This window comes from Rattus rattus, chromosome 8, assembly GCF_011064425.1.
Source record: "Rattus rattus isolate New Zealand chromosome 8, Rrattus_CSIRO_v1, whole genome shotgun sequence".
Classification (NCBI taxonomy): domain Eukaryota; kingdom Metazoa; phylum Chordata; class Mammalia; order Rodentia; family Muridae; genus Rattus; species Rattus rattus.
In genome coordinates, this window is record NC_046161.1 from 34,321,836 (window position 1) to 34,393,924 (window position 72,089).

The window sequence follows — 72,089 nt, forward strand, 5'->3', positions numbered from 1 at the left end:
CCAAACTAGATAAGATGGATGAAGCAAAGAAGTGCAGGCTGACAGGAACCGGATGTAGATCTCTCCAGAGAGACATAGCCAGAATATGGCAAATACATAGTCAAATGCCAGGAGCAAACCACTGAACAGAGAACGGGACCCCCATTGAAGGAATCGGAGAAAGGACTGAAAGATCTTTAAGGGGCTTGAGACCCCATATGAACAACAATGCCAACCAACCAGAGCTTCCAGGGACTAAGCCACTACCCAAAGTAGTGCATATGTAGCAATGAATAGCCTAGTAAGGGACCAGTGGAAGGGGAAGCCCTTGGTCCTGACAAGACTGAACCCCCAATGAATGTGATTGTTGGGGGAGGGAGTTAATTTGGGGAGGATGGGGAGGGGAACACCCATATAGAAGGGGAGGGAGAGGGGTTATGGGGATGTTGGCCCTGAAACCGGGAAAGGGAATGACAATTGAAATGTAAATAAGAAATACCCAAGTTAATAAAGATGGAGGAAAAAAATATAATGAACCCCATAAATGAACCTAAAGACAAAAAATCACATGCTCATCCCAACAGATACAAAAAATTTGGGGGACAAAACTCAAAATTCTTTCATGATAAATGCCCTAGACAATGTAGGGCTGAAGGAAATGTAACATAACACAAAGTAGATTAAGTATGAGAAACCCACAGACAATCTCATTTCAAATGGAAAACAGCATGAAGCAAAGACATTAAATCAGGAGCAAGACAGGGATGCCCACTATCCGCAGTCCTGTAAAATACTGTGATTGAAGTCTTAGCTGGAGCAATAAGGCAAGATAATAAAATTAAAGGGATTAGACTGAGAAAGAGTAAATTGTATCATCCATATTTGTGAATGATATAACACATTAACGATCCTAAAATTCTATGCACATTTTCTAGAAATTATACACTAATTCAGGAGTTGGGACAGATATATAACCAATACATACAAGTAAATTATATATATATATATATATATATATATATATATCACAGGGGAGAAATTGATAAATACACTCCCAATTACAATAGTCTTAAGAATTATCTGGTAGTATAGCTAACCAAAATGGGGAAGGAACTCTACTATGAAATATGTTAAACCTCTAAAGAAAGGAAACAAGGGAAAACAGTACAAAATATAAAGAAATTTCATGCTCATGGATTGATAAAATTAACATTTTGACAAATCACCATTTTTTCACAACCATTTTGTCACTGTAATCCCAATCAAAATTCCCATGTACTTTTTTGCAAAAACAGGAAAAAGTTATCCTAAAATTCACATAAAATCACAAAACATTTCAGATAGCCCAAACAACTGAGAGGAAAAAGATTGCTGATGTGATTACCATTCTGGATCTTAAAATAAATTATAGAGCTGTAGTAATAACATTTATAGTTCTGGCATGAGACATTTCACAAAGAGATAAGAAAACATACGCTAGAGAAAACAAAAACATACTCAACTAATGGAGCTGAGAAAACTAGATATCCAAACACAGAAGAAAGAAGATAGACCAATATCTATCACCTTACATAAAATCAAACTCCAAGTTGATTAGAAATCTAATCCTGGGGGTTGGGGATTTGGCTCAGTGGTAGAGCACTTGCCTAGCAAGCGCAAGGCCCTGGGTTCAGTCCCCAGCTCCGAAAAAAAGAAAAAAGAAAAAAAAAAGAAAAAAAAAGAAATCTAATCCTGAGACACTGAAACTACGAGAAAGAGCATGGGCAGAATTCCACATGGCATCAGTGTCCTTTCTGAATAAGCTACAACTTACCCAGTGATGAGAGCCAACAACTGATAAGTGCAACTGTGTGAATCTTAAGTCTCTGCACAGCTGAAGAACCAGTAAAGAAGGTGAAAAGCGGGCACACAGAATATCTAAGAATTTTTGCCACCTTTATATATGATAGAAGATTATATCCAGGATATGCAAAGAAGTCAGGGAATAATGAATGAGAGTAAAATGACCATCTCTAAAACTAGGCTGGGACCTGTACAGAGAGTTATAAAAATAAGAAAAAGGGCTAATGAACCTCCTTCCCTCCACCAAGATAATTTTTAGCTATTAAGAAAATTATTTTTTTAAGTTTTTGAATTTTATTTTTCTTGGATATATTATGTATTTACCTTTCTCCCCTCTCGCATACCCCCTCCACTCCCCCTGCTTCTATGAGGATGCTCCCACTCCCACCGACCCCCTCCCACCTCAACGCCCTGACATTTCCCTATAATGGGGAAACAAGCAGTCACAGGACCACGGGCTTTTCCTCCTATTGATGCTGAACAATGCCATCCTCTGCTACATATGCAGCTGGAGCCATGGGTCCCTCCATGTGTACTCACTGGTTGGTGGTTTAGTCCCTGGGAGCTCTGGTGGGGTCCAGTTGTTCTAATCAAAATAACTTTAATAATTCATTTTATTTCAATTGGAATCGAAAAGACGTCAAAAAAATGGACAAGAAATGTTTAGAGTAGGGTAATCCTATTCAAGCGATGGAGAGCCCAGGCAATGGAAGTTCGGGGGGAGGAAGGGCTACTTCATTCAGAAATTGTGGAAAAGTAGACCCAGAGGACAATGAAATTTACCTGAGTCTGACTTCAGCAATATTGATTCGTCCCTATTAAAGAGAAGCCATTATTTACACAATGATTCACACTGTATGCTCTGTGTAGTTCTCATGGTGGGCATTTGCATTGACTTTCATTATGGCTACAGGGACTCATGTAGTAGAATCATTGACTTAACTCAACCTTGTGCTTTTGTAAACAGAGTCATTCTGTCCTGACAGCATTACTCAGCATCTGTGGGGGATGAAAACCTAGATGCTTTTGTAAGGTATTACATTTCTTAAAGATACTATGTTTTCATATATGTTCTAGTATTAAGGGTTATCAGGGCAATATGTCTATTCAGAAATTTATTATGGGGGATGGGGATTTAGCTCAGTGGTAAAGCACTTGCCTAGGAAGCGCAAGGCACTGGGTTCGGTCCCCAGCTCTGAAAAAAAAAAAAAGAAATTTATTATGGCTAAACGAATATTACAGAAAATCAAAGTTCAGAGTCATACAAGAATTTGATTTCTTCATTGACATGAAGTTGATCATTTGAAAATCAATTCAGCAGAAACATCAGTTCCATTAGAAAGAGACACAAACTGTGAGAATGGGGCCTGGACATAATATTGGCATTCAAAGATATCGTTAAAAAAAAAAAAAACTGTGACTCATGGAGACCCTGGAAAGCAAAACTAAGATTGTTTCTCTCCTCTTCTTCTGTGCATGGTGTCTGCTATTGGGACTTGGTCAGGCCAGCCAAGGACTTTTACAGTTATTTTCTGTTTTTGCTGATGTACACATTTGTACCATCAAAAATGGTGTTCCCCTGAGTAGTTTCTTGGACCACATTTGTGGCTGAATTCAATATGACATTCATGTCTTGGGACTGGATCTCTGTAATCTTGGATGAACTCATACTGCCTCTGGCTGGAGAAAATCCTTTAAAAATATTTTTATCTATAATATTTGTGATTTTGAAAACAGGTCCTGAGACTCAAAACGTTTGGGAATAAAGTATTGGACAATTCCACAGGGGAGTGAAGAGTCTTGTCACAAAGAACTTGGGATGATTCAAGTGATAACTTGAGTCACAAATAAAATTCTAAACAATCTTGCAACACATAAGCTGTGCATACATTTGCTGGACCCTGCAGAGTTCACCTTGTCATGCTCAAGGAGGGGCAGACACTTTGTTAATATGCTGTTCTTTTGCATTTTCATATCCTGCTTTCTGCAGATTCCAATTCTTCTCTGTTCCTACAGAAGCAGCGAATGTTTAGTCAAGATAAATTACCGTTTAAAGGGAAAAGGAAATATGGTGATTATTGGATTTTTCCCGGCTTTTGCTGTCTACCCCCTCAACAAAACAACTGACTGGAGGATGATGAAGTTCAACAGAGATTTAATGGTTGAGTAAGTCTTTAGTCATTTATTCCATTTCAAGATTTGGCATTCACATGCCCTAAGGGAAGTCCAGATTCAAACATCATTATTCTGATTCTTTACCCTAATAAGACATATCCTCTCTTTCATTCTTAGATCTTTCTGCAGTTCTGCCTCATTAGTAACTCATCTGGCATTTACAAAGAATAAGGACTTTTGGGTTTATTTGCTTTTTTTTGACAATAGATACCTCAAATTTCCCCCATATTGTCTTCCATGCCTGTAACTCATCAGAGTTTGGATGTTTTCAATGTTAGCTCTGCAGGAGAAAGAATATAAAATAATAAGTTAATAGAGTATTCAAAAGTGGTCCAGAAATTTAGCTGTGCTCCTGTGAGAAGGGACAATGCCACTGTTGTTAGTGACCAACTATTTCCTTGTGTGAGGCTGCAGTGACAATGTCTAGGTGTGCTGCTGACAATTTGGGAGCAGGAATGTCAGGATTAGAAATGGAGATCTAATATCTGCTTTAGAAATAAATTCATCTGTCTCAGATTATTTGATCTAACTTTTAATATTTGTATTCTGTGATAACTTACCATGCTTACCTTTTTCTGCATATATATATATATTATTTGTTGTGAATTTATTTCTGTGCATATATTCATTGGACTGGGGCTCTGAAAAATGTTTCTAGGTATTTTCAAAGATGAAATATTCAGGTACAGTATCAGACAAGTTGGCTTGAGTTTCTTAGGTCCTGCTAAAGAGAAAAAAAATCATGCCTGTTAGTGTTTGAAGGAAGACAGGTGTATCTTATCACAGGTAGACATGGCCAGTGGTATAGCTAAGAACACAGTGAGTATCTGAAAATGAGAAGTACAGCTTGTAATAGAGTCTGAACTCAACAGGTTAAGACGGAAATACACATTCAGGAATTACATTGAAGACAATGAGTGGAAATTCACTTAAAATAAACACAGGACACAGGATGGATTATTGTTAATGTGGCATTACTGTGTCTGCTGAAATGTGACTTTGGAGCTAAGCTATTAATTTAGCAGTTGAAGAGGCATATGTTCAGTGTTAACTGTCACTTGAAATTAAGAATATTGTAATATGTTTAGCCTTACCATAGACAGCATGGAAAGTTTAGAAATTGATGCCTCCACATAATATTCTATGGAACAGTCTATTGGTCCCAGGAATCCTTGCTTACTTCAAAGAAGATTACAATGTGGTATGGTCTTCTAGACATTTGCACACTAAGACAGAAACTATTCTGGTTTACAGCAGATGCTATCCTTTTTCCTCCTCTCCTTGACTTTCCAATCTCAACAAGTCAGCACCACTGTGCGTAAGCCAAAAAGTCTCTTCAACTTGAACTACAACAGTCCCATGCCTGCAAACATCACACTTGTAATTACATTAGCCTTCTGTGTCTGACTTATTTAATATATACAAGAAGAAAGTACTGATTTAACACTCTATTATGTTAGAAATAAAACTAAAATGAACTTACAATTATAAAGGCAACAAAAAATAACATGTCTGGTTTAGACAGCACATTTTAAAATTTTTTCTTTTGAGATTGGGACACATTCAGACATATATTCTTCAAGCTTCACAAGTGCTTTTATACTTCAATAACAGATTTACATAGGTATAAGAGACTCCATGTATAATTTGAAAGAGAAACTGTTTTTTCTTAAGTTCAATTTCCTCATGTTATAACTGACGCTACATTAAGTATAGTTATCTTAATTACCAAAAATAATAAAGACCAAAAGTTGTGGAGCTAGCATTTTTTTCCTTGACACAATTTTGTGTGGTATAATTTTATAATTGCATTTTACTTTCTTGTCAAAATTAACAAGATGGAAAATGAATATTTGATAGATTCTAATTTTACAAAATATGACCACAATCAGATTAAAGCAGATTCACTTACAGCAGTATATACATGCACATTATAGAATCTTTTACGCATGATGGTTAATTTCCCTGCAAAGCAAAATGATAGTTTCTTTCAGTGTGTATGGAAGTATATTTCCTTCACACTAACATAAATATATGTCCAAGTAACATTTTACCAGTTATATCCACATATAGATATCAATAACTTGAAATGATTTATGTAATAAAAGAATATTAAAAGTCAGATTTAAAGGCTTTTTTTAAAGGATTTGCAATCTATAGGAAGAACAATATCACCAACCAGATCCTCCCCGCCTCCCAAGCTCCCAGGGGCTAATCACCATCCAAAGAGTACAAAGGGATGGACCTATGACTCTAGTCACATATGCAGCAGAGGATGGCCTTGGGAGACATCAATGGGAGGAGAAGCTCTTGGTCCTGGGAAGGCTCAATGCTCCACTGTAGGTTAATGCCAGCGTGGGGAGGCAAGAGTGGGTAGGTAGGTGGGGGAGCACCCTCAAAAAAGCAGTTGGAGGGAGGATGGGATTGGGGGTTTCCAAAGAGAAAACCAGGAAAGGGGAGAAATTTTAAATGTAAGTAGATAAAATACCAAATTAAAAAATAAGAAGAAAAAGGGGTTTTTTTTACTACTTTTCTCTGGATACTTTTCATTTTTAGTATTTTTCAAATTAAACGTCATAAATATCTCAAAATTGGTTATTTGAAAGTATTTTACAATGTATTGTTTACTTTAAATAAATCTGATATTTCATGTGGAAGGTGGAAAGTAACTTGAAATTTTAGTTGTTTATGGTAAGTTTATCAGTTTTCAAAACAATATTTTTCAGATATGGAACATGTTTCCAGTTATATTTTAAAACTGTTTGCACTAATTTCCTTAAGTTCTCATTTCTATAGATATCAGTAATATTTCTGCACATTCAGTCATCACATTGACAACAGGATCATCTATGTGAAACATACAGTAATTAAATTATGAAATGTAATAGATCTTTTGTATTTTAGTCAGACTAATTATATAACTTGTTGTAAAGCATTTGCTCTCAAAATCTAGTATCTTGCTGTGTCTCTTGGTGATGCATGTCTTAAATCTGAGTATTTGTGAGTCACAGGTGGTATGAGCTATGTTTTCAAGACAACCATGATCTGCACAGAAATTCTGGGACACTCAAATAAATATACTGAGTACTGTTTTAGAAATTTTTTTTTTAGATTTTCTTAAGTACCAGAGATACATTTTAAATAGAACTGGTAAATTAGCACTGTGTGTATATAGCTTTTTGTCAAACCTGTGTGCTTACAGTGAGACAAAGAACACCCATATAGTTTTACACTGCTCTGTATATAGATACATATATACATACTCCCTTATACATAAAGGAGATAGGTAGATAGAGAGAGAGAGAGAAATAGATAGGGATAAGTGAGTCTTTACTTCATATGGTCTCTGTAAATATAAATAAAGCTTTTAAACTATTATCTTTTATGTTAAAATCACCCCAAATTTTTGTGCAATCAAATCCCCTGCTTAGTAGAGAACAGAAAAATTCTTGGAATGAATACTTATATTTGTAAGAAATTTTGAAAATATTTTCTATGTGGATGGGTGATTGAGGACTGCTGAGTGCAATGATGAGGACAAACAATCCTTTTTGTAAACATGTCATTTATCTAGAGGTTTACAAGGGCACAGCATATGCTAAATGTAGTGATAGACTGACTGGTGATATCACTTAGCATCAGAATTTTCAATTTATTATTTTTTCCTATATTACCTGTCTATTGCTGAAAGTGGGTTATTGAAATCATTTACCACTTCTGTGCTGTGACTCATCTGTTCTTTTAAATCTAATACAGTTTTATTAGTAAAGTTGAGTATTCCTTTGTTTTATGTGTACATGATTAGGATTGTAATAGCATGTTCTTGGCATTTTTTTTCTTTAATGAGTATAAATTATATTTGATTAGACCATCTGAATAGGTTTTGTTTGATGTCCATCTTGTTACATCTCAGGATAGCTATGCCTGCTTAAGTTTCTTTTCCTTATTGTTTTCATTTTCAATAGAGTCCTATCACAGCTTCCCTCCCTCCACTAATCGCAGCCCCACCCCAAATCTTTCTTCCCTGATCCATGCCACGATAACTCTTCAGAAAACACCAAGCTTTTCCCTAATATCAGTCAAACAGAGACAACATAAGGAATACGATAAGACAGGGTAAAACACCCATCAAGGGTGGGTGAGGCAACCCAGTAGGAGGTAAAGTGTCTGAAGGGCAAACAAAAGAATCAGAGACACCTTGACTTCTTCTGTTTGTAGTGCCACAAAATCACCAAGCTAACATCCATGATGTATATGGAGAGATCCTAGCCCTACTTATTTTATTCTGTGAACTGTGTTCTCCAAGTGTCCACAACATCACTGGCTTCTCCAATATTTCCTTCTCTTCCACAGTGTTCCTAGAGATTCAAGAGGAAATACGTAGTATAGATCTCCAATGTGGGCTCTCTCCCCAGTTGATGTTTGACTGTGGGTCTTTGTGTCTAGTTGGCCTCACCCACCAGTTCTGCATCTCCATTACCTCAGTCTATCTTACAGGTGGGATAAATTATAGGCAGAATGTTTTTATGGCATTAATGTCCCAGTCCCAGAACAGGAATGCTTGCCTGGTAAAAGAAAAGATTGTTCAGGCTCCATGTTTTCCTTTACTAGTTGTCCTCCTTGGAAAACTACTAGTCGCTCTCTTAGAATTCTGGGAGCTTTTACTGCACGAAGATTGCACATTGGTCGCCAAATGTCCCCCAGTTCTATTTGGCTTGTCCTGCCTTCTTTCCCATCATATCTTTCCCCACCCCTACCGGAACACTGTGGTTCCCATTCCCACCTGCCTACAGTCTACCCACAAAGTCTATTTTATTTCCCCTTTGTGGGAGGTCATTGCCTCCTACTTAGAGCCCTTCTTGTTACTCAGCCTCTTTGGGTCTGTGGAGTGTATCATGATTCTCTTTTACTTGTAAACTAATAACCACTTAAATCTGAATGCACATCATGTTTATCTTTCTAGGTCTGGGTTGCCTCATTCAGGGTGCATTTCTTTCTAGTTCCATCAAATCACGTGAAATTTTCATAATGTTATTTTTAACAGCTGAATAATACTTTATTGTATAAGTATACCACATTATATTTATCTATTTTTTCACCTGAAGGACATCTAAATTGCTTCAAGTTTGTGACTATTAGTAATAAGGACCTACGGACAAGTGGTTGAGTGAGTGTCCTTGTGGTAGACTAAAGCACCGTTTGGGTATCTGCCCGAGAGTGATATAGCTGAGTCTTGACATAGGTCAATTCCCAGTTTTCAAAGAAACTGCCATATTACTTTCCATAGTGGCTGTACAAGTTTGTACTCTCACCAGCAATGGAAGAGTGTTTATCTCGTTCCAAATCCTCACCATCAAGTGCTACCTCTTAGGTTTTTGAACTTAGCCATACTGACAGGTGTAAGATGTTATCTCAAACTCATTTTAATTTGCATTATCCTGATGGTTAAACAAGTTGAACTTTTCTTTAACTCTTTCCCAACAATTTGAATTTCCTCTTTTGAGAAATCTTTTTCTGACTTTATACTCTGCCTTTTATCTGGATAAAGTGGCTTCTTGCTATCTAGTTTTTGAGTTCTTTATATATTTTGTATATTAATACCCTTATCAGATGCAGAGTTTGTGAAGATCTTTCCCAATCAGTAGTCTGTGTTTTGTCATTTGACAGTGTCCTTTGCTTCAAAGAAGCGTTTCAGTTTCATCAGTTCCCCATTAAATAATTGTATTAGTGTCAGTGCTAGCTATCTGTGTTCTATTCAAAAGCTATCCCCTGTGACAATGTATTCAAGGCTACTCCCACTTTCTCTTCTGTTGGGTTCAGTGTATCTAGTTTTATCGTGAAGTGTCATTACCATGATTTTTTTTTATTACCATACCTCTCTAGTAAAACTTGACATTAGGGTTAATGGTACCTCCAGAATACCCTCTCAATTTTCAGTATTGTTTAAGCTATCCAGCGATTTTTCTTTTTCTACAAGAAATTCTTATTGTCCTTTCAAGGTCCTTAAAGAATTGGAACTGTGTTGGAATTTTGATAGGGATTGCATTTAATCTATTGACCACTTTGGGAGTGTGACCATGATTACTCTCTTTATTCTACTGATCTGTGATTATAGGATATTGTTCCATCTTCTGATATGTCTTCAATTTTTTCTCCTAATATCTGAAATTTTGTTCATCCAAGTCTTTTCTTTGCTTGGTTAGAATTACTCCAAGTTATTTTGTGTAATTTGTGGGTATTGTGAAGTAGTTTGCTCCCCTGGATTTTTTTCAATATATTTGTTCTTTGTATATTGGATGGATACTGATTTTTTTTAAATATTGTATCCAACCAGGACGTTTTTAGATTTAAGATTATTTTTTAAATCTTGTAACTGTTGTAGGATTTCCTTGCTAGGATTTTGGGGGTCTGATATCTATAGTAGTGTGTAATCTGCAAATAGTGATTATTTGAATTTTTCTTCATTTCAAGTTGTATCCCCTTGGTCTTCTTTGGTTGTCTTACTGGTCTAGCTAGAATATCAAATACTATATTGAATAGATGGGGAAAATATACAGCATTATCTTTTTTCTTAATTTAGTGAAATTGCTTTAATTTTATCTTTATCAATTTAATTTGATGTTGGCTATATGCTGTAAATTGCCTCTATTATGTTGAGGTATGTTTCTTGAGTCTCTACAGCGAACTTAGCTTTTAGTTACATTTGCTTTGAGGGCTTTTTCCATCTTTAACCCTAATTTGGGATCTATTATTGGATATGAATTATGAGGAGATAGCAGAAGCATGAATGTTGTTTTCTTATTAAATTTATTTATCTTGTCTCCTCATTATTACTATGAAAATATAAAATTAAGATGTATCAGAGAATGGTATATATTAACTCTGTCATTTTTTCATTGCTGTTTGTTTGTTTTAGTTGTTCTATTATAGGTTCGCTATTCCAATTGATCGCTCTGCCATCTTGGACATATTTATAGTCTTCTTCGAACTGAACTATTCCTTCATGTGTCCTTTGCAGAAGGGGTTCAGTAATCATAATTTTGTTCAATCTCATTTTATGATGAAAAATACCTCTTAGTTTCATTATGATTGATAGTTTTACTCTGCATAATAGTTTAGGTGGGGCACTGGTCCTGTTTTATAACTCATAGAATATCAACCCAATCCCTTATTGGTTTCTAGTCTCTACTGAATCTTGTGCTATTCTAAAGGGCCTGTCTTTAAATGATACATGTTCTTTCTCATTTGCAGCTTTCTATGTCCTTTTTTGGTTCTGTATATTAATCATCACTATTATTTCTTAACAAGGGATATTTGAACTTCTGAAAAATCAATTAGACTGAACATACATCTATAGAATCTCCAGCCAAAAGCTAAAAGAATACACACTCTTTTCTGCAGCTTTTGTGACTTTCTCCAAACACATATTAGGATAAAACCAAGATTCAAAAATATAGGAAAACTGAAACCACATCCTGTACTTTGTCAGACCATTGGGGACTAAATCAGGACATAAACAACAGAAAGAAAGAACCAACCAAATAAAATTAACAAACAAAAATCCATGGAAGCTAAGAAACACAAAACTAAACCAAAGTTGATTGAAGAAACAAATCAAGAAAAAAGAAAACCTGAAATTCCTAGAATGGAATGAAACTAAAATTGCAACACACCAAGCTCTCAAAATCTGTGGCACACAATGAAAGCTGTAGTAACAGGAGTGTTTTTGGCACTTGGATCCATATCAAAAAATTTGGAGATCACACATTAATGAATTTATGAGATACCTGAAAGCCTTAAAGCCATAAAGGTAAATGGGGAGAGTGCATCAAAATCAGGACAGAAATCCATGAACTGGAAATGAAAGACCAATACAAAGAATGAATAAAAACAATAATAATGATGACAAAACTTTAGTCAATGTAGCAAAGGAGGAAAGAATCCAAATTAATGAAATTGAAGATGGACATGAGACATTACAAGAGACACTGAGAAAATTCAAGAAATCACAATCTTATGTTTAAATACACATATATTCCTCAAATTAGAAATTTTAAAAGATATGTATGAATTTCAAGATATAGATATGGCTTTCTAATGTTAAATAAAAAAGAAGTTAATTCTTCAAGTAGATGTAAATATTCCAAAGGATCCAAATATTAACATAAAATTCCATCCAAAAACTCAATTCAACACACACACACACACACATATATATATATGTATATGTATGTATATATATGTATATATACATATATATATTCATATATTTTAGAAAAGAAAGAACAATTACTTTGGGAAGATGGATTACCATGATATCAGAAACATACAAAGACAAAGAAAAATTGTAGAATGACCAGTTTTGAATGTAGACACAAATAAAGGTTTGAAACTGAATTTCGTAACATGCCAAATTGACTAGACACTCTGATCATGTTGTCCTCATCAAAGAGATACAGCACCTTAAATCAATGAATGTAACATACCATTTAAACAGAGGTAATAAGAGAAAAAAAAACTGATCATCTGAAATGAATGGAGGAAAGCTCTCTTAGAAAATCCAAAATCATTTCATAATAAAAGTCCAGGAGAAAATGGTGATACAGAGAATGTAGCTTGGCTTAATAAAGATGATTTAAAGAAAACAGCAACAGACAGCATCATAGGAAACAGAGGGAAAACTCCATATATGTCAGTGTACTTCTGAACAAGATAAGGTTGTCCCTTCTCACCCCTTCTCTTGAGTTGAATTGCTATTGACAGGAGAAGGAGATAAAGATGCAACAGATAGGAAAAGAAGAACTAAAATGAAGAATTGCAGATGTTCTGATGATATATAGAACTCTACTTGCAGATATTTCAATGTACAGAAGAGATCCTACAGACTGTATAGCTAATACAGACATTCAGCAACAACATGATTCAGAATTACCACACATGCCTGGTAGCCTTCCAATGTACAAAACAAACATTGAGAAATAAATTAAGGAAACAATTCCTCTCAAAATAGCTCCCAAAATTTATTATTTCTGAATGAATAGAGCAAGATAATGAAATGCAGATATCATAAATATTATAAGACTTAGATAAATTTTACATAAGATTCCAGATATTGGAAGGATCTACTAAACTTATTGATCAGTAGCATTAATTATTGTGAAAATGTCCAATTTACCAAAGGGAATCTGCAGATTAAGGGCAACACTCATCAAAACTTGAATAGCACTCTTTACATGTATTGAAGTATGATGAATTTTCCTATTAAATCACAAAAACATTAAATATAGACAAAACAATGCTCTGGAAAACAGCAACAAAATAGCAGATGGTGTCACAGTCCCAGATTTCATGTTATATTTCAGAGCTACAGTACCAAAAACAGCTTAGATGTGGCATGAAACAGATTCACTGATCAAAGGAATAGAATTGAGAAGACACATAAACATATAAAGAAATACTCATACAGCAACCAGATTTTTGTCAAAAAAATGCACATTTGTAAAGCAAAGAATCTTGGGACCTGGAGAAATTGCTTGGTGGTTAAGGGCACGCACTCCTCTTCCAGAGGTTGTAATTCCAATTCCCAGCAACCACATGGTGGCTCTCAACCATCAGTTTGGGATCTGATGTCCTCTTCTGGTGTTTTTGAAGACAGCTACAAGGTACTCATGTGCATAAATAATATAAAGCTTTTTAAGAAAAGAAAATAATAGAAAAAGAAAAAAACCTTAAAAGTGCTGGCCATACTGAATAGCTACATGTATAATAATGAAACATTATTTCTATCTCAATTCCTATACAAACTCAAGCTCAATGTATCAAGGACTTCAACGTAAGATTCACCTATTACATGCTAAAATCATTGCTCTTGGTTACCCTTTAGAACTTGATGGTAAGACTCTGTTGCTAAAGAAGGCACATATTTGACTTAATGCATAAAGTAAATTACAGCAGGAGTGGACCAGGAAGCTCTATCCTTGCTGGATAGCTTGTTTAATGCCAGAAGGTATTGAGCACACTGCCAGAGGGAAAAGGTAATCACCAAGCACAGGTAACTATGAGCCTTGTCAAACTCAAAATAGTAAGTGTGGTCACAAGTTATGCCTTCTGGTGCAAAAGTATGGTGAACATTCATGTGGTTGGGCATGAATCTAGACTAATCTGAAAAGATTCTCCGTTGAAGGTTTTATTCCATCAGGGTGCCCTGTAGGGAAAACGCCACAGAATTTTCTTAATTTATGATTGATGTGTAAGTAGTGCATCTATTGTGAATGGCACCACCTCTGGGCAAGTAGCTCTGTGTTATATTAGAAATCAGACTGAGAATTTCATGAGCAGCAAGTCAAGAAGGTTCATCATGGTCCCTACCTTTATTCCTATCTCTAGGCTACTACCTTAATTTTCTGTCATGATTTCCCATAATTATGGACCTGGAGCAAAATAATCCTTTTCCTGCCCAAGTTTCACTTGGTCAGTGTTTTACCATCAGAACAGAAAGCAAACTAAAACATACATCATGGGATTAATGAACCATTGTAAGATAGCATTGACATCCTGCTTGACATGTTAAAAAAAAATGGTCTTTTACACTGGTATTCGACCAAAAACTGACTCTAGAGGAGAAACAATTGCTATTATCTTGATAAATAGACACTATGTAAAATTTATTCCTATATCACTATTCCCATTGAACAACAAATCCTTCAAAACCTATCAAAAAGGTATGATTTGTCATTACCATTGTTATTACTATTATTAGTAGTAGTATTAGAAGTAGTAGTAGTATTAGAGAAACAGGAAAGAGCATATGTCAGCAGCTTTACAGCACACCTAAAAGCTCTAGAACAAAAAGAAGCAAATACACCCAGGAGGAGTAGAAGGCAGGAAATAATCAAACTCAGAGCCGAAATCAACCAAGTAGAAACAAAAAGGACCATAGAAAGAATCAACAGAACCAAAAGTTGGTTCTTTGAGAAAATCAACAAGATAGATAAACCCTTGGCCAGACTAACGAGAGGACACAGAGAGTGTGTCCAAATTAACAAAATCAGAAATGAAAAGGGAGACATAACTACAGATTCAGAGGAAATTCAAAAAATCATCAGATCTTACTATAAAAGCCTATATTCAACAAAACTTGACAATCTGCAGGAAATGGACAATTTCCTAGACAGATACCAGGTACCGAAGTTAAATCAGGAACAGATAAACCAGTTAAACAACGCCATAACTCCTAAGGAAATAGAAGCAGTCATTAAAGGTCTCCCAACCAAAAAGAGCCCAGGTCCAGACGGGTTTAGTGCAGAATTCTATCAGACCTTCATAGAAGACCTCGTACCAATATTATCCAAACTATTCCACAAAATTGAAACAGATGGAGCACTACCGAATTCCTTCTATGAAGCCACAATTACTCTTATACCTAAACCACACAAAGACCCAACAAAGAAAGAGAACTTCAGACCAATTTCCCTTATGAATATCGATGCAAAAATACTCAATAAAATTCTGGCAAACCGAATCCAAGAGCACATCAAAACAATCATCCACCATGATCAAGTAGGCTTCATCCCAGGCATGCAGGGATGGTTTAATATACGGAAAACCATCAACGTGATCCATTATATAAACAAACTGAAAGAACAAAACCACATGATCATTTCATTAGATGCTGAGAAAGCATTTGACAAAATTCAACACCCCTTCATGATAAAAGTCCTGGAAAGAATAGGAATCCAAGGCCCATACCTAAACATAGTAAAAGCCATATACAGCAAACCAGTGGCTAACATTAAACTAAATGGAGAGAAACTGGAAGCAATCCCACTAAAATCAGGGACTAGACAAGGCTGCCCACTCTCTCCCTACTTATTCAATATAGTTCTTGAAGTTCTAGCCAGAGCAATCAGACAACAAAAGGAGGTCAAGGGGATACAGATCGGAAAAGAAAAGTCAAAATATCACTATTTGCAGATGATATGATAGTATATTTAAAAGTGATCCCAAAAGTTCCACCAGAGAACTACTAAAGCTGATAAACAACTTCAGCAAAGTGGCTGGGTATAAAATTAACTCAAATAAATCAGTAGCCTTCCTCTACACAAAAGAAAACAGGCGAGAAAAGAAATTAGGAAATGACACCCTTCATAATAGATCCAAATAATATAAAGTACCTCGGTGTGACTTTAACCAAGCAAGGGAAAGATCTGTACAATAGGAACTTCAAGACTCTGAAGAAAGAAATTGAAGAAGATCTCAGAAGATGGAAAGATCTCCCATGCTCATGGATTGGCAGGATTAATATAGTAAAAATGGCCATTCTACCAAAAGCGATCTACAGATTCAATGCAATCCCCATCAAAATACCAATCCAATTCTTCAAAAAGTTAGACAGAACAATTTGCAAATTCATCTGGAATAACAAAAAAAACCCAGGATAGCTAAAACTATCCTCAACAATAAAAAAAGGACTTCAGGGGAATCACTATCCCAGATCTCAAGCAGTATTACAGAGCAATAGTGATAAAAACTGCATGGTATTGGTACAGAGACAGACAGATAGACCAATGGAACAGAATTGAAGACCCAGAAATGAACCCACACACCTATGGGCACTTGATTTTTGACAAAGGTGCCAAAACCATCCAATGGAAAAAAAGATAGCATTTTCAGCAAATGGTGCTGGTTCAACTGGAGGTCAACATGTAGAAGAATGCAGATCGATCCATGCTTATCACCCTGTACAAAGCTTAAGTCCAAGTGGATCAAGGACCTCCCATCAAACCAGATACACTCAAACTAATAGAAGAAAAACTAGGGAAGCATCTGGAACACATGGGCACTGGAAAAAATTTCCTGAACAAAACACCCATGGCTTATGCTCTAAGATCAAGAATCGACAAATGGGATCTCATAAAACTGCAAAGCTTCTGTAAGGCAAAGGACACTGTGGTTAGGACAAAACGGCAACCAACAGATTGGGAAAAGATCTTTACCAATCCTACAACAGATAGAGGGCTTATATCCAAAATATACAAAGAACTGAAGAAGTTAGACAGCAGGGAGGCAAATAACCCTATTAAAAAATGGGGTTCAGAGCTAAACAGAGAATTCACAGCTGAGGAATGCCGAATGGCTGAGAAACACCTAAAGAAATGTTCAACATCGTTAGTCATAAGGAAATGCAAATCAAAACAACCTGAGATTTCACCCTCACACCAGTGAGAATGGCTAAGAATCAAAAACTCAGGTGACAGCAGATGCTGGCGAGGATGTGGAGAAAGAGGAACACTCCTCCATTGTTGGTGGGGTTGCAGACTGCTACAACCATTCTGGAAATCAGTCTGGAGGTTCCTCAGAAAATTGGACATTGAACTGCCTGAGGATCCAGCTATACCTCTCCTGGGCATATACCCAAAAGATGCCCCAACCTATAAAAAAGACACACGTGCTCCTATGTTCATCGCAGCCTTATTTATAATAGCCAGAAGCTGGAAAGAACCCAGATGCCCTTCAACAGAGGAATGGATACAGAAAATGTGGTACATCTACACAATGGAATATTACTCAGCTATCAAAACAATGGCTTTAAGAAATTAAATAGGCAAATGGTTGGAACTGGAAACTATCATCCTGAGTGAGCTAACCCAATCACAGAAAGACATACATGGTATGTACTCATTGATAAGTGGCTATTAGCCCAAATGCTTGAATTACCCTAGATGCCTAGAACAAATGAAACTCAAGACGGATGATCAAATGTGAATGCAGATGCTCATGAGAGACACAGCCAGAATACAGCAAATACAGAGGCAGAGTACCAGCAGGAAACCACTGAACTGAGAACAGGACCCCTGTTGAAGGAATCAGAGAAAAGAACTGGAAGAGCTTGAAGGAGCTGAGACCCCATATGTACAGCAATGCCAACCAACCAGAGCTTCCAGGGACTAAGCCACTACCCAAAAGACTATACATGGACTGACCCTGGACTCTGACCTCAAATGAATATCCTAGTAAGAGCACCAGTGGAAGGGGGAAGCCCTGGGTCCTGCTAAGACTGAACCCCAGTGAACTAGACTGTTGGGGAGAGGGCAGCAATGGGGGAGGGGTGGAGGAACACCCATAAGGAAGGGAGGGGGAGGGGGATGTTTGCCGAAACCGGAAAGGAATAACATTTGAAATGTATATAAGAAATACTCAAGTTAATAATAATAAAAAAAAAAAAAAATAAAAAAAAATAAAAATTCCAGTAAAAAAAAAAAAAAAAAAAAAAAAAAAAAAAAAAAAGCCATGGTGATGAGTGACTATAAGGAAACATCTGGACATAACAAGGCAGAAACACTTAGGAACTTACCATAATTGTGACAACATGAACTATATCTGTGTCAGCCCAAACCAGACAGAATATCAGTATGCAAAGGTGAGGTGAGCATACAAACTCACATATAGATACAAAGTGAGTGATAATTTTTGGTTACTGGGAGAGGACAACACAATTTTCTTTAAGAATGCATAACTTCATAAATGGACCACATTTCAGCAAGTAATTATGCATCCAAGAACATTTGAACAGCACAAATTTGTCTTAAGTGTTTATATTTAAGGACAGAAGTTGAATGGGCAGACAATGGGATATGTGTTAAAAGTGTTAGGGAAGATGAGTTTGTGAACAAAAGAGTTTGTCAAAATTCCAGATTGTCAGAAAACTTTAAAAAACCCTCTCACTCTATATCTGATAGACAATAAGGAACTGAAAACACTTGAATTCATTGACATTGGAAAGGACTTTCCAAATTTGACCATGATACTATAAACCTTAAGACCAACAATTAAAGGCCTTTTGTAGTTCTGTATAGTTTTACTCCCTGTCCTTTGGAGGTAGAGACATATGAATTTCTGTGAGTTTGAAGCCAGATTTATCTAAATAGCTAGTTCAAGAACAACTAGGGATAGATAGAGAAACATGCCATACAAAAAAAAATTGAAAAGAAAACCATGGAAAGAAACAAAGAATAAAAGAAGGCATCAAGCAAGATAGAAAGAAAAAGAAATGAGAGGAGGAGAGAGAAGAGGAAAGCAAAGCAAAGAAGAAATGGAGGAAGGGGCATATCAAGGAAGAACAAAAAATAAGAAATTGGACTGCACAGTATTGAGATTATTATACAATAATTGACATTCTCATACGTAATGGAAGAGATCTACTAAATATCTAACATATGTCAGGAAATGAAATGTATAAATAACTCAAAAATTTTAACAACCAGAAGTAAACAAATTAAAATAAGGAATAGATGAACAGATTCCTCAAAATATGAAGTACAAATGTTTGAGAAACAATGTTTAAATGATCAGTGTTCTCTTTCTCAGGCAAACACAACATAGATATAATTTAAAACAAAATCTTATCCCAGTCAAAATGGCAAGGTACAAAAATAAGAAAGAATGACATATGAACATGGGTTTGAGAAAGGTGCAAATGTATTCACTGCTGGTAAATGTGAAAACTAATACAGCAATCTAGTTTCTTCTTTGATAACTCTTCCTTCATTAAAATCTCAAACAGTTTAGGATTTTATTTTCTGTGTTGGACACTCTGATTTAATTCTTCGTTCAATGAAGCATTTCCAGCATACTTTTTTCTGCATGCACACAGAGACACACATCCCACTGAGATACATGTACACATATCATACAACCACGCACACAAAAATTAATTATAGACATGGTAACTGTTGTTCAGACAGATTTAATGATCTGGTTGTTTGTGAATTAAACAGTTTCTTCATAAATAGTGGCTTGATCAGGAAACGTTTTGTTTTTTTGGATGTACAGATTCAAAGATGAATTAACCCCTTCTGGAACTCAAGTTATTAAGAGGTCCAGATTCAGCATTCTACAACACCATAAACAATTAACATTAAAGGCAATTTTAATCACATGCAAATTTAACTTAATGGAATCTTCTTGAAAGAAAGAAAGACAGACAGACAGACACACAAATACATATATACATTCAAACATACCATACATACATACAAAGATTCATAGGCAGATAAAAGGAAGACATATCAGAGGAATCACCAAAGAACAGGGAAGAGAAAGCCACAACTGGCCCATTTCTACCCACCAAATGAAGCTTACCGTTCTAGAAATGGGTTAATTGAGTCATTTGTAAGATTGGGCTTATGGAAACACACAAATAACCCAGACTACTGCCAACACTATTGGTTGCTCTATACAAAATGAAGGTAAGGCCACATTGCTGAATACGACACTAACACAAGTTATTGAATATGAAGAAGTTGAGCTGATATCTACCTAGAGCCTTTACTACTACTGACTAATGATCATTTTATTTAAGGTACTCTGCATGCTATCAAATAGGAAATGCAAACATCATCCCAGCTGCAAACCCTCTGATCAATAGTGGTTTCCTGCCTGCAAAATACAAATATACAATAGTGGAATAGTGTGACAAATTTGTGGGATTAACCAAGCAATTTCTGATTGGATTTAAAGTCGACTCCTTTACAAGCTCAAAACCAATACAACTTAAGTCGCCAAGAACCTGAAACTAGATAAGCCATCGACCTAGGGGAAAAACAAATAGTGTCATTCTGTTACGTGAATAGAGAAATAAAACGACTCCTTTAGAATATGCTGTTATACTCATAGATCAGTGTCTCACTTTACCACCATCAGAGAAGTTTCCTACTGAGTAGCACACTCAGTTCTAAATAAGATGTGTAAATAAAACCTACTCAGGGTTCAGTAAATACTTTAGAAGAGGAAGTAGAAAAAATGTAAGAGCCAGAGACTATGGAGGAGACTGAGGAAACAAGTGTTTCTAAGCACACCTAGACTGATTGACATATGCACTCACAGAGCGTGTGGAAGCATGTAGAGGACGTGTACCGGTCTATGACAGATAGGATGGCAGTGTTTAGAGGGGAAATGGACACAATCTCCAACATTTAATAAGAAATCTGTAAAATATTCCAAGTCCCCATTCCTAACCCAATTGCAAATACAAAAATTAATTGCTTCAAAATGAGTCTCCTTGAGCATACAAAGTATTCTTAAAGCATTGCCCCATGCTCAGTACTAAATGGAAAACAAAATAAATAAAATCAATGGCAATTTGGGAGTTAGCATTTTAAACATACATGATTTTTTATACATAGTATGTTTTTGTTGTTTGGTTTTTATGGTTTTCTATGTAACAAAACAAGTATGTTTCTTCATATGCATCTCTATGTGTCTCTGTTACTTGTCCTTCTTTGGGTATGTGTGTGTGTGTGTGTGTGTGTGTGTGTGAGAGAGAGAGAGAGAGAGAGAGAGAGAGAGAGAGAGAGAGAGAGAGAGAAAGAAAGAGAGCGCAAAATGTCTCCTTTTTTAAATAATGTATTAATACTTAAGATGCCGTCTTGTTTGTAGTAACGGAGAAAAGAATAGGTGTGAGTTTGCGTGGCATGCAATGTAGGGAGGATATGGGAAAAAGTGATGGAGAGGAAGCTGTAATCAGAATATATAGTATGGAAACAAACTATCTTCAATAGAAAATAAAGAGTACTCCTGTTCTAATATGAGCAAATACAGAGAAGACATTTTAACATGAATTTTGGAAATAGAAGCATTCAAACTGTAAAAGCCATTGCAATAATTTGTACATATGTTATATGGTATGAGTCTTCATCCTAATCATTGTTCTACCTTTTGTTCAGGTTTAAGTTGAGGAACTATCAATGTATTTTGGCCATGATGTTTGCCATTGAGGAGATCAACAATAATCCCTTTCTTTTACCCAACACGTCTTTGGGATTTGAGGTCAATAATGTTCCACATGGTCAAAGGAACACTCTAGCCACTCTTTTTGGCTCACTTTCAGGGTCTGATAATGCCATACCTAACTGTGGAAGTGCAAGAGAGAGCAATCCTACTGCTGTACTTACAGGACCATCGTGGGCAATATCTGAATACATAGGGACACTGCTGGATCTTTACAAATTTCCACAGGTGAGAGTAGGTGGTAGGACATGAGGTCAAATATTTTCTTAATTTACATTTCAAATGTTATTTCTATCCAAGTTTCCCAGACATAAGCCTCCTATCCAATCTTCCACTCCCATTCTTCTATAAGGGTGTTCCCCTCCCCAAACACCCTCCTTCCTGTTCCCCGGCATTCCAGTACACTGGGCAGTCCAGCCTTGGCAGGACCAAGGGCTTCTTCTTCCATGGTTGACCAACAAGACCATCCTTTGCTACACATGCCGTTGGAGCCATGAGTCAGTCCATGAATGATGTTTGGTTAGTGGTTTAGTCCATGGGAATTCTGGTTGCTTGGCATTGTTGTTCTTATGGGGTTGCAAGCCCCTTCAGCTCATTAAATCCTTTCTCTAATTTCTCCAATGGGGATCTTGTTTTCAGTTCAATGGTTTACTGCTAGCATTCACCTCTGTATTTGACATGCTTTGGCTTTGACTCTCAGGAGACAGTAATATCAGGCTCCTGTCAGTATGCACTTCTTAGCTTCATCAAACTTATCTAGTTTGGGTGGAGATATATATATATATGCTGTATACTCATGTTGGGCAGGCTCTGAATGGCTGTTCTTTCCGTCTTTGCTCCAAACATTTGTTCCCCCATTTAAGAAAGAGTGAAGCATCTGCACTTTGGTCATTCTTCTTCTTCTTGAGCTTCTTCATGTTGCTGTGGACTGTATCTTGGGTAATTCAAGCTTTTGGGGTAATATCTGCTTATCAGTGAGTGCATACCATGTGTGTTTTTCTGTGATTGGGTTAATGAGGTCAGTTCTATTTGGTGACATTTTAGAAGGCAATGACGGAATAAATGGAAACTTAAATTATTCTTTACAGAAAGAGTGGTGATGCAGACAGTTAATGGTACATTTGCATTTCTGTAGCTAAGAATTGATAAAAGGCAAAGATAGAGTAGACACAACACTATTGAACATAAGAATTTTTTGTACTTTTCTGGTAAATTTGCAGAAAGGCAAATTTGACTTTCAAAAGAATATTGTCCTGAAGGGTTCAAACCATTGCTATAGAATTGAGCTGAGTTTTATGACAATATTCTTTTTCGAATTATTTTTTTCTATAGCTTACCTTTGGACCTTTTGATAGTCTCCTGGGTGAACAAAGACGGTTTTCTTCTCTGTACCAAGTGGCCCCCAAGGACACATCTTTGACAGTTGGCATTGTATCTTTGATGTTTCATTTCCACTGGATCTGGGTGGGGTTATTCCTTATAGATGATGACAAAGGTGCCCAGACACTGTCAGATTTGAGAAGTGAGATGGATAAAAACAGAGTCTGCACAGCATTTGTAGAAATGATCGTAGTCAGTAAAGGTTCATATTTTACCAAATCCTGGAAAAATCAGGTGCAGATCCTGGAATCATCATCAAATGTGATTATTATTTATGGGGACTCTGATTCTCTATTAAGTTTAGTAGTAAATATTAAGCAGAAGTTACTTACATGGAAAGTATGGGTACTGACTTCACAGTGGGATGTTTCTAAATTTGATGATTATTTCATGATAGACTCATTGCATGGAGCTCTTATTTTTTCACACCATCATGAGGAGATTCCTAATTTTACAGATTTTATGCAGAAGTACAACCCTTCCAAGTACCCGGAAGACACTTATCTTCATGTATTGTGGCACATATTCTTCAATTGCTCATTTGTTAAGAAAGATTGTAAAATTTTGCATAACTGTTTGCCTAATGCCTCCTTGGGATTCTTGCCTGGAAACATATTTGACATGGCCATGAGTGAAGAGAGTTACAATGTATACAATGCTGTGTATGCTGTGGCCCACAGTCTGCATGAGATGATTCTCAATCAAGAGCAATTTCAAACTCATGAAAAAGGAGAAAAGACGATATTCTTCCCTTGGCTGGTAATGTCACTTCAGTTGTATTGTGACATCAGTAACATGAGGCTTAAAAACTTTTTAAATGCACTTAAACTAGGCAATATGTATCTTAGGTTATTTTGTTAAAAATCTGGACAAAAGACTGTTTAAGGGAGAATCTTTTTAATTCAACATATAGTTTTATTACAAAGGGCCATGCAACATTTTCACAGCCACATTTTCAATATGAAAAGTCCATTTACCACAGAGATTATCACACAACAAGAATACAGAGACAGAGAAGGAAAATTATCACACTGTGTGTGAACACTTCTAAAATGGTTATGATTTGTAAATGATCTCTCATAAAACCATGAATTTTGCAGTGCGATACTCTTAGTATTTTTTTTATTGATGCTTTCTTTTTTTTAATTTTTTTTTTATTAACTTGAGTATTTCTTATGTTCATTTCGAGTGTTATTCCCTTTCCCGGTTTCCGGGCAAACATCCCCTTCCCTCCCCCCCTTCCTTATGGGTGTTCCCCTCCCCACCCTCCCCCCATTGCCGCCCTCCCCCCGACAGTCTAGTTCACTGGGGGTTCAGTCTTAGCAGGACCCAGGGCTTCCCCCTCCACTGGTGCTCTTACTAGGATATTCATTGCTACCTATGAGGTCAGAGTCCAGGGTCAGTCCATGTATAGTCTATAGGTAGTGGCTTAGTCCCTGGAAGCTCTGGTTGCTTGGCATTGTTGTACATATGGGGTCTCAAGCCCCTTCAAGCTCTTCCAGTTCTTTCTCTGATTCCTTCAACGGGGGTCCCGTTCTCAGTTCAGTGGTTTGCTGCTGGCATTCGCCTCTGTATTTGCTGTATTCTGGCTGTGTCTCTCAGGAGCGATCTACATGCGGCTCTGTCTGTCTGCCTTCTTTGCTTCATCCATCTTGTCTAATTGGGTGGCTCTATATGTATGGGCCACATGTGGGGCAGGCTCTGAATGGGTGTTCCTTCAGTCTCTGTTTTAATCTTTGCCTCTCTCTTCCCTGCCAAGGGTATTCTTGTTCCCCTTTTAAAGAAGGAGTGAAGCATTCACATTTTTGATCCTCCGTCTTGAGTTTCATTTTGTTCTAGACATCTAGGGTAATTCAGGCATTTGGGCTAATAGCCACTTATCAATGAGTGCATACCATGTATGTCTTTCTGTGATTAAGGTTAGCTCACTCAGGATGATATTTTCCAGTTCCAACCATTTGCCTACAAATTTCATAAAACTCGTTCTTTTTGATAGCTGAGTAATATTCCATTGTGTAGATATACCACATTTTCTGTATCCATTCCTCTGTTGAAGGGCATCTGGGTTCTTTCCAGCTTCTGGCTATTAGAAATAAGGCTGCGATGAACATAGTGGAGCACGTGTCTTTTTTATATGTTGGGGCATCTTTTGGGTATATGCCCAAGAGAGGGATAGCTGGATCCTCAGGCACTTTAATGTCCAATTTTCTGAGGAACCTCCAGACTGATTTCCAGAATGGTTGTACCAGTCTGCAATCCCACCAACAATGGAGGAGTGTTCCTCTTTCTCCACATCCTCGCCAGCATTTGCTGTCACCCGAGTTTTTGATCTTAGCCATTCTCACTGGTGTGAGGTGAAATCTCAGGGTTGTTTTGATTTGCATTTCCCTGATGACTAAAGATGTTGAACATTTCTTTAGGTGTTTCTCAGCCATTCGGCATTCCTCAGCTGTGAATTCTTTGTTTAGCTCTGAACCCCATTTTTTAATAGGGTTATTTGTCTCCCTGCGGTCTGACTTTTTGAGTTCTTTGTATATTTTGGATATAAGGCCTCTATCTGTTGTAGGATTGGTAAAGATCTTTTCCCAATCTGTTGGTTGCCGTTTTGTCCTAACCACAGTGTCCTTTGCCTTACAGAAGCTTTGCAGTTTTATGAGATCCCATTTGTCGATTCTTGATCTTAGAGCATAAGCCATTGGTGTTTTGTTCAGGAAATTTTTTCCAGTGCCCATGTGTTCCAGATGCTTCCCTAGTTTTTCTTCTATTAGTTTGAGTGTGTCTGGTTTGATTTGGAGGTCCTTGATCCACTTGGACTTAAGCTTTGTACAGGGTGATAAGCATGGATCGATCTGCATTCTTCTACATGTTGACCTCCAGTTGAACCAGCACCATTTGCTGAAAATGCTATCTTTTTTCCATTGGATGGATTTGACTCCTTTGTCAAAAAATCAAGTGACCATAGGTGTGTGGGTTCATTTCTGGGTCTTCAATTCTGTTCCATTGGTCTATCTGTCTGTCTCTGTACCAATACCATGCAGTTTTTATCACTATTGCTCTGTAATACTGCTTGAGTTCAGGGATAGTGATTCCCCTGAAGTCCTTTTTATTGTTGAGGATAGTTTTAGCTATCCTGGGTTTTTTGTTATTCCAGATGAATTTGCAAATTGTTCTGTCTAACTCTTTGAAGAATTGGATTGGTATTTTGATGGGGATTGATTGAATCTGTAGATCGCTTTTGGTAAAATGGCCATTTTACTATATTAATCCTGCCAATCCATGAGCATGGAGATCTTTCCACCTTCTGAGGTCTTCTTCAATTTCTTTCTTCAGTGTCTTGAAGTTCTTATTGTACAGATCTTTTTACTTGCTTGGTTAAAGTCACACGAGGTATTTTTATATTATTTGGGTCTATTATGAAGGGTGTCGTTTCCCTAATTTCTTTCTCGGCTTGTTCTCTTTTGTGTAGAGGAAGGCTACTGATTTATTTGAGTTAATTTTATACCCAGCCACTTTGCTGAAGTTGTTTATCAGCTTTAGTAGTTCTCTGGTGGAACTTTTGGGATCACTTAAATATACTATCATATCATCTGCAAATAGTGATATTTTGACTTCTTCTTTCCGATCTGTATCCCTTGACCTCCTTTTGTTGTCTGATTGTCTGGCTAGAACTTGAAGAACTATATTGAATAAGTAGGGAGAGAGTGGGCAGCCTTGTCTAGTCCCTGATTTTAGTGGGATTGCTTCAAGTTTCTCTCCATTTAGTTTAATGTTAGCCACTGGTTTGCTGTATATGGCTTTTACTATGTATAGGTATGGGCCTTGGATTCCTATTCTTTCCAGGACTTTTATCATGAAGGGGTGTTGAATTTTGTCAAATGCTTTCTCAGCATCTAATGAAATGATCATGTGGTTTTGTTCTTTCAGTTTGTTTATATAATGGATCACGTTGATGGTTTTCCGTATATTAAAATATCCCTGCATGCCTGGGATGAAGCCTACTTGATCATGGTGGATGATTGTTTTGATGTGCTCTTGGATTCGGTTTGCCAGAATTTTGTTGAGTATTTTTGCGTCGATGTTCATAAGGGAAATTGGTCTGAAGTTCTCTTTCTTTGTTGGGTCTTTGTGTGGTTTAGGTATAAGAGTAATTGTGGCTTCATAGAAGGAGTTCGGTAGTGCTCCATCTGTTTCAATTTTGTGGAATAGTTTGGATAATATTGGTATGAGGTCTTCTATGAAGGTCTGATAGAATTCTGCACTAAACCCGTCTGGACCTGGGCTCTTTTTGGTTGGGGAGACCTTTAATGACTGCTTCTATTTCCTTAGGAGTTATGGGGTTGTTTAACTGGTTTATCTGTTCCTGATTTAACCGGTACCTGGTATCTGTCTAGGAAATTGTCCATTTCCTGCAGATTTTCAAGTTTTGTTGAATATAGGCTTTTTTAGTAAGATCTGATGATTTTTTGAATTTCCTCTGGATCTGTAGTTATGTCTCCCTTTTCATTTCTGATTTTGTTAATTTGGACACACTCTCTGTGTCCTCTCGTTAGTCTGGCTAAGGGTTTATCTATCTTGTTGATTTTCTCAAAGAACCAACTTTTGGTTCTGTTGATTCTTTCTATGGTCCTTTTTGTTTCTACTTGGTTGATTTCAGCTCTGAGTTTGATTATTTCCTGCCTTCTACTCCTCCTGGGTGTATTTGCTTCTTTTTTTTGTTCTAGAGCTTTTAGGTGTGCTGTCAAGCTGCTGACATATGCTCTTTGCTGTTTCTTTCTGCAGGCACTCAGCGCTATGAGTTTTCCTCTTAGCACAGCTTTCATTGTGTCCCATAAGTTTGGGTATGTTGTACCTTCATTTTCATTAAATTCTAAAAAGTTTTTAATTTCTTTCTTTATTTCTTCCTTGACCAGGTTATCATTGAGTAGAGCATTGTTCAATTTCCACGTATATGTGGGCATTCTTCCCTTATTGTTATTGAAGACCAGCTTTTAGGCATTGGTGGTCCGATAGCACGCATGGGATTATTTCTATCTTTCTGTACCTGTTGAGGCCCATTTTTTGACCAACTATATGGTCAATTTTGGAGAAAGTACCATGAGGAGCTGAGAAGAAGGTATATCCTTTTGCATTAGGGTAGAACGTTCTATAAATATCCGTTAAGTCCATTTGGCTCATGACTTCTCTTAGTCTGTCTACGTCTCTGTTTAATTTCTGTTTCCATGATCTGTCCATTGATGAGAGTGGGGTGTTGAAGTCTCCTACTATTATTGTGTGAGGTGCAATGTGTGTTTTGAGCTTTAGTAAGGTTTCTTTTACCTATGTAGGTGCCCTTGTATTTGGGGCATAGATATTTAGGATTGAGAGTTCATCTTGGTGGATTTTTCCTTTGATAAATATAAAGTGTCCTTCCTTATCCTTTTTGATGACTTTTAGTTGAAAATTGACTTTATTTGATATTAGAATGGCTACTCCAGCTTGCTTCTTCCGACCATTTGCTTGTAAAGTTGTTTTCCAGCCTTTCACTCTGAGGTAGTGTCTGTCTTTGTCTCTGAGGTGTGTTTCCTGTAGGCAGCAGAATGCAGGGTCCTCGTTGTGTATCCAGTTTGTTAATCTATGTCTTTTTATTGGGGAGTTGAGGCCATTGATGTTGAGAGATATTAAGGAATAGTGATTATTGCTTCCTGTTATATTCATATTTGGATGTGAGGTTATGTTTGTGTGCTTTTCTTCTCTTTGTTTTGTTGCCAAGACGATTAGGTTCTTGCCTCTTCTTGGGTATAGCTTGCCTCCTTATATTGGGCTTTACGATTTATTATCCTTTGTAGTGCTGGATTTGTAGAAAGATATTGTGTAAATTTGGTTTTGTCATGGAATATCTTGGTTTCTCCATCTATGTTAATTGAGAGTTTTGCAGGATACAGTAGCCTGGGCTGGCATTTGTGTTCTCTTAGGGTCTGTATGACATCAGTCCAGGATCTTCTGGCCTTCATAGTTTCTGGCGAAAAGTCTGGTGTGATTCTGATAGGTCTGCCTTTATATGTTACTTGGCCTTTTTCCCTTACTGCTTTTAATATTCTTTCTTTATTTTGTGCGTTTTGTGTTTTGACTATTATGTGACGGGAGGTGTTTCTTTTCTGGTCCAATCTATTTGGAGTTCTGTAGGCTTCTTGTATGCCTATGGGTATCTCTTTTTTTAGGTTAGGGAAGTTTTCTTCTATGATTTTGTTGAAGATATTTACTGGTCCTTTGAGCTGGGAGTCTTCACTCTCTTCTATACCTATTATCCTTAGGTTTGATCTTCTCATTGAGTCCTGGATTTCCTGTATGGTTTGGACCAGTACCTTTTTCTGCTTTACATTATCTTTGACAGTTGAGTCAATGATTTCTATGGAATCTTCTGCTCCTGAGATTCTCTCTTCCATCTCTTGTATTCTGTTGGTAAAGCTTGTATCTACAGCTCCTTGTCTCCTCTTTTGGTTTTCTATATCCAGGGTTGTTTCCATGTGTTCTTTCTTGATTGCTTCTATTTCCATTTTTAATTCCTTCCACTGTTTGATTGTGTTTTCCTGGAATTCTTTCAGGGATTTTTGTGTCTCCTCTCTATGGGCTTCTACTTGTTTATTTATGTTTTCCTGGAATTCTTTCAGGCATTTTTGTGATTCCTCTCTGTAGGCTTCTACTTGTTCTCTAAGGGAGTTCATCATGTCTTTCTTGAAGTTCTCCAGCATCATGGTCAAATATGATTTTGAATCTAGATCTTGCTTTTCTGGTGTGTTTGGATATTCCATGTTTGTTTTGATGGGAGAATTGGGCTCCAATGGTGCCATGTAGTCTTGGTTTCTGTTGCTTGGGTTCCTGCGCTTGCCTCTCGCCATCAGATTTTCTCTAGTGTTACTTTGTTCTGCTATTTCTGACAGTGGCTAGACTGTCCTATAGGCCTGTGTGTCAGGAGTGCTGTAGACCTGTTTTACTGTTTTCTTTCAGCCTGTTATGGGGACAGAGTGTTCTGCTTTCCGGCATGTAGTTTTTCCTTTCTACAGGTCTTCAGCTGTTCCTGTGGACTTGTGCCTTGAGTTCACCAGGCAGGTCACTTGCAGCAGAAAAGTTGGTCTTACCTGTGGTCCCGTGGCTCAAGTTCGCTCTCGGGGTGCTGCCCACGGGCTCTCCGCGGCGGCAGTGACCAGGAAGATCTGCGCCACCCCTTCCGGGAGCCTCTGTGCACCAGGGTTCCAGATGGATTCTGGTGCTTTCCTCTGGAATCAGTATAGTGTGCAGAGAGCAGTCTCTTCTGGTTTCGCAGGCGTGTCTGCCTCTCTGAAGGTTTAGCTCTCCCTCCCACGGGATTTGGGTGCAGAGAACTGTTTATCCGGTCTGTTTCCTTCAGGTTCCGGGGGTGTCTCAGGCAGGGGGTCCTGCGGCTCCTGGGCCCTCCCCCACAGGAACTCAGAGGCCTTGTACAGTTTCCTCTTGGGCCAGGGATGTGGGCAGGGGTGGGCAGTGTTGGTGGTCTCTTCCGCTCTGCAGCCTCAGGAGTGCCCACCTGACCAGGCGGTAAGGTCTGTCTCCCACAGGCTCTGGGAGCAGAGACTCTTAGTATTTTTAAAGTGTAATTGTTTATGAAAATATTCAAAGAACCTGAAAGTTTTCTTCATGTAGTCATGATTTAGGGGTGCTTGGTTGTAAGTATTTTAAGAAAACTGATTGGAACATTTTAGAATATAATGATTCTTTTTCCTTTGTCTCTGGTTATCATGTATTAGATGTGATTGATGCCTATATTAAACGTGCTTTACATATCAGGCTCTAAAATCAGCTGGAGATATTTCCTGACTCTTATTCACTTTCACTTCTCTGGAGTTTTAGTAATATAAGTAACTTCATCTCTTTTAGCTTCACCCATTTCTAAGGAAAACACAATTCATCAGTCATGATGGAGCAAATATGGTTCTGGATTTTAAAATGAAATCACATATAGATTATGACATTGTCAACTTTTGGAATTTCCCTAAAGGTCTTGGGTTAAATGTGAAAGTAGGAACGTTTTCTTCAAATGCTCCAAAGGACCAGAAATTGTCTATATCTTCTTACATGATACAGTGGGCCACAGGATCAACAGAGGTGGGTTGCATCTTACTTCTGTCTTTTGAACAGTATAAAAATCTTAAAATCATTTTTCTGAGTATCAGGATTTTGCATTGTTCACACAGGGTTCATTCATAGTCACATAATGACCATGAATATTCAAATTATAATCATCATCACCACCACCACCACCACCACCACCACCACCACCACCACCACCATCATCATTATCATCATCATCATTTTTATTTTATCTCTTTTTACAGTTCAGTCATTATGTCCCCAAAACAGTCCACCTTCAGACAGTTCATACCACTTCTCCTCCCACGTCTTATAAGACATATATATATATGTCATATATATATATATGTCTTATATATATATATATATGTCTTATATATATATATATGTCTTATATATATATGTCATATATATACATATGTATATGTATACACACGCACACACACATACACACACACACACACACACACACACACACACACACACATACACAGAGCACCATACTACCTCTTCTTTCCCTGGGGCCTCAAGTCTTTGGAGTGGTAGGTACTTCTTTTCTCACTGAGACAAGGCAAGGCAATCATTGGCTGTATATGTTTTGAGAGCCTCATATCAGCTGCCTGTTGGTAGTTCAGTGTATAAGAGTATCTGAGTATTATCTTAACACCTAATTTTTACAAAATAACCTATTTATTCTCCAATCTTCTCATTTACTTAATATTATGAATGCAGAACATTTCAGGATGATATCCATTAGTGTCTTTTATCATCTGACAGAAGGTTTGTTGTGATCCTGGCTTGGAATTTTTTATTCAATGGTTAGCTGACCTTTTTTTTCAAAACTCCAGTCCAGACAGAGGAGGATAATGGGAATGTGTAGCTGGGTTGGTTGTTAGTTTTGCTATTGAAAAACTGCTATATAACAAAAACGTTTTCTTGCCTCAGTGTTCGAAAGCATCTTCTATCACTGTAGAAATCTATGTTCTTAGGTGATTGAGGCAGTAGCTCACATTGCATTAACAGTAAGGGTGCAGAGACTGCTGAGTGCTTCTATTCACATCTTTTCCTGCTTTTGGTTTATTCAGGGACAATGGCAAATAAATCAGGGCCACCCACTATTATAGATGGTGTTTTAACTTGAAATAAATTAATCTAAAAAAGTATTTCCTAATAATTTTCATAGATTCATTTCCATAGTGATCCTAAAACCCATCACACTGAAATGATGTAATTTTACCATAAAAAATTACTTGTGTTTGTATTTAAGAGTAAAGAGGCAGTAGATTTGTAGTCATAGCAAGACAGGATACCAAGGACGTAAACCTTTACTTCTATGCCTCACTTCATAATCTTTCAAAAATATTCTAACAAATTCATATTATTAGGGACAAGCATTGACCACATAAGCCTATAAATGACAATTCCTAGTAGTAAAAACAATTCAAATATCTGCATTTAGAGAAATTGTTATAAAAATTAATGGTTCTTTAACAAAACCACACTATTGGAGATTTGATAAAACCTGACCATTTGCTATCATACATTCCATTATCAGATTCCACAGTCTGTATGCAGTGAGAGCTGTCGTCCTGGATTCAGGAAAACCCACAAGGAAGGCAGTGTTGTCTGTTGCTTTGACTGTATTTCTTGTCCAGAAAATGAGATTTCCAATGAGACAGGTAAGTGACAGTCTTGCAGAAGACATTAATACCTATCCACATCTTCAATATCTAAGCAAATGGAAAACATCTCTAAGTGAACAGCAATCACTAAAATATAGTGAAGATAATTCTCTTACTTCCAGAGGTCAGGAAATCACAAGCTACAGATCATTTTCTCACTTAAATAATACATTCTAGACATTGAAATTCACACTCACTTTATGTTCTTGAATGACTGTGATTGAGCTGCCTACAGGAAACCACTTTATTCACACTAGAGTTCTCTACTTCATTTCACCATGCATTTTGTCTTAGTTTCTTTTCTATTGATATGTCAAATCAATGGGACCAAGAAACTTACAGTAGAAGCCCTTTAATTGACTTACATTTTCAGGTACCTAGCATCCATGAAGTCAGAGCAGAGGCACATATGATAGTTTGAATGAGGACGGCCCCATATGCTCTTATAGTTGAATTTTGGACTAGAGTTATGGAATTATTTGGGATGGACTAGGAGGTGTGTCAATGCTCAAGGATGACTGCCACTGAGGGTGGGCTTGGAGGTATCAACAGCCCACTTCATTTTCATTTATCATACACTCTCCCTTTCCCCTTCTCTCTCCTCTCCCTACGCTTTTCCCTTTTTCTGCCTCATGCTTGTGGATCAGATACAATTGTTTAGCTATTTTTTCAGATACCTTCCTTTCTATATTTACTATGTTCTCCACGTGGATCTGTGAGTCTGCAAGTTACATTCTTTCTCTTATAAATTGACTTGGTCATAATGTCTCTTTTTAGCAATAGAAAATGAACTAAGACATCATAAGAACAGTTTAGAGCTTACATGCTGATTCACAAGTAGGAGATCAAGAAGACACACTGAATGAAAATATCCTTAAAGACCTCCAATAGCAACATGCATCTCCCAAAAGAGCCTCATCTCCTAATTCTTTCCAGATAGTCCCACAAATGAGGGGCAAATGCATACAAATATGCATGGGGTGGGGAGCATTCTAATTCAAACCACCACATTTTGCTCACTGATACCCATGTTCTTGTTAGCAAATCATAATGTATTTTTTATTTTGATTTTATAAATTTCTATGTGTTATATAAAACATCCTGAAGATAGTCTTCTCTCCTCCAGTCAACCCCCAACCTCCCCTCTCCTCCCAATCCACTGTTCTTCCATTTCCCTTCAGAAAATGGTAGAGATGTCAACTGAACATGTCATAAAAAATGCAATGAGACCAGGCATAAGCCCTCATGTCAAGTCTAAACAAGGCAATCCAGTTTGAAAAAAAAAGGGGGGGGGTTCAATGAACATGCAAAAGAGTGAATCATGCCCCAATTTCACCATTAGGAATCCCATTTAAAAAAAAATCCCATGATAGGCGGATCTTGCTTGCATGTACATTCTGTTAGCCTGTGTCTTTTTATTGGGAAATTGAGTCCATTAATACTGATAGAATTTGTTAACCATTCATTACTGATTCCTGTTATTTTGATGGTGATGGTGGCAGTGGTGGTTTTGGGTGTGGATGTTTTGTGTTACAAATTTTCTTTGACCAATGAACCTATTTTTTTCTATAATATCTTCAACTCCTTGATTATTTTTTTCATCTCATGTATTCTGTTGTTGATACTTGTATCTTTATTTCCTGTTCCCCTAACTGAATTTTCCATTTCCAGAATCACCTCAGTTTGTGTATTTCTTTTTTTTTTCTTTATTGCTTCTATTTCCATTTCCTCATCTTGAACAATTTCATTCACCTCTGTTTTTATTAATGTATTTTTTATTTCCTCCAATATTTTGCTTGACATTTCTCAGCTTCCTTAAGACATTGTTTTCATTTATTTCTTCTTATGCAAATGTGTGCTCAGCCCCACATACACTGCTCTTTTTTATTAAATTGCAACTTAGTTTACTGCAACTTGTTTACTAAACTGAAAATTGGTGCTATTAGTTATGATAAGCTGCGTCTATTCATTCTCAGTGGCTCACTAAAAACAAACAAACAAACAAACAACAACAACAACAAAACTAGACAATTTGGAACTGATCAAAGGAAATGGATTTTTTTAAGGTTTGGTCAAACTGAGAGAGGGAAATTCTTAAGGACCGTATCACCTTTCTAAACTTGGATTTAAGGTCATTTTCTCGTGCTTCAGCAGCATTGAAATATTGTATTCTTGCTGTCTTAGGATACCTAGGTTCTGGTGGTGGCAGATTGCCCTGACTTTCATTGACTGTACTGGCATTTAAGTATCTGGGCTTATGATCATTATAAATATAGGTACTAATTTCTAGGTTTATATTCGGTTTTTCGTTTCTGTAACCTCTTTGGTCTTCTGGTCTTTGTAGCATAGATTTCTATTTTTTTATTGGATATTTTCTTTATTTGCCTTTAAAATGTTATCCTTTTTCCTGGCTTTTCCTCCGGAAAACTCCTATCCCATCCCCCTTGCTCCTGCTTTTAGGATGGTGCTTTCCCCCCCAACCGTCTACTCCCTCAGGTCCATGCCCTGGCATTCCCCTTCACTGGACCAAGGGCCTCTTTTCACAAGGATGCCTGAAAAGGCCATCCTTTGCTACAGATGTGGCTGGAAACATAGGTCCCTCTATGTGTACTCTCTGTTTGGTACTTTAGTTCCTGGGAGTCTGGGTGGTTGATATTGTTCTTTTTCCTATGACTAACAAACCTATTCAGCTACTTCAGTACTTTCTCTAACTCCTTCATTGGGGACCTCGTACACAGTCCAACGTTTGGCTGTGAGCTTCTACCTCTGTATCTGTCCGGCTCTGGCAAAGCCTCTCAAGAGACAACTATATCAGACTTGGGCCAGCAAGCACTTCTTGGCATCCACAATAGTGTGTCTAAGTTTGGTGTCTGCATATGGGCTGGGTTCCTAGGTAAGGCAGTCTCTAGAGGATTTCCTTCAGTCTTTGTTCCACATTTTGTCTCTGTATTTCCTCCATTGTATATTTTGTTCCCCCACTTAAGAAGGACTAAGCATTCAAATTTTGGTCTTTCTTCTTGAGCTTCATGTGGTCTGTGAATTGTTTCTTGGGTATTCCAAGCCTTGGAACTGATATTCACTTAGCAGTGAATGCATACCATGTGTGTTTTTCTGACTGGGTTACCTCACTCAGGGTGCTATTTTCAAATTCCATCTATTTGCCTAAGAATTTCATGAAGTCATTGTTTTTAATAGCTGAGTAGCACTCCATTGTGTAAATGTAACACATTTTTCTGTATCTATTCCTCTGTTGAAGGACAGAAGGTGGATTCTTTCCAGTTTCTGGATATTATGAATAAGGCTGCTGTGAACATAATGGAGCATGTGCCCTTGTTATATGTTGAGACATTTTTTGGGTATATGCCAAGGAGTGGTATAGATGGCTCCTCAGGTAGTACAATGTCCAATTTTCTGAGGAACCACCAGAATGATTGCCAGAGTTGTACTAGTTTGTAATCCCACCAACAATGGAACAGTGCTCCTCTTTCTCCACATCTTCCCCAGCATCTGCTGTCACCTGAGTATTTGACCATAGCCATTCTGACTGTTGTGAGGTGGAATCTCAATGTTATTTTGATTTATAATTCCCTGATGACTAAGGATGTTGAACATTTCTTGAGATGCTTCTCAGCCATTCAGTACTCATAAGTTGAGAATTGTTGAGCTCTATACCCCATCTTTAATAGGGGTATTTGGTTTTCTGAAGTCTAATTTCTTGAGTTCTTTGTATATATTAAATAGTAACCTTCTGTTGGATGTAGGATTAGATGAGCTCTGATCCAGAAGAGAGTGTCTGACCAGGTTAAGAGCAGGAATTGTGGTGCTTCACTTGGTGCAGCAGTAGTTCTCTGTTCCTCTGACTGGTGTGACCTGTTCCTGTTCTGGCTATTTTTGGACTTACTAGGATTTTCTTAATAGTGTGGTTTACAACTTTATGTTTTCATAGTTTGTGTGTGCTTGTGTATGAGAGTGAATTTTTTCATTGTTGTTTTGCTTAATTTCTTGGGTATTTGTACTTCTCTTTTAAAGAGAGAGAAAAAGAAAAGGTGTACAACTGCGCATGGAAATGAGGAGGACCTAGGAGTAGTTAGGGGATTGCAAATCCTGATTAGTATGTATCACATAGGGAATATGAATGGTGATTTCATGATATAAAGAAAACTAAAGATTATTAAAAATTAAAAAGAATATAGAAATATATATTTTGCTAATATATTCAAATTAGAGCATATATGTGTGTATACATTATGTATGATCTAAGAGTATATTGACAAAATATCACAGAGTGTTCACAAGTTATTAAATAAATAAATAAGAATTTATGAGCAGTTCTTTATGTATTATTACATAGCTACTACTGTGCAGGGTTATGAGAATTGTTCAAGGGTGAAACATTTCAAGAGTCCAAGAACTTCAAAAATCTAATTTACTCAGGTTCCTTCATAGAATGAAGAAATTTAGAAAACACCATGAATATTTTATGTTTGGAACAAAGATAGAAGTACATCATTATGAGATGAGGATTTCCAAGAACATTCTCTCTTTTTTTTTCTTTTTTTCGGAGCTGGGGACCGAATCCAGGGCCTTGTGCTTGCTAGGCAAGTGCTCTACCGCTGAGCTAAATCCCCAACCCCGAACATTCTCTCAATTGCACTGAAGTACCATACCCTCTTAAGATTAGAGTGTATTAATAAAGAGGCAAGGTCACATCCAAGTTTAGGTTCATGCAATGTACAACAGTGCTCTAATGACTTCTAAAACTGATACAACTGTGTCACTAAAGGCAAGGATTCCATATATGTAAAAGCAGAAAAAAATCATTTGCTCTGTTTAATTCATATCAGCATGAAGTAAAAAGAAAAATGATTTAGGAATATTACCTTGGAAAAAGTGTTTTTCAATGTGCATCAGAAATAAAGCAAGCGTGTTCTTATAACAGGGCAGTGTCTGGGAGCTGGTAAATGGCTTAGAATAAAAGGGAAAACTGGAGTGTGTACTCATGATCAATCACTTGCATTTCTGTTAGATATGGATCAGTGTGTGAAGTGTCCACAAACTCACTATGCAAACATAGAGAAGATCCACTGCCTACAGAAAACTGTGACATTTCTGGCCTATGATGACCCATTAGGGAAGACACTTTGCTTCATGTCCCTGGGTTTCTCCTCACTCACAGCTGTTGTTCTTGTGGTATTTCTGAAGAACAGGGACACCCCCATTGTCAAGGCCAATAACCTGGTTCTCAGTTACACCCTGCTCATCACTTTGATGCTCTGTTTTCTCTGTCCCTTGCTCTTCATTGGCCATCCCAGCACAGCCTCCTGTATCCTGCAGCAAAACATTTTTGGACTTCTCTTCACTGTGGCTCTTTCCACTGTGTTGGCCAAAACTATCACTGTTGTTATAGCCTTCAAGATCACTGCTCCAGGAAGAATTAGACGATGGCTGCTGATATCAAGGGCCCCTAATTTCATTATTCCCTTATGCACCTTGCTCCAAGTTTTTCTTTCTGCAATTTGGCTGACAACCTCGCCTCCATTTATTGATAAAGATGCTCACTCAGAATATGGACACATCATCATCATTTGCAATAAAGGCTCAGCTGTTGCTTTCCATTGCAACCTTGGATACCTGGGAACACTAGCCCTAGTGAGCTACTTTATGGCTTTCTTGTCCAGAAATCTACCTGACACATTCAATGAAGCCAAGTTCCTGGCTTTTAGCATGCTGGTGTTCTGCAGTGTCTGGATCACTTTTCTCCCTATCTACCATAGCACCAAGGGGAAGACCACAGTGGCTATGGAAATCTTCTCTATCTTGGCTTCTGGTACATCGCTCTTAGGCATCATCTTCGCCCCAAAGTGCTACATCATATTATTAAGGCCAGAAAGAAACTCACTTCATTATATCAGGGACAAAAAATATGCTAAGAGAAGAAAACCTTCTTAACAACGCGGTTCTGTGCTTCTTAAACATGTTTGAAGGCTGGTTGTTGTTCACTATCTGAACACTCACATATAAAGTTATAATCGGATATTTGATGCTAGGATCTATTATTTCTTTAGGTAATCATATTAACTTATTCTTTTTTTCATGTTGAAATATGTGCTGCATTTTTAGTTTCTTACATTCACCTTTAGTTTTTTGTTTTGTTTTGTTTTGTTTTTGCTGATTAATTTGCAATGAAATCCTAATTTGTGAGTTCTTCCCTTTGGATCATTCACATATTTTATTAATTTCACAACTGGATTCCAAAAAGATTTATTTCCTCTATTAACTACATGTGCTGATGAACAGATTCAAGTCATATATGTAAAGTTTACTTGTTAAATATTTTGTAAATTTAATATTAAATACAGCAATTTGTTTAAAATATCTTTTTGTTTCTAAAGTCAAGACATTTCACAATTTTGTCATGATTTCCTTTCATATATGTTTTATTCTGAATAAGTCTAATTCCTTTGTATTTTAGGTAAGCTTTCATGAAGATTAATCTAAGTCATGTCATTGCAAATCAGCTACATACTAGGTTATTTGGAACTTAGGACCTTATTTTATAACCCACTGCCAAATGTAAACTGGAAAAAAAGTTGCTGTCAGTATATAAAACCACTCTTTGAATTACGGTGTTACCAAAAGTGCAGATGTAACTACTCCCTCTGACTCTCTGTTCACTTCTCTGTTTTAGTGTAAACATCTAAGCAGCCTTTATCTTTTTACTTCTTCACAGTTCATTACCATTCATTCAATTGGCACATATTGATGTGTTATTAAAATGTTTTTAAAAAGTTTTTTACTTTAATTATTTTACTATTTTCATCAGGACACCACACTTGTTTAAAAAAATTACATTTTCAAAACAGTTTCTCTTTGTAACAGAGCTCTGGCTGTCCTAGACTCACTTTGTAGACCAAAGTAGCCTCAAACTTAAGATCCACTTGCCTCTGATTTTCAAGTTCTAACATAATTAAAAGCATGTGCCACCACACACAGCCTATAATTTTCTTCTGCATTGTGTAACTTCCTTGCTTTACTATCAGTTTTGAGAAGGGTCTTATAATTTATAGAAGAGTTTGAGACAAATTTTTATCTGCTACAAGAGTTAGTGGGATGGCTTAGTGGGTAAGGCACTGCTGCTCTTCAAGGTAATAAACACACCTAGTGTCTCACAGATATCTGTAACTCCAGTTTTAGAGAACATAACAACCTCTTATATCTACAAGCAACAGATATGAAGGTAATACAAAACACAAATACAACCCAAACACATATGAGTATGCAATAAAACAACTTCGGGTAGGGTGCATTGAAGACAGGGTTTCTCTGTGTGGCTCTGGCTGCCCTCATACTCTCTCTGCAAACCAGGGTGGCTTCAAACTCACAGAGTCCACATTCCTCTGCCTTCCAACAGTTGGGACTAAAGGCATATGTCACCATCCCCATCTGAAACAAATTCTTAAGAATAAAGATACAGAAGTTTTCTATGATGAATCCATTAGCCTGTACTTTGTTGTCTCTTTTCCTGTTAGTTTTATATCAGTTTTTTTCTCTTTTATGCATACTGTAGTTTTCCCGAGTGTATGTCTCTACACTGCAGACATGTAGGTCAGAAGATTGTCTCAGATTGATTTGAAACTGGACTTACACATGATTGCCAGCTGCCATGGGAGCATTGGTAATCAAATCCAGGTCCCCTGGAAAATCACCCAGTGCTCTTTTCTGTTGATCCATCTCCCTGCCAGCCAAAATACGTTATGAATGTTTCAATCTCTTTGCTTATCATTGACTTACTCAATCATATATCATAACTTAATTATGGATATCCATACATTTATTTACTATTTCAGGAAATGTTTCAATACGGGTTTTTAAATTTTGTCTTCTGTGGGGGATATGGATTTCATGTTGTTTATATTAATTACTAATTTCAAATCGAATCTCAATTGTTTGCATCTACTAGTAATTTCTTTTGGTTAATTTGGTTAAGGATTTGTTAATGTTATCTATATTTGCAAAAAAGATTTCATTACTATATCTATTATTTATATTATTATTTTTATAGTCGTTTAATTTTCATTTATTCATGCCAACACATCTCTTTTTGTTTTAATAGTAGTTTGTGCTCACTTACACAATGTCTCAAGATACATTAGGTTACTTGTTTGGAATCTCCCTTGCTTTGTAACTTAGACAATTTGAATTATAAATGTACCCCTCAGGGTGGCCTTTATTATATAACATTTGGGAATCATTTCAACCAATTAAAATACTTTTTCAGTTCTATCTTAATTTCTTCTCTTAGATACTCAGTAATCATTAAAGTGCTGATCATTCTTCATATATCTTTGTTTTCTCTCATTTCTCATATAGCTGATATCAGTCTTTACTCCTTTATTCTCCAGTAATATACAAGGAGTTATGTCAAGTCTCTTGTGTTTGTGGATACTTTCTATGACTTAATTTCACAACTATTTTAGACCAATCTTTCTGGTCTGCTTTGAAGAAGCATTATTTTAGTAAAGTATCCTGAAGATATATGTCATTTCACATATGTTTCTTTTTAACTGAGATGGAACTTTGTTAACTTTTTACCTGCTTGAGTACTTTATTGGCAAGAACATCAAAAGAGAGCATCTTAACAATTCACAGACATTTCTAGGAAAGGGGTTGACATTTCCAGACAGGTGAGCAGCATTCATAGTGTAATGGATCCCTGTGAGATGAGTTTTCAGTCAGAAATTGCTAAGTATAATGTGAATATCCCTTGGAGGCAATGATGTGCCTGTTTTTGTGGTTGTTGTTGTTGTTGTTGTTGTTGTTGTTGTTCTTGTTGTTCTTGTTGTTGTTCTTGTTCTTCTTGTTGTTTTTTGGTATTTGATTGTTTATTGGTTTGTTTGTTTTTCTGAAAGGAAAATGAAGAGGAAAGGAGGAGTGGATCTGAGGGAGATGGGATATGTGATGGGAGAAAAATGGGTGATGGGGAAGGGAAATGTAGTAGGAAGGTATTGGTAAAAAACAGAACTCTGTTCTATCCATACAGGATATACTACAGTGCTCATCTCATAGGGATTCTTCATACTATGGATGCTGCTCAAGTGTTTATGAGTATCTTTGAATTTCAGACTCCCTTGCTGGGTATATTCCATAGTCAGAGATGGTTGCTTTCTACTCCAACTCAGATGCCAAATAAGTTTTCATATTTTACCCACATTTTAGGAGTTATAAGCAATCCTGCAATTAGCAATGTAGGACTGGTGATGGAGAGATGATCCATGGTACGATTTTCTTCCCAACTTTAAAGTCATTTACCTTTGTCTGGAAATGATGAAAGAGAGATAAATGGATATTTTACACATAAAGGGTGATTCCATTATGAAGATATACTTTTATAAATAATAAAAATATATCTCTAAACTGCATTTTGCTGTGCAAATGTAACATTTTTGCATTGCCTGCTTGCAGAGATCATTTTTCACAATTACTAGGCCTTGATATAATTAAAATATATAAAACTTGTAAATGAAACAAAGAGGCTAATTTCATTAACTTTTATTTAAACTGTTTTCAGGAAATATATCTGGCAGCAATTTCTTCTTTGCTTCTTTTTAAAGAGTTATTTCTTTTACTTTTTGAGATTAATATAACTAAATAATTTCTCTCTTTCCCTTCTTCCCTGTAAATCTTCCCCTTCTTGTTCTGTTTGTTCATTAAGTGCTGTTACATAAGTATGTATATATGCAATCAATTTAAATGTACCAGTGATTAATTCCAAGTCACCAATAATGCATCGGTGTCAAGGAAAAACTAAAAGCACCTCCCCTTAGAGTCATTTAAAAAGACAGTCCACATTTTATCCTCTCCTACATGCTTCCTGTGTCTGCTGTCCTCTGTCTGTCTGTTGGTGTGAGTCTCAATCCGTGCCTGCCTAAAGGCTGTCTTATGAATCTGTTCATGTTTGTCTCTGTGTGTGTTTGTCTGTTTCTTGCCTGTCTGCAATAGGACACAAGGAGTATGAAGTAGAAAATTCATATCTGGACCATTTTTAGTTAAATGACTCTATGGGAAATGATTTCATCTCTTTCCTGACTTAATACAGATGCATCATTGATGACACAATGTTAAATACTGCTATGTTTATTCCATAGACATATTCAGATTCTATTCACTGATGATATTTTTTTTCATACCCAGGAAAAAATAAACAACTTACTTACAGCAATGTTAAAGAAGTAGCACTGTTATCTGAAATGTGTCAATGGCCTCAGAATCCTGTGCTTTCCAGGACAGACCTTTAACTCTGGGTTTGTGTTTCTGTGCTCTCACCTGCTTGCAGAGCTGATATGCCTTTTAACCTGTGATTATCATGATATCACAGTTGGGACATCATAACACACCAGAAAAATATGTTTAACATTATAATCATGAAAAACCTTTCTTACCTAGGATGTCTAAAAGGATTCTGAAGTCTATTTCCTCTAGCCTATGCAGGTATGCATAGGTATACCCAGAGAATTGTAGGGAAAAATCAGGAGACCATCTATGGAAAAAAATGGTTTAAATGTGTAGTATATCTATGCAACAAATGCAGGAGCACCCACATTCATAAAAGAAACTTTACTAAAGCTCAAAGCAAACATTGCACCTCACACAATAATAGTGGCAGAGATCAACACTCTATTCTTGTCAATGGACAGATCATGGAAACAGAATCTAAACAGAGACACAATGAAAACTAATTGAAGTTATTTAACACATGGATTTAACAGACATCTATAGAACATTTTATGCTAAAAAAAAAGAATATAGCTCCTTCTCAGCACCTCCTGGTACCTTCTCAAAAACTGACCATGTAATCGGTCACAAAACAGGCCTAAACAGATATAAGAAAATTGAACTAATCTCATGCATCCTAGGAGATCACCATGGACCTAGGCTGGTCCTCAATAACAAAAACAGCAGAAAGCACACGTATACATAGAAGTTGAAAGTCACTCTACTCAATGATAATTGGTCAAGGCAGAAATAAAGAATGAAATTAAAGGCATTTTAGAATTTAATGCAAATGAATATAAAACATTCCAAAACTTATGGAATACAGAGAAAGCAGTGCTAAGAGGAAAATTCATAGCTCTGAGTGCCTCCAAAAACAGACTGGAGAAAACATTCACTACCAACTTAACAACATATCCAAAAGCTCTAGAAGAACAAGAAGCAAATACATCCATGAGGAGTAGATGGCAGGAAATAATTGAACTCAGGGCTTAAATCAACCAGAGAGACAAAAGTAAAATAAAACAAAACCAACAACAGCAGCAACAAAAAAAAAATTATACTAAGATTCAACCATAACAGGAACTGGTTCTTTGAGAAAAATCAACAAAATAGATAAACACTTAGCCAGACTAACCAGAGGGTAGAAAAACAGTACCAAAATTCACAAAATCAAAAATGAAATTGGAGACATAACAACAGAAGGTAAGTAAATTCAAATAATTACCAGATCATACTGCAAAAACCTATACTCAACAGAACTGGAAAATCTGAATGAAATGGACAACTTCCTAGACAGATACCAGGCACCAAAGGTAAATCAGGATCAGATAAATGATCTAAACATTCTGAAAAAAAAAAAAAAAAGCAAAGCCCAGGACAGATGGGCAGATCGGTTTAATACAGAATTCTATCATATCTTCAAAGATCTAATACCAATACTCTTCAAACTATTCCAAAAGAAGGACTACCTAATTCATTCTTTGAAGCCACAATTGCACTTATACCTAAAGTGACCCAATAAAGAAAGAGAATTTCAGACCAATTTCCATCATGAATATTGATGCAAGATACTTGATAAAATTAATGCAAACTGAATCGAAGAACATATCAGAACTCTCATCCATGATGATCAAATAGGCTTCATCCCAGGGATGCAGAGATGGTTCAATATAAGGAAATCCATCAACATAATCCACTATATAAACAAATTTAAGGAGAAAAATCACATGATCTTCTCAAGTCTTGGAATGATCAGGAATTCAAGTCCCATAACTAAACATAGTAAAAGCAATATATGACAAACCAGTCCCAACCTCAAACTAAATGGGGAGGAACTAGAAGCAATCCCACTAAAATCAGGGACTAGACATCACTGTGTACTCTCTCCCAACCTATTTAATATAGTCCCAAATACAACTTGAATATACTTTTTCTTAATAGCTCATGGAAGTTTCTCCAGAAATGACCACATATGTTAATATAAAACAAGTCTCAACAGATACAAGAACACTGAAATAACACACTTCATCTTATTTTAGTACCACATATTATAGCTGTATATCAACAATTGAATGCACACAAACTCAAGAAAAGTTAACAACTATAACTACTGAATGAAAAGTTGACACTAATAATCTTGAAATAATTTCAGAAAATAGGAACAAAAGAAACACTGCCTAATGCTTTTTAGAAAGCCACAATTACATTGATATCTAGACCACACAAAGACCCACATCTATCAAAGGAAGATTATAGACCATGACATTATAATCATGACAGAGATGAAAAGTCTAAGAAAAATATTTGCAAACAGAATCTAAGAACACATCTAAAGTAATATCCCAGTATATTATGTGTGCTCATTTTCACTGTAGCAGTGATGGTTTAACACAGATACATCAATAAATATATTTGACCATATAAATAGGCTGAAAGACCAAAACTACATATAGTTCTCATTAGATGAAAAAATCTTTTCATAAAATTACAAACATCGCTTTTATGACAAACATTCTAGAGAATTTTGGGAAACAATGGACTTTTAATAATAAAACCATTTATAGCAAACCCATAACAAAAACCCACTAGGAGAGAATCTAAGTGTTTCCACTAAAACTACAAGCAAAACAAGGATTCCATTTAATATATACCTATTTAATGTAGTACTTAAAAATTCCTTTGTCTTTTCTTTCCTTTTTACTTTTTTTTTAAAAAATTAATCATTTTATCCATGTGCATCTCAAATGTTGCATCTCTCCCAGACCCCCTCCCAGAATTCTTTCCTCCATTCTAACCCCTCTTCACATCTGAGATGGACACTAGAATGTTTTCATGCAATAACATTTTAGAGAGTTTCTATTAACTGTCTTGTGCAAACTCGGTTCTTTTTGCTATTGTAGCTAGTCCAATCTCCCTTGCCTGGGCAATCAAGTTGCCACAGGATAAGGCACATCCTCTTCCACTGAGACCTGAAGGGAGGACTTTGCTACATATGTGCTAGGGGACTCAAAGCAGCCTGTGTATGCTCCGTGGTTGGTGGCTTAGTCTCTGGGAACACCTACAAATCCAGGTGAGTTGACACTGTTGATCTTCCTATGATGTTAAAAATTAGGAGCTTTTCATTTCCTTCAATCCTTACCCTAATTCTTCAACAGGGTTCTCCAACTTCAGTCCAATGATTGGCTATGAATATCCGCATCTTTCTCTGTCACCTGTGGATAGAGCATTTCAGAGGACAGCCATGCCAGACTCCTGTCTACAAGTACAATATAGCAACAGGAACAAATGCCACCCTCTTGAATAGGCAGGTGGCATCACAGGATAGTGAAGAATACATGGATGAATTTATATTCTAGAATCTTTAGACTGCTACAATAGCAAAGAGAACTTGTTTGCAGACACAGTTATTTCAAGTGCTCCACCAGATTATTATACAAAAATATTCTGGCAACCATAACAGAAATTAAAATAAAAATGATGCTAATCCTAATTTCATAGTGTCTCAAAGTTGCTGACATAGATAAGATATCCATGACAGAATTATGAGAGTGGCATACTTATGTTCAGCTGCAGAGAATAAACTCCTGCTCCTTTCCTGCAGGTTTCCCAGGCCTGCAGCTCCTCTGACCTGGGAGGTTCCAGAGCCACTGAGCTGAGGATCTGTGAGACTGCAACTGCTGATGGATGACTTTGTCAGGACACATGACGTGGCATATGTGGCAACCGGGAGCTTTCAAGTCCTAAGGAATGCCTCTTCCTCAACCCTGGATTCTGAACCACGTGGTTTCCTTCCCATATCTCCATAGCCAATGGATTTTCTTCTCACTTTGACCTGGCTCCTAAGAGTTTACTTTTGTCCCTGCCCACCACAAACAGGTTCCAGTCAGGTGGCTCCTGAAAACCTGCCCATGCTAGGTACTTTCTTTTTCTTCAATGTCCAAGTCCACCCAACTTTTTTTCTTTTATCCAATCACTCTTCTCATATTGCAAATTCCCTGTACCCTGGAGACCAGTCTCCTGCTCTCTCTCTCTCTTAGTCTGCCTTCCACACAGCTCCACCTGTCAGGATTTCCTAGAACTACTCTGCACAGACTCCCCAGGTGCTTACTGGACCAAAACTGGGTATAGTACAATGCTGCAACCTGATATCTGACCCCTACCTTAGATATGACCTTCAGATACAGGATATCTCACCTAATTTTGGGTCTTTTGATAACAGTCTTCTGGACTAAAAACACACACTGAAAAAGAACAAATCCCAATAATTCAGAGTTGTTTTTGTCCCATGCCCAAAACACAGTATTAAAAATGAAGAGATCTGCACACCTTATGTGCTCTCTCCCAAACCCTGGATTAGCCACAAACCACACCAAAACTCCTATTTTCACAGAGAGATTCTTTATTAAGCAGGGAAGAAAATAAAAGTGGTTGATATCTGACTCAGACAGAAAAACAGCAGCAAATGAATTACATGTGTGATTTTTTAAAAGAAAAAAAAGGGGGGGAGCTTATGTTATAGTGGGGTAGGATATTCTTGTATGTTTTGAGTGGGCATGTAAATTAAGTGAACCCACAGCTTTCTATTGTGGTGCTTTAATATTTTGATAGCTCAACATTGATAGTCATCTTCAGGAGGAGGAAGTGGGTTAAAAAAGGGAATGAGCTTTGTGGCTATGTTTAGGAATGTAATTTGATGATTTTAGCAAAGGCATAGGGAATGTTAAAGCCCCTTATATAACTAAGACAAAATGATATTTACTCAAATCACACACTGTAGCTGTATCCCCTAGGTATAGTAATTTAAATGACATCCAAGGGAGGCTGAATGAGACAGAACTAGGATCTCTGAACATATTGACAGTTGCATAGCTTGATGTTCTTGTGGAACTCCTAACTCTGTGTGTGTGTGTGTGTGTGTCTGTGTGTGTGTGTGTGTGTGTGTGTGTGTGTGTGTGTGTGTGTGTGTAGGAACATGGTGGGGATGTCCTGTTTCTCACATTGTTCTCTGCTCTTGGGATTCTTTCCTCCTACTGGGTTGACTCTTCTTATTGCAGCTTGATATGCCACGATTGGTTGATATCAATGGGAGACCTCACCTTTTCTGAAGAGAAAGGGAGGAGAAGTGGATTGGAGGGGGTAGTGAAGTAGAGAGATATGGGTGAGAGACTGTGAGGAGAGGAAATAGGAAGAACTGTGTTCTGGATGTTAAAAAAAAAAGTCTCCCTGTAAATAGCACTATTTAAAGATAAAAGGAAATTCTAGATGCACATTATACATTTTTATAAAATATATTAAAATTTTGACATAGCAACTCTGGAGAGCTTTCCTGGGAAGCTGGATAATCATTCCATTCACTATGCAAATAAAGTGATTCTAGACACTTGCTTCTTTATCTTTTCTTCACAGATTTCCACTATTAACAGTCAAATACATGTAATTACACTATCAGCAGCATTGAATTCAGTGAAGATATTTTAAGAACTCAGGATTTTAAAAAGAAGTAGAGATATCAGGAAGTTAATGGTCAGTGTTAAGTTTCCAACTAGGAGCCTCCCACCACTCTTGGCAGCTGAAAATTCCCACTCTTATCATGACTCTCTGGGTCTGTCTCCTGTCTCCCCAAAGCTGATCCTACCTCCTCATCCCCCTCCACCCCATCTCCCACCTAGATCCCTACTTCCCTCTGCCTCCTATGACAATTTTGTTTCTCCTTCTAAGTGGGATCTAAACATCTTGCTTGAGCCTTCCTTCTTATTTAACTTCTTTAGGACTCTGAGGTATATAATAGGTATTCTGTGCTTTATGGCCAATATCCTCTTATCCATGAGTATATATCATGCATGTCCTTTTGTGTCTGGGTTACCTCACTAGGATGATATTTTCTAATTCCATCCATTTGTCTTCAAAATTCATGATGTTGTTTTAAATAACTGAATCATCTTCCATTATGGAAATGAACCAAATTTTCTGTATCAATTTTTCGGTTGAGAGACATCTGGATTGTTTCCAGGTTCTAACTACTAGAAGTAAAGCTGCTATGAACATAGTGGAACATGTTTCCTTGTCATATGGTAGAGCATCTTTTGCATATATATCCAAGAGCTGTATAGCTGTGTCTTCAGTTAGAACTATTTCCAATTTTCTAACGAAGTACCAGATTGATCTTAGGAGTGGTTGTACTAGTTTGCAATGCCACCAAAAATGGAGGAGTGTTCCTATTTCTCTACATCCTCACCAGCATATGCTATCCCTGGAGTTTTTGCTCTTAGCCATTCTAATTCATGTAAAATAAAATCTTATGGTTGAACCAAGTAGTTCTTTAAAAAAATCACATAGTATTGTCTGGGTGGTAGTAGTGTATATGTTCAATCTCAGCACTTGGGAGGCAGAGGAAGACATCTTTGACATCACTGCTAGTCTAGTCCTCAGAGCAAAGTCTAGGACAGGAAAGTCTACACAACAAAACCAAATTATCAGTGGTGAATGCAGAGACTCAAAGTTGTCTCAGATGCAGAAAATTAGCAACGCACACGAGACTGCCCTTTAGCATTTAAAGAAGTCAGTTACACCATCACATATATGACTTGTAAACACAGAAGAAGAAGAAGAAGAAGAAGAAGAAGAAGAAGAAGAAGAAGAAGAAGAAGAAGAAGGAGGAGGAGGAGGAGGGAGGAGGAGGAGGGAGGAGGAGGAGGAGGAGGAGGAGGAGGAGGAGGAGGAGGAGGAGGAGGAGGAGGAGGAGGAAGGAGGAGGAGGAGGAGGAGGGAGGAGGAGGAAGAGGAGGAGGAGGAGGAGGAGGAAGAGGAGGAGGAGGAGGAGGGAAGAGGAGGAGGAGGAGGAAGAAGAAGAAGAAGAGTGAGAAAGAAAGTAAGAAGGAACGAAAGGGAAGAGACATGACATGCCATTTTACAGACTCCATTAAGCTTATTTTAATTAGTAACTGAGAAGAAAAATTGTTATCTGCTCTAACCACACTCAGAGCAATTCTAGTTGCAATTGGCCTAGAAAGAGGAGAGAGACTCAGAAAGGCCCCTCTCTTTACCTCACAACTCTGTGTATAGATTGTAGGAGAAAAGGAGTCACTGCCTTTAGTTGTGCCCTCTCTACTGAGCCCACCAGAATCCAACACATAGATCCAAACAGTAGCACAGATGGCCCTAGTTAACACTGATGTATCACAAAACAAAATGAGTGGAACTGAACAAGTGAAAGAGGGGTGGCGATGATGAAGAACACAAACACACACACACACACACACACACACACACACACACACACACACACCACATAGATGTTAGTTGGATACACCTAAAGAGTTGGAAGAGTAGTGAAGGATTGTAGGGAGTTAGGGATGAGAGTGTGAACTAATCAAGACTCATCATGTTTAAAAGGAAAAATAACAATAAAATAAAAATGACCATATCAGTTTGTATTGTATCTGGTTTGAAAACATAATACTGGCTTCATTAAGAGTCTGGTGGCCCAGCTTGCTTTTTACATCAAGGAATGCTTTGTGTGTGTGTGTGTGTGTGTGTGTGTGTGTGTGTGTGTGTGTGTGTGTGTGTGAATGGGAGTGCATTTATTCCTGATTCACTGTTGTTGCTGTTAATTATCTGTTCACTAATTTCATGTTGGTGTAATTTTGGTATATGGTGTGAATCAAGTGTTCATCTGTTCCTTTTAGAGTTTCCAATGTATTCTAGATACCTTTAAAGTCAAGGAAACAGACATGTTTATACATTCAAGTCTACTGCTTAAGCTTTGCAGTTAGCTTGGGTACTTCTCAAGTCCTTTGACAAAAATCCTGCATACATAAATACCAGGGAGATACAGACTAAATCTCCTTTAATTTTCATTTCACCCCAGTCATAATGGCCATCATCAGAGTAAATGACAAATGTTGCCATGGATGTGAGGTAAAGAACTCTCTTAGACACTGCTTTTGGGAGCATAAACTAGAGTAGCCCCTTTGGAAAACAGTATAGATTTTCCTGAAAAAAAAAACTAGGAATATAGCAAAAATATATAGTACTCTCTTTGACCATTTGTTCATAGATAGTCTTATGATTTTCCCTACAGTTCTGTGATCAACTATGCACATCTGGATAGGGTGCAGGAAGGAAACTTTAGAATCCCTTTAGACATTCTCACTAAGAAAGATTGTTCAGGATTATAATGAAAAACATATTTCTCTGATTTGTTCTGAGGTTCAAACTGTTACCACCATTTGATAACAACATGTTAAAGGCATCTCATCTCTGCAGGCAGGTGGGAGCACAGAAACACAAACCCAGAGCTAAGGTCTATCCTTGAAATCTCAGGGTTCTGATCCCATGGAAACCTTCCAGATGACAGGGCTGCTTGTTTGACATTGTTGTAAATTTGTTGTTTTTGTGAGTATACAAAAAGAGATGTCATCAACAAATAGATTCTGCATATGTGCGTGAATTAAACATAGTCGTGATTAACAATGTCATTGATGGTGCATCCCTATTGAGACAAGGAGAGAAATGAAAGCATTTTCCTTAGAGGTATCTAATTAAGAGTGAGTCCAGATGTGAATTCTCTACTTCATGCTTCCTGTGTCCTGTTAGGGACAGACAGACACAGAGGATACAGATAAAGGCACACAGACAGACAAACAGATACAGATTCACAAGATATCCTTTAGGCAGACACAGATTGACACTCAACAGACAGACAGAAGAAAACAGACACTGGAAACATGATGAGAGAATAAAATGTGAACTCTCTTTTGGTTAATGGGAGGTACTTTTAGTTGTTTCTTGACACTGACTGATTATTGGTGACTGGAAATAATCACTGATTCATTTAATTTGATTGCAAATACATATACTTATATAACAACACTTAATGAAAAAAACAGAGCAAAAAGAGGTATATAAAAATATTTACGAGAAGAAAAGGAAAAATTATTTGGCCATATTAAAATCTCAAAAAATAAAAGACATAACTCTTTAAAAAGAAACAAAGTCAAAATTGCTGACAGAAATATTTTATGAAAACAGTTTAAGAATTAATGAAATTGGCTCATTTGTTTCATTTACAAGTTATGTATATTTTAATTATATCAAGGCCTAGTAGTTATGAAAATTATTTTTCCAAATAGGCAATATGAAAATGTTAATTTACACAGCAAAAACAGTTTAGAGACTTATTTTTATTTTTTAATATAAGTACATCTTAGTAGTGAAGTCACACTTTAAATGTAAAATATCAGCTTATCTGTTTTTTATAATGCAATAAAGTAGGGTTTACAGTATTTTAATTTTATGTGCATGTGCATTTTGGATACATATAAGTAAATTCACCATATGCATGAAGTGCTTCAGAGAGCAGAACATTGAGTCCCATAGAAGTGGAGTTACAAAAAGTTGTGAACCACTCTGTGGGTGTGGAGATCATATCTCAGTCCTCTGTAAGAGCAGTGAGCATCCTTTAGTGACGATCCATCTCTCCAGCCCAATACAGGCCTCCTTATTAAATATAGAATAAACTAACAATATTATTATTGGTAGGCTCAATATTTTCCATAATGATTATTTAAAAAGGAAACTTTAGCATAAAGATCCAGCAAACATCTAAGTCTATCATTATCTACATATATATATATATATATATATATCCTTCATAGAAATTGCATTTATCTTAAAACAATCACAATAATACAAGTTTAGCCACACAACCTTAATCCTGACACTCAGGAGGTAGAGGCAGATAGATATCTGTGGGAGGCCAACCTCACCTACAGAGATGGTATGAGGACAGACAGAGTTGCACACAGAAAGTTTTCTGGAAAATCTAATCTCTCTCTCTCTCTCTCTCTCTCTCTCTCTCTCTCTCTCTCTCTCTCTCTCCCTCTCTCTCTCTGTCTCCCAGTCTCTTTCTTCATCTATATGTCTATGTCTATCTATATCTATATATACTATATACTCATATATATCCAATTATATACATTTACACAAATATATATGTACAAACATTTAATGCATGTTTTTCTCTAAAATCATTGTTATCAACATAAGCCATTCTGGAAATTGTAATCTTAAACTTTTAGTCAGCATCAGGATCAAGCATTCTATAGACAAGGAGTCCAGAATTAACTTTTCTATTAGTTAACTCTGGCTAGAATTAAAAAAAAAATCCAAATGCAAAAGCAGTGTTTCTTAAACAGTTCAAATCACTGGAAAGCACTAAAAATTCATTGATCCTTACATTTACACTTAACTTTTTTTCTATTTTATTTTCTTATGTTAGGATTTTTTTCTGATATGCAAAAAAAAAATTATTGGATAACTTATGTATTTACATTTCAAATGTTAACCCCTTTCCCAGTTTCCCCCTCTCCCATACCCCAACCCTGCTTTATGAGGATGCTCCCCTCTCACCCATTCACTTCAACCTCAACCCTCTGGCATTATTCTATCCTGGGGAAATGAGCCTTCACAGAAACAAGGGCTTCTTCTCCTATTCAATCTAGACAATGCCATCCTCTGCTACATATGCAAATTGAGCCATGGGTCTCCCCGTGTGCACTTTCTGTTGGTTGTTTACTCACTGGGAGCTCTGGGGTTTTGGTTGGTTGATATTGTTGTTCTTCCTATGGGGTTGCAAATCCCTTCATCTCCTTCAATCTTTTCTCTAATTCCTCCACAGGGGTCCCCTTGCTCATTCTGATGGTTACCTGCAAGCATTTTAATCTGTATCATTATGGCTCTGCAGAGCCTCTCGGGAGATATCCACATCTGGCTCTTGTAAGCAAGCACTTCCTGGCATCAGCAGTAGTGACTGGGTTTGTTGGCTGCATATGGGATGGATTCCCCAGGTGGGGAAGTGTCTGGATGACCTTTCTTTCACTCTGTTCTTCACTGTTTATCCCTGTATTTACTTGAATGAGTATTTTGTTCCCCCTTCTAAGAAGTTCTGATGCATCCACATTTTGATCTTCCTTCGAGCTTCATATGATCTGTGAATCTTGGGTACTCCAAGCTTTTGGGCTAATATCCACTTATCAGTGAGTGCATACCGCGTGTATTCTTTTGTGTTTGGTTACCTCACAGGAAAATATTTACTAGTTCCATCCATTGGCCTAGGAATTTCAAACGTCATTGATTTTAAAAGCTGATTAGGACTCCATTGTGTAAATGTATGACAATTTCTGTATCTGTTCCTCTGTTGAAGGACATCTGTGTTCCTTCCAGCTTCTGGCTATTATAAATAAGACTGTTATAATCACAGTGGAGCACATGTCCTTGTTATATGTTGGTGCATCTTTCAGGAGTGGTAAACCTGGGTCCTCAGGGTGCATTATGTCCAATTTTCTGAGGAACCACCAGACTGATTTCCACAGTGGTTGTACCAGCTTGCAATCCCACCAACAATGGGATTGCAAGAATTCTCCACATCTTCACCAGCATCTGCTGTCACCTGAGTTTTTGATCTTAGCCATACTTACTGATGTGAGGTGGAATCTCAGGGTTGTTTCGATGATTAAGCATATTGAACATTTCTTTAGGTGCTTCTGGAACATTCACTATCCCTCATTTGAGAATTCTTTGTTTAGCTCTATCAGAGATAGGATTGGTGAAGATCTTTTCCCAACAATTGGTTTCCATTTTGTCCCATTGACTGTGTCCCTTGCATTATAGTAGCTTTGGAAATTTATGAAGTCCAATTTGTCGATTCTTGATCTTAGAGAATAAGCCATTAGTATTCAGCTCAAAAAAATTTCCCCTGTGTCTATGTGTTCAAGGCTCTTCCCTACTTTCTCTTCAATTAGTTACAGCATATCTGGTTTTATCTCAAGGTCCTTGAATCAATTGGACTTGAGCTTTGTACAAGGAGATAAGAATGAATAGCCTTGCATTATTCTACTTGCTGACCACCAATTGAACCAGCACCTTTTGTTGAACACGACAATACTCCACCCTGCCCTGATGGTGTTACCTCCTTTGTCAAAGATCAAGTGACCATAGGTGTGTTGGTTCATATCTGGGTCTTCAATTCTATTCCGTCAATCTACGTGCCTATCTCTTTATCAATACCATGCAGTTTTTATCAGGGTTGTTCTACAATACAGTTTGTAATCCTTATGTTGAGGATTGTTTTTACTATCCTCATTTTTTTGTTATTCCAGATGAAGTTGAGTTGTTCTTTCCATCTCTGTGAAGAATTGTGTTTAAGATTTCATGGGGGCTGCATTGACTCTGAAGATTGTTTTTCATAAGATGGCCATTTTTTCTATGTTAATTGCAATGATCAATGAGCATCAGATCATTCCATTTCCTGAAGTCTTCTTTGATTTCTTTCTTCAGAGATTTGAAGTTCTTGTCATACACATCTTTCACTTGCTTGGTTAGAGTCACATTTTATATTATTTGTGATTATTGTAATGGGTGTCATTTCCCTAATTTCTTTCTCAGCTGTTTATCCTTTGACTAGAGGAGGGCTACTGATGTCTTTGAGATAATTTTATACCAAGCCATTTTGCTGAAGTTGTTTATTAGCTGAAAGAGTTCTTTCATGGAATTTTTTGGGTTACTTAAGTATACTATCATATTGTCTGAAAAGAGTGATATTTTTATTTTGTCTTTTCGAATTAGTATCCATTTGACCTCTTTTTGCTGTCTAATTGCTCTGGCTATGATATTAAGTATGGTGATGTTGAATAAGTAGGGAGTTAGTGGGCAGCCTTTTCTAGTCTGTGATTTTAGTGGGTTTGCTTCAAGTTTCTCACCATTTAGTTTGAGGTTGGCTACTGGTTTGCTGTATATTGCTTTTATTTACTATGTTCTGGTATGAGCCTTGAACCCTGATGTTCCCAAGACTTTTACTATGTTTAGGTATGGGCCTGAAATCCTGATTTTTCCAAATCTTTTAATATGAAGGGGTACTGAATTTTGTTAAATGCTTTTGTAGCATTTTGTAGCATCTAATGAGATGAACATGTGATTTTTTTCTTTGAATTTGTTTATATAGTGGATTTTGTTGATGCATTTCTCTATATTGAACCATCTCTTTTCTGAAGCCTACTTGATCCTGGTGAATGATCATTTTGGTGTTTTCCTGGATTCAGTTTGTAAGAATTTTATTGAGCATTTTTACATTGACATTCATAAGGAAAATTGGTCTGAAGTTCTCTTTCTTTGTTGGGTCTTTGTGTGTCTTAGGTATAAGCATAATTGTGGCTTCATAGAAGGAATTGGGTAGTTCTTCTTCTGTTTCTATTTTGTGGAATAGTTTGGATATTATTGTTATTAGGTCCTCTAAGAAGGTCTTATAGAATTCTCCACTAAACCCATCTGGTCCTGGGCTTTTTTGGTTGGGAGACTTTTAATAAGTGCTTCTTTATTTTTAGGAGTTATGTGACTATTTAGATAGTTTATTTGATCCTAATGTAACTTTGGTACCTGGTATCTGTCTAGAAAATTGTCTATTTCATTCAGAACTTCCAGTGTTGTTAAATATAGGCTCTTGTAGTAGGAAGTGATAATTTTTTGAATTTCTCAGTTTCTGTTGTAATGTATCCCTTTTTTGATTTTGTTAATTTGGATACTATCTGTGTGCCCTCTCAATAGTCTGGATAAGGGTTAATCTATCTCGTTGATTTTCTAAAAGAATGAGCTCTTGGTTTTGTTGACTCTTTTTAAAGTTCTTTTTCTTTCTACTTGGTTGATTTCAGCTCTGAGTTTATTTCTTATCATCTACTCCTCTTGGGTGTATTTACTTCTTTTTGTTCTAAAGCTTTTAGGTGTGCTTTCAAGGTGCTAGTGTATGCTTTCTCCAGTTTCTTTTTGGAGGCACTCAGAGCTATGAATTTTCCTCTTAGCACTGCTTTCATTGAATCCCATAAAGTTTGGGTGTGTTGTGCCTTCATTTTCATTAAATTCTAAAAAGGCTTTAATGTCTTCATTTCTTCCTTTTCCAAGTTATCATGGAATAGAGTGTTGTTCAGCTTCTACGTGTATGTGAGATTTCTGTAGATATTGTTGTTGAAGACCCGCCTTAGTCTGTGGTTATCTGATTGTTTTCATGAGATTATTTTAATCTTTTTGTATCTGTTGAGGCCTGTTTTGTGGCTCATTTTATGACCATTTTTGAGATGGTACCATGAGGTGATGAAAGTAAGGTATATTCTTTTGTTTTAGGATGAAATGGTCTATAAATGCCTGTTAAATCCATTTTGTTCATAACTTCTGTTAGTTTTTCTGTGTTGCCATTTAGTTGCTGTTTCCATGATTCGTCCATTGATGAGAGTAGGGAGTTGAAGTCTCCCACTATTATTGTGTGTGGTACAATGTATGCTTTGAGCATTAGTAAAGATTATTTTTATGAATATGGGTGCCTTTGCATTTGGAGCATAGATCTTCAGAAATGAGAGTTCATCTTGGTAGATTTCTCTTTGATGAGAATGAAGTGTCCTATCTTATCTTTTTTAATAACTTTTGGTTGAAAGTCGATTCTATTCAGTATTAGAATGACTATTCCAGCTTTTTTCTTGGGATCATCTGCTTGGAATTTTTTTCAATCCCTTTACTCTTAGCTAGTGTCTGTCTCTGTCACTGAGTTGCATTTCCTGTGTGCAGCAAAATGTTGGGTACTGTTTATATATCCGGTGTGTTAGTCTATGTCTTTTTATTGAGGAATTAAGCCCATTGATGTTAAAATATACTAAGGAATAGTAATTATTTTTTGTTATTTTTATTTTTAGAGGTAGAATTATGTTTGTAGGAATCTCTTCCTTTGGGTTTGTTGCAAGAAGATTAAATTTTTTTCTTGCATTCTCTAGGGTGCAGCTTCTCTCCATGTGTTGGAGTTTTCCATCTACTTTCCTTTGTAGGCCTGGATTGGTAGAAAGATAGTGTATAAATTTTGTTTTGTCATGGAATATCTTGGTTTCTCCATCTATAATAATTGACAGTGTTGCTGGATATAGTAGCCTGGGCTGGCATTTTTCTTCATTTAGGATCTGTATGATATCTGCCCAGGATCTTCTGTCTTTCATAGTCTCTGGTGAGAAGTCTGGTGTAATTCTGATAGGTCTATATTTATATGTTACTTGACATTTTTTCCCTTATTAATTTTTATTTTCTTTCCTTTTTTTGTGCATTTGGTGATTTGACTATTATGTGATAGGAGGAATTTCTTTTCTGGTCCAATCTATTTGGAGTTCTGTAGGCTTCTTGTATGTTTATGGGCATCTCTTTCTTTAGGTTAGAGAAGTTTTCTTATATGATTTTGTTGAAGATATTTACGGTTCTGTATCATTGCTTTCTTCTTTACTTGGGCTCTGGGTCAGACGGAGATAAGAAGGATCCTGTCCCAGGCTGCTCGGTGACTCTTGTGGCCTGTGTGCTCCTGACTGATCACTTTTTGGACAGTTTTTGAAGCAAAAGTGGGGGTCCCATCTCTGGGCCTTGGAATGAGAGCACTACTGAAATTCCAGCTCTCTCTGGGCAGGATCTGGGCACAGAGGGCCATGGGACATCTCCAGCTCTGCTACACTTAATTGTTAAAGGCACGCCAGTCATACTCTTTAGTATATAATAATTTAAAACTAATATAAGGGCTGGAGATGGTTTAATGGTTCAGTGCACTGATCACTCTTCCAGAGGTACTGAGTTCATTTCCCAGAAACCACATGGTGACTCACAACCACCTATAATGATTCCTGATGCCCTCTTCTTGTGTGTAAGACAGCTACAGTGTGCTCATATACTTCTAAAATAAAAATAAATAAAACTAATATAAAGTAGTTAGCCAGAGGGTTTTTATTTTTGAACACAAGAATGAGGGGTTTTATATATTAATATAAAATACAAAAGTATGTTTTATATATATATATATATATGTAATGTATATATACTTTACAATACATACATTAATACATAGAGAGAGTTCATATTTAGTTTATTGATGTAAAGTACATGTGTAGGCACATTATAAATGTGTGGAGATAAGAGGACAAATTGTGGGAGTTGGTTCTTTCCTTCTATCATACAGGTTTTGGAGACTGAAGAAAATCATCAATCTTAATTCTATTACTCACTGAGCAATTTTGCCAGCCCTGGCCTCAGATTTCTTAGTCTTATTTAGTCTCTTTAGAAGCTCCAAGGGCTTGCACCCTACACTCTCTTAGAAATAATATTTAGCTTGTTAGAAACAAACTAGCTAAATCTCTCTCAATCTAGGACTAAGGTAATGTATCCACATGGATACAAATGAGAGGAGAAATGTCGTCAATACCTTTTTATTTGTCTACCACCAATGGTTCCATAGAATGTGTAAAATTGCTTAGAAGAGTCCCTACTTTCTGGCAGACAGCAAATGCCCCATCCAAATAAGACAGCTTCCATGTAGTCACAGCATTCTCTATATGTACACAATATTCTCTAAGCTGTACAATGTTAATCCCCCCCTAAACAAAGCCAGTCATCCAATGACTCAGAAGAGAGCTCAAAAAGAAAGAAACTGAAAGATGTTATCATTATGTTGAGCTAATATGCAGGTAGACAAATATAACAGAGTTTCATCCATTTGTGTGCCATAGGATTCTCCATAGTTACATAAAACCATTTATTGATGTGGGCAATGTGGCCAAATTATGGGAGATACTTAAAACAATATCTCTGTGTGAAAATCAGTACTATACAAGGCATAAAGTGTGATGGTCAGTACAGGGGTTTCTTTTTTTGAGCATTTTCAATTTAGTTCCATAACTCAGTTTTACAGGACTGCTTATTTTCTTAATGTTTAATAGTTTTTAAGTTCTTCATAAATTCTAGATAAAAGTCCTGTCAGATGAGTAATTCTGTATGTATGTATAACATTTTGGGGAAAGAAAGGAAAGAAAAGAATCAATATAAATACATAATAAATTTTATTATTTCATGAAGGAGAATGAAATTCTAACTATTGCAGGAAGTTGGGATGAACTGGAGGTTATAGTGTCAAGTGCAATAAGCCAGATTGAAAAATAATGTCGCCTGCTGTCTCTTTCCGCATGTGAATAACTGGTGAAAATCATGTGTGTGTGTGTGTGTGTGTGTGTGTGTGTGTGTGTCTGTGTGTGTGTCTGTGTGTGTGATATGAAAGATAAAAGGAGGTCTAGGAAATGGAGGCATATATATCCCTGTTATACTTGTCCAATTATGTGTCTGCTCTAAGCACAAAGCATCATGTACACCAGCACCACTTGACTTGTCCCTGGAATGTGCATGTACAGTGTCACACATATATAAAAACTTGTTCATGCTTGTGCTCTACACAAGCATACACACACACACAAATATAAATTGAAACAGTGAAATGACTAACAAACCACTCCTGCTACATGTACATGTGGTGTGTATATATATTTGTATTCATGTTCATGTATATGGGATGGACGGGAATGTACTTGTGTGTTCAAATGAATGTACATATGCCTATGTATGCATGTGAAAGCCTCAAATTAGTTTCAGATGCCTTAATAATCATTCTTGGAGTCTCAGTGAAAATTAAACTTACCAAGTTTGCTAGTACAGTTGGCTAGCTTGCTTCAGGAAGTTGTGTTCTGCTGTAGGAGTTCTGAGATTTTTAAGTAGGTTTTTGCGTAGTTTCTTCCAATCAGAAATTGAGTTCTCATGTTTAGACAACATGCTATTTATTGGCTTAACCACCTCTATTTGTCCAGATTTAATAATTTAATGTCTTGCAAAGTATAATTTCAATGAACTCTTGCAAGGGTAAAGAAGTAAATATAGTTTTGGTCACTGTGTTACTGGATGGACACATGGACACACACACGCAGAGAGAGAGAGAGAGAGAGAGAGAGAGAGAGAGAGAGAGAGAGAGAGAGAGAGAGAGAATCTACTAGGAATTACTGTTTTCAAAGAATGTTTTGCCTACATGTGTGTTTATGAAAAATGTGAGCATAGTCCCTACAGAAGACAGAAAAGAATTTGGGTTCCATGGAACTGGAATTACAGACTTTTAGGATCCACTATATGGGCACTGCACTGGAAATCAAATCCAGGTTCTCTGCAAGAGCAACCAATGCTCTTAAACACTGAGCCATCTCCTTAGCCCTCTAGGCAACATTCAGTGATTAACTTTAGAAAAAAATATTTTAAAAAATAGCAGCCCTGTTTGCATCCACTAGTCAGGATTTTAAAACAGATGGAGAGATAAAACTTTCCCTTGTATATGAAATACAATTTGGTTTCCAGATGCTAAGGATTGAACAAAAGAACTTGAATGTGCTCCATGAAGTATCTGCTTGCAGCAATGCAGTAGCCCTTGACTTTGGTAAAGGATCTTACTGTTTACTGAGTGCTGGAATTACAAATGTGTACAACCAAGGCTGGCTAGTATAATTTAAAATAGTAACATGAATGGGTTTGCCTTCTCATGTTCTAGCTTTCTTTATAGAATTTACAAAATAAAACAGAAAGTTGGGTTTGAAAACAATGCAGAGAATATTTTTACTCATTACATGCCTGATTATTCTGAATGTGAACCAACAAAATTCAGTAACTGAATGAACATTTCCAAAGCATGAAATAAACACATATAACCAAGCAATCAATTCAATAATCAATAAACTATTCATTACCCAGGCAAAGGAGACATTAAAACATAACTAGAAAAATAACCCGTCTTTATGTTAGAAATGGGTCTGCACATCTCAAGAAAATGGCAAGGCAACTTTTACTTTTGTGGAAACAAGTATAGATGTATCAAGTCTAGTATGCAAGCACAGCCCTCCAGAGTCCTACTAAGACTTCCTTTATAAAGCAAAGCAATAAGGGTCTAGAGTTTACCTTACATGTTTATATAAGTGCTAACCTAAAACCTAAAAATGTTCAGAGTTTACCTTATGTACTTAAGATTAAAGCTAACTTAAAACAATGTGAATGAAAACCAGAACATAGTTTTGAGCACCAAAACGAAAACGTTTTTTGAACACTTGAATTTCTAGCAGGGGTTTCTTTACATTTTTTAAAAAATGGAATTCTGTCTTATTTAATGCTTTGACAGAAATACATATTTCCCATACGTTTTGTACACTTAAAAAGGTCCAGTGAATGTCAAGAGTTGTGGTATATCTTTTTAATCCCAGAACTCTGGAGACAGAAGCAGGTGGATCTCATCAAAACCTGCCTAGTCTGCACATTAAATACCAGGTCAATTAAGGCTACTTAGAGTCTGTCTCAAAAAAAAATAATAATGTCTGCAGGGTAAAGAGCTGTCTCTGTGGTTAAAGTACTGGCTGCTCTTACAGACCACTCAGATTCTGTTCAGAGCATGCACAGGGCGGGGGTCCATAACTACTTTAAATCCAGGCCAAGGGATCTGTTGCCCTCTTGTGACATCTATGAGCAATAAATGCAAATGGACCACAGACATACTTGCAGATAAAAATACACAAATATATAGTTAAAATAAATAATCTTTCTTAAAATGTCAAGTGAAACCATCTCTGTCATACGTACTAAGAGAAAAAAGGGGTGCTTTTATTTATTTAGCTTTAAGGAAGGGCACCTGAGATCAGAACAATGCAGCCTTGGTCTTAAAATGACTAGTTTAACATACTTCTCCCTGCTTCAGATAAGTTTTTATTGCTACTAATGATTTGTTCTGCACTGCTGAACCGCACAGGGCTTATACATGCTATGCAAGTGCTTTATGATCCAGATTCATAACATTAGCCCTGTTAGCCATTGTTGAAGTCTTTGTTCCCAAATGTACTCTGCCTGACTGTTGATTTGCAGGGTGAAAGCATCGACCTCTGTATTCCAAGAGGTTCACTGAAAACAAAAGAAAGCAGAGAACACAGAGAAGGCAGACAGTTCTCTCCCATACAATCCATATAAAAAGGTTATAGAGTAGAAGTCTGGAAAACTTTCAGTAGAAAGGCCAGGAGCTGAGATTCCAAGGGATAAATTCCTGTTCTGTGAGAAGGGAATAGCATGGGAGTTGGGGGCTTGGAGAGATGTTGCTGTGACTAAGGTCAGTTATTGTTCTTCCAAAGGACTTGGGATCAATTCCAAATACTCACATAACTCACAGCTTCCTGGAACACCAGCTTCATGGATCCAGTGCCCTCTTCTGGTCTCTAGGTGCACAAGGCATGCATGTGGTGTATAAACCTGTATGCAGATGAAGCATACACATAAATTGTTTTTAAAAATAGGAAATGAGTAGAATGATTGATGCAAGTGTAGTAACAGAAAGGTGAAGGAATTTGAAACAGTTAAATGTATTTATTTCCATTTTCATTTTTCTTCCTTCTAGTTTGGCCTTTCTTCCCTTTAAAAACAGAAATTCAGGGCACAGGAGATGGATCCATGAGTAAGAAACTTAAGGAGATTCAGAATAAGAATCTAACAATCCATATAGGCAAAGAGGTCTGCCTGTAATTAAGCCTGGAAATCCAGAGAAAGAGGATCCTAGAGCAAACTGAATTGCAAGAATACCTGCTTCTGCAAGCTATGGCTTGTGCAGACCCTGTGTCAGTTTCAATGAGACTGGCTTATATATTTGAATGTTTGATTCCCAGTGGGGGGAACTTTCTTGGAAGGTTTAGCAGGCGTGGTCATGTTGGAGAAGGTACATACCGAGGAAGGGCTTTGTGGTTTCAAAAGTCCACAGCATTCCCAGTTAGCACTCCCTGTCTTATGCCTGTGGATCAGATAAAAGCTTTCAACTGTAGCTATAGTGCCATGTTTGCCTGCCTGCTTCCATGCTTTCTATCATGATGATCATGGCCTCTATCCTCTGAACCCTAAGCTCTGGTATTAAATTCTTTCTTTTATAGTTGTCTTTATCCTTTTATTGCCTAGTCATGGCAATAAAATGTAACTAAGACAGAGCCTACAAAAAACTGTAAACAATAATGATGAATGTTGGATTTCTACACACACAGGCAGACATATCCCCCTTCCCCAAATGCAAAACACATGAATGGACACTATGTCTCCATGTAAGTATGCAAAATCTCACCATTACAAAAACAAAATAAATCCACCAACACCAGTACTACTAGCATGACCACCACCACCATCACCACCACAACCACCACCACCACCACCACCACCACCACCACCACAACCACCACCACCACAACCACTAAAATATCAGAAACTCAAGTGGGCTTGTTACTTTCAGATTCCTATTGTCAGTGGGCACAAGACTGTTTATGCTGGGTGGTAGCTATCAATTGTGAAAGAGAGGATGTGGAATCAAAGAGTTGTGTAGAAGCCAGACCTTCCTCTCCATTTTGACTGTGGTAACTGTAAACCCTGAGGCTGTGTCCACCTTTTCTGGCCACACCCTTTCCTAGCATTGTGAAACCAAGGCAGGCAAAGTGATCTCATAGATATAGTGTACCTGCCTTCAATTTGTGCCTCCTGCTCTTGGCTGACTCTTTTTTTCCTGCATCCTTGAGTAAAGTTGTCAACATTATCAATCAGTCTCTCAGAAGCCACTAGCAAATATGGATGTGAATGGTCCAAAACGTTGGGAGCCGCACAGGTCACTTGATCTGAACCCTCGCTCTACTCCTGTATACAAGAGTCCGCTACAAGAACCATGTGGTGTGTTTGGTAACAAGGGAACAACAAAGATGAGTGGCGTGGTCATCGACATGGGTACTGGAATATGTAAGATGGGATTTGCAGGACAGACACGTCCAACCTACATTGTGCGTAACATTGTGGGCTGCCAGCCTAAGAGACGAACCACCATGGAACAGCCCAAAATGGAAATGTTTATAGGTGAGGCAGCCCATGCTCGTCCAGAGTTAACTTTGATGCATCCAGTTCGTAATGGTATTGTGGTGGACTGGGAGGCAGCTGAATTCATCTGGCGCCACATCCTGGAGAATGACCTCAGACTGGACACCCAGGACCATCCTCTACTATTCACAGATCCGCCTTTCAACCCTGTCAGCAACAGGGAGAAGCTTGTGGAAGTAGCCTTCGAGTCTCTGCACTCTCCTGCTATATATGTGGCATCCCAATCCGTGCTGTCAGTCTATGCCAATGGGCGTGTAAATGGATTGGTCGTAGACACTGGTCATGGAGTCAGCTACACAGTGCCCGTCTTCCAAGGCTACAATTTACCCAATGGCATCCAGCGAATGGACCTGGCTGGCCACTACTTGACTAAATTCTTGGCAGAGAAAATCTTAAGATCTAGCTTCGCAGTGAAGAAGGAAGACATGGATACCATGGAGAACATCAAGCAGCAATATTGCTATGTGGCCTTAGATTTCCAAAAGGAGCAAGGGCGCCCTGATGAAAAATTCCGGCGGTGCCTGAAGCTGCCAGATGGACAGATGATCACAGTGGGAAAGGAGCTCTTTCAGTGTCCTGAGTTGCTATTCCATCCTCCGGATACCTCAGGACCTTCATCTTTGGGCCTCCCCAGCATGGTGGAACATAGTCTCTCCACTGTTCCCCAGGAACTGCGGTCAGACATGGAACAAAATGTATTGTTGTGTGGAGGCTCCTCTTTGTTTACTGGTTTTGAAGGTCGCTTCAAAACTGAGCTGCTGAGCCGTCTTGGCCCAGGAGCTCACGTGGTTGTGGTAGCCCAGGCCAATAGGAACCTCTCAGTGTGGATTGGGGGGTCTATTCTGGCCTCGTTGTGTGCCTTCCAGACCCGCTGGGTCCTACGTGAGCAGTATGAGGAACATGGTCCAGATATAGTGCTCCGCAAGTGCTCATGATTCAGTACAGGGTCAGGAGAGGTGTGAGAATAAAGCTTTCTTAGGGAGCCATGTCTTTCCTGTCATGTTTTATTCTTCCCCGTTTCACTCACTGAAACCTGCCCAAGAGCCTCAGCTATAAATCCACTTGCAGACCAAAGCAACTGGAATTTTATCCTCACACAAGTCTGTGTGAATTAGACCTAAAGCACCTCTCCTAATATACACTCGTGGGACATTCTATTTCATACCCACTCCTCCATAACAATCTCATGAAGCTCATAACAAAGCATAAGTTCCCCTGGGATTGAGGTAATAGATGACTGTAAACCACCATCGAGGTGCTCAGAGCTAAATCTAGTTATTTGTAAGAGCAAACACTGATCCCAAATCCTGAGCTATCTCTCTAATCACCTATGCTTTCCTTTAGCAGTTCGATTGTCAGACCTTCAGCAAAATATTCTGGTGTCTTTGGAATGCATAAGCATCTAATTCAATTCTAATATGTACAGCTACCTGGTATTATTTTTAGATTTATTAATTTTATTTTTTGTGTATGGAAGTTTTGCTTGCATATATGTATATGAAACATACCAGTGTCTGGTGCCCACAGAATACACAAGAGTGAGTCTAATCCTTTGGAATTGGTTGTGAGTCACTCTAGTTAAATGAAATTTGGGTGTTTTTCAAGAAAAACAAATGCTCTTAACCTCTGATAATTTCTCTAGCTTCCAGATCCTCTTTGAGACAAGGACTCACTGCTCAGCCTGGCTGTCCTGGAACTCCCTGTGTAGATCAGGATGGTCTCCAAATCACAGAAATCCATGTGTGTGTGCCTCCTGAATGTTGCAACTAAAGGTGCATGCAATCATTCCTGGCCCAGCTAGTCAGTTTCACCAGCACTGTTTGTTAGAAAGACTGTCATGAAGAGTGGGCATCTGCAGTGGTGAACTGAGCCATTGAATACATGAATGTGACAGCAGCTGTGAATGCATGCATAAGATTTGCACAGGATCCACCTATAATGAAATTGAAGAAAGGAGAAAATCTATTGTGAAATAGAGTAAGAATTCACATATTAAACAAGGGATATTTCCAGCTACCATTGTGTTCTAAGTATTAAACATAGTGATGCTTCTCCATTCCGGTTCTTAAGATGAAGAAATCAATGATGTAGATGAATGAACCATGAAGGGTATTGATCTGTAGGAACTAAGGGACAGGGAAGGAAGTCATATTTTATAACTTAGTAGTTTTCATTGTTAATAATGGACTAAATGTTAATGGATTCAGCATGAATCACAGAATTTCTGGATTTTTCCTGGTTTTTGCTTCTCTACTCAGTGAGGAGCACAGGCCACGCTTGAGTATCTGTATCTGTGATTTGTGTAGCATTGGTTCCACTGCTTATTTTCTATTTATACTCTACAAATGAGATTGCCTAGATTTTATATAGATAATGTATACATGAGTCCTGATTGTCATGGGTTTTCCAAGAACCTTAACTTCACATTTAACTGTGGATCTTCTGACACACACCACTAATAACACCTCTAATGATGTTCATACAAATAGCTTTTTTTTTTTTATTAACTTGAGTATTTTTATGTACATTTCGAAAGTGTTATTCCCTTTCCGGTTTCCGGGCAAACATCCCCCCCCTCCCCTTCCTTATGGGTGTTCCCCTCCCCACCCTCCCCCCATTGCCGCCCTCCCCCAACAGTCTAGTTCACTTGGGGGTCAGGATTAGCAGGACCCCGGGCTTCCCCTTCCACTTGTGCTCTTACTAGGATATTCATTTCCACCTATGAGGTCAGAGTCCAAGGTCAGTCCATGTATAGTCTTTAGGTAGTGGCTTAGTTCCTGGAAGCTCTGGTTGCTTGGCATTGTTGTACATATGGGGTCTCAAGCCCCTTCAAGCTCTTCCCGTTCTTTCTCTGATTCCTTCAACGGGGGTCCCGTTCTCAGTTCAGTGGTTTGCTGCTGGCATTCGCCTCTGTATTTGCTGAATTCTGGCTGTGTCTCTCAGGATCGATCTACATCCGGCTCCTGTCGGTCTACACTTCTTTGCTTCATCCATCTTGTCTAATTGGGTGGCTGCATATGTATGGGCCACATGTGGGGCAGGCTCTGAATGGGTGTTCCTTCAGTCTCTGTTTTAATCTTTTGCCTCTCTTCCCTGCCAAGGGTATTCTTTGTTCCCCTTTAAAGAAGGAGTGAAGCCTTCACATTTTGATCATCCGTCTTGAGTTTCATTTGTTCTAGGCATCTAGGGTAATTCAAGCATTTGGGCTAATAGCCACTTATCAGTGAGTGCATACCATGTATGTCTTTCTGTGATTGGGTTAGCTCACTCAGGATGATATTTTCCAGTTCCAACCATTTGCCTACGAATTTCATGAAGTCGTTGTTTTTGATAGCTGAGTAATATTCCATTGTGTAGATGTACCACATTTTCTGTATCCATTCCTCTGTTGAAGGGCATCTGGGTTCTTTCCAGCTTCTGGCTATTATAAATAAGGCTGCAATGGACATAGTGGAGCACGTGTCTTTTTTATATGTTGGGGCATCTTTTGGGTATATGCCCAAGAGAGGTATAGCTGGATCCTCAGGCAGTTCAATGTCCAATTTTCTGAGGAACCTCCAGACTGATTTCCAGAATGGTTGTACCAATCTGCAATCCCACCAATAATGGAGGAGTGTTCCTCTTTCTCTGCATCCTCGCCAGCATTTGCTGTCACCTGAGTTTTTGATCTTAGCCATTCTCACTGGTGTGAGGTGAAATCTCAGGGTTGTTTTGATTTGCATTTCCCTTATGACTAAAGATGTTGAACATTTCTTTAGGTGTTTCTCAGCCATTCGGCATTCCTCAGCTGTGAATTCTTTGTTTAGCTCTGAACCCCATTTTTTAATAGGGTTATTTGTCTCCCTGCGGTCTAACTTCTTGAGTTCTTTGTATATCTTGGATATAAGGCCTCTATCTGTTGTAGGATTGGTAAAGATCTTTTCCCAATCTGTTGGTTGCCGTTTTGTCCCAACCACAGTGTCCTTTGCCTTACAGAAGCTTTGTAGTTTTATGAGATCCCATTTGTCGATTCTTGATCTTAGAGCATAAGCCATTGGTGTTTTGTTCAGGAAATCTTTTCCAGTGCCCATGTGTTCCAAATGCTTCCCTAGTTTTTCTTCTATTAGTTTGAGTGTATCTGGTTTGATGTGGAGGTCCTTGATCCACTTGGACTTAAGCTTTGTACAGGGTGATAAGCATGGATCGATCTGCATTCTTCTACATGTTGACCTCCAGTTGAACCAGCACCATTTGCTGAAAATGCTATCTTTTTTCCATTGGATGGTTTTGGCTCCTTTGTCAAAAATCAAGTGCACATAGGTGTGTGGGTTCATTTCTGGGTCTTCAATTCTATTCCATTGGTCTATCTGTCTGTCTCTGTACCAATACCATGCAGTTTTAATCACTATTGCTCTGTAATACTGCTTGAGTTCAGGGATATGATTCCCCTGAAGTCCTTTTTATTGTTGAGGATAGTTTTAGCTTATCCTGGGTTTTTTGTTATTCCAGATGAATTTGCAAATTGTTCTGTCTAACTCTTTTTGAAGAATTGGATTGGTATTTTTGATGGGGATTGCATTGAATCTGTAGATCGCTTTTGGTAAAATGGCCATTTTTACTATATTAATCCTGCCAATCCATGAGCATGGGAGATCTTCCACCTTCTGAGGTCTTCTTCAATTTCTTTCTTCAGAGTCTTGAAGTTCTTGTTGTACAAATCTTTTACTTGCTTGGTTAAAGTCACACGAGGTACTTTTTATATTATTTGGGTCTATTATGAAGGGTGTCGTTTCCTAATTTCTTTCTCGGGCTTGTTTCTTTTGTGTAGAGGAAGGCTACTGGTTTATTTGAGTAAATTTTATACCCAGCCACTTGCTGAAGTTGTTTATCAGCTTTAGTAGTTCTCTGGTGGAACTTTTGGGATCACTTAAATATACTATCATATCATCTGCAAATAGTGATATTTTTGACTTCTTCTTTTCCGATCTGTATCCCTTGACCTCCTTTTGTTGTCTGATTGCTCTGGCTAGAACTTCAAGAACTATATTGAATAAGTAGGGAGAGAGGGCAGCCTTGTTAGTCCCTGATTTTAGTGGGATTGCTTCAAGTTTCTCTCCATTTAGTTTAATGTTAGCCACTGGTTTGCTGCATATGGCTTTTACTATGTTTAGGTATGGTCCTTGGATTCCTATTCTTTCCAGAACTTTTATCATGAAGGGGTGTTGAATTTTGTCAAATGCTTTTTCAGCATCTAATGAGATGATCATGTGGTTTTGTTCTTTCAGTTTGTTTATATAATGGATCACGTTGATGGTTTTCCGTATATTAAACCATCCCTGCATGCCTGGGATGAAGCCTACTTGATCATGGTGGATGATTGTTTTGATGTGCTCTTGGATTCGGTTTGCCAGAATTTTGTTGAGTATTTTTGCGTCGATGTTCATAAGGGAAATTGGTCTGAAGTTCTCTTTCTTTGTTGGGTCTTTGTGTGGTTTAGGAATAAGAGTAATTGTGGCTTCATAGAATTAGTTGGGTAGTGCTCCATCTGTTTCAATTTTGTGGAATAGTTTGGATAATATTGGAGGGTCTTCTATGAAGGTCTGATAGAATTCTGCACTAAACCCGTCTGGACCTGGGCTCTTTTTTGTTGGGAGACCTTTAATGACTGCTTCTATTTCCTTAGGAGTTAAGGGGTTGTTTAACTGGTTTATCTGTTCCTGATTTAACTTGGTACCTGGTATCTGTCTGGAAATTGTCCATTTCCTGCAGATTTTCAAGTTTTGTTGAATATAGGCTTTTATAGTAAGATCTGATGATTTTTGAATTTCCTCTGAATCTGTAGTTATGTCTCCCTTTTCATTTCTGATTTTGTTAATTTGGACACACTCTCTGTGTCCTCTCGTTAGTCTGGCTAAGGGTTTATCTATCTTGTTGATTTTCTCAAAGAACCAACTTTTGGTTCTGTTGATTCTTTCTATGGTCCTTTTTTGTTTCTACTTGCTTTGATTTCAGCTCTGAGTTTGATTATTTCCTGCCTTCTACTCCTCCTGGGTGTATTTGCTTCTTTTTGTTCTAGAGCTTTTAGGTGTGCTGTCAAGCTGCTGACATATGCTCTTTCCTGTTTCTTTTGCAGGCACTCAACTGCTATGAGTTTTCCTCTTAGCACAGCTTTCATCGTGTCCCATAAGTTTGGGTATGTTGTACCTTCATTTTCATTAAATTCTAAAAAGTTTTTAATTTCTTTCTTTATTTCTTCCTTGACCAGGTTATCATTGAGTAGAGCATTGTTCAATTTCCACGTATATGTAGGCATTCTTCCCTTATTGTTATTGAAGACCAGCTTTAGGCTGTGGTGGTCCGATAGCACGCATGGGATTATTTCTATCTTTCTGTACCTTCCTGAGGCCCGTTTTTTGACCAATTATATGGTCAATTTTGGAGAAAGTACCATGAGGAGCTAAGAAGAAGTTATATCCTTTTGCATTAGGATAGAACGTTCTATAAATATCCGTTAAGTCCATTTGGCTCATGACTTCTCTTAGTCTGTCTATGTCTCTGTTTAATTTCTGTTTCCATGATCTGTCCATTGATGAGAGTGGGGTGTTGAAGTCTCCTACTATTATTGTGTGAGGTGCAATGTGTGTTTTGAGCTTTAGTAAGGTTTCTTTTACGTATGTAGGTGCCCTTGTATTTGGGGCATAGATATTTAGGATTGAGAGTTCATCTTGGTGGATTTTTCCTTTGATAAATATAAAGTGTCCTTCCTTATCTTTTTTGATGACTTTTAGTTGAAAATTGACTTTATTTGATATTAGAATGGCTACTCCAGCTTACTTCTTCTGACCATTTGCTTGGAAAGTTGTTTTCCAGCCTTTCACTCTGAGGTAGTGTCTGTCTTTGTCTCTGCGGTGTGTTTCCTGTAGGCAGCAGAATGCAGGGTCCTCGTTGCGTATCCAGTTTGTTAATCTATGTCTTTTTATTGGGGAGTTGAGGCCATTGATGTTGAGAGATATTAAGGAATAGTGATTATTGCTTCCTGTTATATTCATATTTGGATGTGAGGTTATTTTTGTGTGCTTTTCTTCTCTTT

The 72,089-nt window shown here is 37.4% G+C and overlaps 2 protein-coding genes across 2 annotated transcripts; both read left to right on the forward strand.

Annotated features, from left to right (window-relative positions):
• The first annotated feature begins 3,772 nt into the window (after nt 1-3,772).
• On the forward strand, nt 3,773-38,897 carry LOC116906981 (vomeronasal type-2 receptor 116-like). Its single transcript, XM_032909902.1, has 6 exons — nt 3,773-3,987; nt 21,720-22,011; nt 23,116-23,922; nt 31,054-31,281; nt 32,822-32,945; nt 37,975-38,897. Exons 1-6 carry the CDS (start codon nt 3,773-3,775, stop codon nt 38,895-38,897), a joined length of 2,589 nt encoding a protein of 862 aa, XP_032765793.1.
• A 25,773-nt stretch (nt 38,898-64,670) lies between these two features.
• On the forward strand, nt 64,671-66,002 carry LOC116908147 (actin-like protein 9). Its single transcript, XM_032911442.1, has one exon. It carries the CDS (start codon nt 64,720-64,722, stop codon nt 65,953-65,955), a length of 1,236 nt encoding a protein of 411 aa, XP_032767333.1. The 5' UTR covers nt 64,671-64,719; the 3' UTR covers nt 65,956-66,002.
• Nucleotides 66,003-72,089: the final 6,087 nt, after the last annotated feature.

Bases quoted from the DNA above. Each gene is read 5' to 3' on its own strand.
- LOC116908147 (XM_032911442.1), top strand. From the start codon at position 64,720: ATGGATGTGAATGGTCCAAAACGTTGGGAGCCGCACAGGTCACTTGAT.
- LOC116906981 (XM_032909902.1), top strand. From the start codon at position 3,773: ATGCTGTTCTTTTGCATTTTCATATCCTGCTTTCTGCAGATTCCAATT. The intron at 22,012-23,115 runs GTGAGAGTAGGT...TTTTTTCTATAG, and splicing joins ATCTTTACAAATTTCCACAG to CTTACCTTTGGACCTTTTGA. The intron at 23,923-31,053 runs GTAATGTCACTT...CATCTCTTTTAG, and splicing joins CGATATTCTTCCCTTGGCTG to CTTCACCCATTTCTAAGGAA.